The sequence below is a fragment of the Protopterus annectens genome, chromosome 6.part0, assembly GCF_019279795.1.
Source record: "Protopterus annectens isolate FY-2018-M chromosome 6.part0, PAN1.0, whole genome shotgun sequence".
NCBI lineage: Eukaryota > Metazoa > Chordata > Ceratodontiformes > Protopteridae > Protopterus > Protopterus annectens.
This window is the reverse complement of record NC_056737.1, coordinates 1212574613-1212646701: the sequence shown is the minus strand read 5'-3', so window position 1 is coordinate 1212646701 and position 72089 is coordinate 1212574613. Positions and strand designations below refer to the sequence as shown.

The 72089-nt window shown below is 37.7% G+C and overlaps 1 protein-coding gene across 1 annotated transcript; it reads left to right on the top strand.

The window, feature by feature from the left end:
- The first annotated feature begins 45442 nt into the window (after nt 1-45442).
- LOC122803971 (myb-like protein X) lies at nt 45443-49123 on the top strand. The gene is made up of 2 exons (XM_044073650.1): nt 45443-48425; nt 48570-49123. The coding sequence occupies exons 1-2, from the start codon at nt 45443-45445 to the stop codon at nt 49121-49123; spliced, it is 3537 nt and encodes a 1178-aa protein (XP_043929585.1).
- Nucleotides 49124-72089: the final 22966 nt, after the last annotated feature.

Sequence of the window (72089 nt, the reverse complement as noted above, 5' to 3'; positions counted from 1 at the left end):
CCAGCAGAAGGCAGAATAAAGGCAAATGGTATGATTTGCAACAATATGCACTATTGCAAAACCACAGGGTGCAGCTGAGGTTGGGTGAAATCATGCAATGACACGTCACAAAATACAGGAAGACACAACTGTACGGTCTAATATATGTAGCACTTCTCACATGCATGTCATACACGTGTATGCTCACAATATAAACATGTGCAAGTACAAAGAGACAGTCACCGAAATATATAGAATAAGAATGCCAGAAAATAAGAGACTCACCAAGAGTCAGTAGTTCATTTATATATAGGTTCATAGATTAGTACTAAGCTAACTGCCCTTGCCAGCCATTTTAAGCCTAGCCAATTATCCCTTGTGAGATTCAAACCCTGCACCTTGTGTTTGTAAGGCAACCATTAGGCCACCCTCCCAACATGTATATATATATATATCGAATACATTAACATCAAACGTGCATTTGACCAAAAAATAACATCTAAACCTAACATATCTGAAGACAGAAATGTCAAAAATAGTTTGCTCTAAAAACTGCATTCCGTAATATCGACATTCCCCTCTTTCAGATACGACAGTTACCTCATCTCTACTATTTTGCAGGGGGGCTATGCCCCCCTGCACTCCCACACCCCTCTACTTAAATATGCCAACTCCAAGAATGCACTACTGTGAGGAAATTAGCTATTTCCCTGTTCCTCACTGAAGCACAAACTCCCTCCACAGCCTCACTACGCATTTTCTTGACTAACCTTATTCAACCACTCATCATTCGATTTCTTGCTCTGTACTAACCATGACTTCGCAAATCAGCTGTTCGACATCCTGCAGTTCAGGTAAGTGATATCAGCCCTATAAATATATATATATATATATATATATATATATATATATATATATATATATATATATATATATATATAAAAATCTATATATATGTTTTCTTTCTTTTTTTAAGGAGAATGTAATTTTCTTAGCACCTATTTTACTGATGTTTTAACACTACCTATCAAATTGAATTACAATTTAAGTGAAATAATAAATTATGTACTTAAAATGAATTTAAATTAACTTTTCATTCGTTTGACAGATATGCATATGCCTTGTCATTCCTCTTCTTTTCCAATCAAAGCCAACAAATGCTCAAGTTGCAGTTGAACTTGAGTCCCCTGTGTCATAGCTAGTGCTGTATCCCTCTAGCAAGTAGGACTGGGTGACATCTCTCATTTATTTTGATTATTTATTGACTGCTGATATAGTAGATTTAGGGGAAATATAAAATGTGTTTATCATATACTGTTGTGATATAATTTTAGCAATAAATTACTATACTATACCTCATTATCAGCTAGATGTGACATGGCTGTTTGTCTCCTCAGGGCTCCTTATCATATCATGAAGTCTGATTTTCTTTTTAGCTGTCTCATTGCTTATATTTAAACAAGGTGTTTTAGGGTTCTTTAAGTTCTCCAGAAGTACGGCTAGAGTGGGCCTTAAGTGTGGCCTCTGTCTATCTCTACATCCTAAAGTTTATTGCCCAGAACCTCTTCCATTCAGAATTTTAAAAGTAGTTCTTAGGATTTCTTCCACCAGCTGCTCTACACTTCATCTTAGAAGATATAAACTGTTAAGGATATCTTTTAAGATCACAGATGCATTTGTTTGAAATGATGTGCTGTGTTATAATCTGGCATTTGTTCTACAGTAATTGTTATACTGTACTAGCAGAGCACTGTGAAAGAGACATTCCTCTAAAGTTTAATATAAAACAAAACGAAAACCAAGTAAACACATGAATAAATGTGACAGTGCAGCAGTAGTGTTGTCACTTCACAGCAAGACATTCTCCGGTTCAGTTCTCAGCTGAAGTGCCTTTTGACTTCTGTGTGGAGTCTGCATGTCCTCCCTGTATTTGTGTGGGTTTCCTCCATGTACTCTGGTTTCCTCCCAAGTTTCAAAGACATGTGTCTGGAGTGTTTTTGCCTGGGCCTCTGCTGAAAATTACCTTTGTTCCAAGTTGGACATTCCTGGTAAATAAATATTTAAATAAATTAGGGTGTTTGTTAGAAGGCATGCTGTAGTACTGCATTTTGCGAAGTGGATGGTGCACCACCCAAGTAAAGGTGGGTGTAGTACACTGTTAGGCAGTGTGGCTACCTGGAATGTGCTTTTAGAGAAGTGTATAACAGTGCTGGCTGATTCCATACAGCAGCACAGAATATGCTACAGTGGAAAAAGGTCAAAATATGTGAAATGGGACAGCAGGCATTTCTGTGAATGTTCTGCAAAAAAAGAAGGTAGTTAACACACTGGCTTATTCATAAGAATCTCTAGAAAGGGCGTTGTGAACATAAAACTCAAATGACATAAAAGGGTTCATAATGCCCTGACTATGAGATGGATAACATGAGACTGATTATCAGTAAGATTCTCAAAGAATTGGGCATTGCAAGGTGGGACTGAATAGATTGCTCAGGATTCGCCATACTGAGGGGAGGAAGATAGTGGTCCCAATTAGCCAATTGCTTCCATGCAGGGAGAGGCTTGCACATTCACAATGATAATATCATTGGAAGACATGCAATGGTGAGCCCGATTTAGTGATCATGGCTCTGATGGCAAATGTGAGGAGGATGCTCACAGCATGGGGAGAGCATGGATACTGCTGCAGTGACACAAATGCCATGGATAATGCTACAGTGACACAAGTGACTATGTCAGCCAGTGGGTGGAGGTTTAGGGTCATTCAAGAGAATGCTCACCTGGATATCTTTAATCAGATTAATTTTCTGACTCTTACAGCCATTTTGCTTCCCAGTCATTTTATACTTATCATTCCTCCTCACACAGCACTCTTCTTCCTCCTCTCACATAGGTTCATAGGTAGGTACTAGGCTATCGGCCCTGGGGCCTATATAAGCCTAGCCAAAATGGTTCCCTGGCTTTCTCCACCAAACAAAATTATTTTCCTGTGCCCCTGCCAAGCAGTGCCGCAGAAGTGCTCCCCGAGGTGAATTTTCTATTTCCCATCCAGTCGTCAAGATTTTTCTTAAAGAGGTCGAATGAGGAGCTTTGCTTGACATGAATTGGTAGTTTGTTCCAGAGTATGGGAAGTCTCTGGGACAGGAATCTATCACTCCAGTATGTTCTGTTTATTGTGGTGACAAGGTTTAGGTCCCTGAATCGTGTGGTTCAGAGAGATTGGAATTTCTTTAAGTGTAGCATGTCCAACAGCTCTGGGTTTGACATAGCTTTGTATGTTAGGCAGAGATCACCTCTGCATATGCAATATGCGACATAGCAGAGCTGGAGTTTTTTGAGATGGTCTGCGTATGGCATCTGTTTGAGGCTGGTAATCCTCTTAGTGAGGTATTTCTGTGGCCTTTCCAATTGTTGTAGGTGTCTTGTGAGATACATGCCAAACGGGGCATTGTACACTATAATGGGTCTGATGAGGGCTGAGTAGAGAGGAACAATGACCTCCTTTTTTCTAGAGGAGAACCCTTTTGTGATGAGGTGTGCCACATAGAAGGATTTCCTGACTACTGTGGTGATGTGGTTATCAAAGGAGAGACTACTGTCCACCTGTGTCGTGAGGTCTCTTATCACACTTTCAGTGTTTAGTGAGCTACCGCCTATGTGGTAGTTCATGGGTACCAAGTTTTTCCCAAAGGGGATGACAATGTACTTCTTGGTATTGAGCTTGAGGCCATGACTTTAATACCAAGCATCTGTCTCTGTGAGGCCCTTTTGTAGAATGTCTACATCATTAGGTGATTCTATTATGGCTCCCAGTTTGCACTCATCTGTGTTAGCCTGCACTTCAGAAAAGTAGATGCCGAACAGGAGAGGACCCAGGACTGAACCATGTGGTACTTCAGTCATCACTGGTCTGACGTCGGACTTGGAGTCGGCTACTTTTACTGTGTGGGTCTGTCAGTGAGCCAGTTGGCCACCCATCTTGTGACATAGGGATTTATGCCCAGTTTAGTGAGTTTATCTATAATTCCAGAGTGGGGGATGGTATCGAAAACCTTGGCGAGGTCAAGATAGGCTGTGTACACTACCATGCCCTTGTCTACAACTCTAGTGACTGCTTCAGATAAGTCAATCAGGTTTAGTAGACATGATCTACATTTTACAAATCCAAACTTGAGTGGGGTCCAGGGTTTGGAAGTTACCTATGTCTTTGTTTATAAGCTCTAAGATGATACATTCCATGGCCTTGCAGACCAGGCTCGTCAGGCTAATGGGGCAGTAGTTTCCAGGGTCTGTGGTGGCACCCCCTTTGTGGAGTGGGATAACCATCACTGTGTGTCATTCAGTAGGCACATAGCCTGAGGTGAGGCTATGCTTAAACATGGTACTTAGGTGGAGTGCCAGTTTGTTCTATAGTTTGTGCAGTACGCAGCCTGGAATGTTGTCTGGTCCCATGGATTCTGTGTTCCTGAGTTTGGAGAGTGTGGTCTTTACTTGTTAATCCATGATTACAGGGGCTTTGCATTCTTCTGGTATTAAGATGGGCCCTTTGGAGGATGAGAGGGGAGTAAAGTTAGCACTGAACCTATCTGCCAGGATGTTAGCAATATCAGTTGGTTCTGTATATTTAGTGCCATTGTGCTATAGCTCAGAGCAGATCTGAGTGCTGACATTAAGATTCTTGACATAGCTGTAGAACGCTTTGTGGTTGTCTTTGGAATCAGTGGTGATTTTATTTTCATAACTGGCTTTGGAGGATTTTATGAGAGATCTCAGCTTCTTGCTGAGGCTGACCAGGGAGCACCTCTAATCTTGGGATTTTACTCTTTTTTTGCAACAGCTTCTTCCTTCTGTTGTAGAGTTTGTTTATGGCAGGGGATTACCAGATTGGATTCCTTTTTTTGGAGGATAGCATCTTGGTTCTCTTGGGGATGGCACAATCCATGCACTTCTGTGTGTGCTTATATAGTGCTTTTGTGTAAGATTCAGCAGTCGTACCTCTATTTTCCATCTGCAGGGGTGTTGTGAAGTTTGCCACTACTGTCTTAAGAAGCATGAAGTTGGCTTTGGAGTAGTTTTGACAGTGGTTTCCATAATGGGAGGTTGGGGTGGGATATGAATGCCTAGGGTGGTTTGCTTGTGGTCGTATCTGACCACCGAGAAGTTGACCTCTGGTGTTAAACACCGGTTATCGATATTGGTAATGACCAAGTACAGGATATTGCTGCCTCTGGTGGGGGTGTGGACAAGCTGATTCAAGGCATTGGAATTTATGAATTTCAGAAAATGTTGAGTGAATAAGTTGGTACAGGAGTAGTTCTCCCAGTTGATGGTGGTGTAGTTGAAATTGCTCATAACTAAAGTATTGGGTTGTACCTTAATATTTTCCAATATCTTAAGAAATGAAGAGTGGGAATCCTGAGGCATGGTGGGGGATCTGTAACAAGCTACAACCTGGATTGCAGTCCTGCCCACTGTTAGTCGCACTTGGATAATTTCGGATGCATTATGTTGAGCAACTAGCCTGGAGATTTGGATATCCTTAATGAATATGGACACGCCTCCGCTTTTAGTATTTTGGTCCAGGTTAGGTGGCCGAAAGGTGTATAAATTATAGCCTGGTAATGCAGGGGTGCTCTCTGGAGCCTTGAACCTGGTCTCTGTCACTGCATAGATGTCGATGTTCTCCATTTTAAGGAGTGCCTCAAGTGAGTGCATTTTGAGGTTTAGACTTCTAGCATTGAGTAGCATTACCCTCAGAGTTTGCTTGCTTGTACCTGTTACAGTGGTGAATTTAACATTTGAACCTTGCCTAAAAAAGGCACTATAGGAGTGACAAAAGCCTTAGCCAGTATCCGGAATCCAAGGGGCGACAGGTGCAGGCCATCTCTGGCAAAGCATTGTGGTCTGTCGACCATGTCATGCCAGGCAGACAGATACTGGATCTCCTTAGAATGAAACCAGAAGCTTAGCCAATTGGTGAAATCAATCATTTCCCACATGCCACCACTATCTACAGTTCCTCCTCTGTCCATTTGTCATCATGTTCATTTCCATAACTTCTCCTTTCATATCTCTGTTATCCTTTTAAGCTACATTCTGCTTATCTGCCTGTAAATTATTACTAAACTCAAAAACACACCAGTTTGATCTTTTCCCTGTAGACATCATGTTATAAATACATTAATTGTTACTGTATGTTATTTCTCTATTCAATAATTAGCCATTTTATGTTAATTTCTCTCGTTCCTGCATTAAAATGTTATGTTAATGTAATAAATATTTAAAAATATTAAAACATCATGTAAATAAACTTATGTATAGATGTTTTTACCCTGCAATTATAAATTCACATCATGTGTAACTTAAATGTGAGGTTTTCTCCCCAGGCATGTGCTGAAAATGGGTTTTGCCCAGTTGGATTTTCCTGGTCAATAAAGACAAAGACAAATAAATAAATACAGTGACTGCTTGCATAATGACTTATGATATTAGTTTCATCCACATGGTGAAGCAAAACTCAACAGTCAGCAGGTAGCAGGTAGTAAAAAAGTGTCATATAAAAGTGAAGCAAAGGGTATATGTAATAAAACATACTATTATGAGAGTTGTACCAGACACATGAATGTGGTATAACAGCAAAGCCTGTTGTCGAGTGTGCCGACCCTGTTAATAAGTGCTGTTGCTGGATTCAGGGAGCAGAGTCATACCTCTCAACCTTTTAACACAAGAAATCTGGACAAAGTTAAGAATTATAGGTAGAAAAAGAGCAAAAAAATAGGGACACATTTTAAATATTATTCTTAGAAAGTTGCAAGAATAACAGGTTTTGTACTGGTATGCATTTTCTGAATGATATGAAATATGAAATTCAAATATGTGTCTTTATATAGTGACTTCAATCTTCTACTATTTACCATTAAACCACAAATTTCATGAACAAGAGATCAAAGATATGAGGCAAAAAGCCATTATGGCAATTCTGTGCAACTGTGATATCTGAACATTGCACACATAGAGCAACACAATAAAGTGTGCAGTCCAGAAGGGGGAAACAGAATGTGTGTGGATAGCACCCTAGACAATGATGGTAATATAAACAGCAACAAGAAATGATCCAGATGTTGTTGTGAGTCTCGTGGTTTGCCTGATTTGTCATCATATGAAAATACACGCAATCGGATGATTTACAATCGAGAAGAAAACATACTCCGCATGCAAACTATGTAATGACATCAGAACATGTATACTACTCTTAGCAGCCTTTCTGGAAGACCATTATAGCTTTAGTATGCATTATCTGCCCTTCCATGGCGACATTTAGAGGTCTCATTGCTGATTAGAGTAGTCCCCATCTCGAGTGAAATGTTAGAAAGCAGTTACCTGATGACATTTATCTACCTACCATCATTATGAAACAGGTGTTTTCTATATTATAAATATTCATGCTGCATCTACTTTTTCTGTATTGAATTTTAAAATTATTATTGACTTTCTTAAAATTTACAGCATTCCTTAGTTCATCAGTACATACATGTCTATGACTCTGTTTCCATCAATTTCTTGTAACTGTGACTCAAAATTTTGCTTTTTGCCTGAGCCGTGGTTGTCTTTAATTTACACCACCTCTCCAGTTATATTGCACTTTATATCATCCGTCTTACTGAGATAGGTCTTCACTATTGTGTTGACAAAAAAGATAAATAGGAAAATAGAACAGGACAATGACTGGGAAAAAGATTAAAAAATATGACTGGTTAGAGAGTCTGACAAAATGAAGCAAGCTGCAGCAAAACACACAAGGGAAACAGGGAATAGGGAGTAGTGGAAAAGTTTTTGTAGTGTAGTAGCTATTGTTAGGTACTTTTTAAAGATAAAAATGTGGCATGTAAACAAATGGAAAAAATGACATGCTATAGCATGCTACAGCAGTTTTATATTAGAAATGTATGTGACGGTGCATTGGTGCAGTGGTAACATTGTCACCTCCCAGCAAGCAGTTCTCTGGTTTGATTCTTAACTGGGGTGTCTTCTGTGTGGAGTCTGTATGTCCTCCCTGCATTCCTGTGGGTCTGCTCTGGTTTCCTCCCACATTACATGCATCTGGAGACTTTCTCCCCAGGTCTCCGCTGAAAATTTACTTTGTTCCAAGTTGGACTTTCTTGGTTAACAAATGTAAAACAAGAAATACCCATGATCAAGACAGGAAAATGTTAAATGTATAGTTTGCTATAACTCATCTTTTCCTTCACCATTAGGGGCCAACAATTGTCCAGTTCCTTGTAAAGACTGCTGGCATAGCAGAATTCACCAGTCCATATGAAGTGTGATTGTCTGGACCCAGTAGCTATTGTGCTGTACCTTTGCTGGCATTGCAGACAGCAGCTGGTATGCATACATCCTTAACTATGGCATTGTAACTACAAGCAGTCTTCCATTAGAGGGCATCTGCTGCTTCAATGGTCTTCCTCTGGGTGAATCAACTGCATCAAACATCTTCCCTAGGGGTCGCCAGCTGCTTCAGCAGTCTTCCACTAGGGGTCGCCTGCTGCTTCAGCAGTCTTCTGCAGCAGGATAGCACAGACCCTGCAGAACTTGTACATCTAGTCAGTTATAGTCACGTGTAGCATCCCCAACCCATATATGGCACAACAGTGACCACATCCTTGTACCATGAGGCCAGAAGCATTTACGCATAGTCCCAGGCATTTTCTGGCACAGAAGGCACCACTGCATGCTGAAATGTAGGATACCATTACAACATGGTGCGACGAGTAGTGGCAGTTGAAAAGGCCATGAAATGGCTTACAAAAACAAGCATCTAAGGTGTAACACCTGCAGAACTTAGACAATACATTTGGAAGAAAATGAAGTTGTAATCACTTGATATATTTATATATCTATATCTACATCTATATTTATATAACCAACATTCATTAATTCCAACTCCCTGGACCAACTCATTCTTACCTCCACCAGATCTGACCACAAGCTAATCACCATGGATATCCACATCAGAGATACTTCAGGTACAACTAACACTGGGTAAAACTGCAATCCAGCTTGTAGCCTGCTATAGATCTACCACCACATCCCAAAACTCCCACTCCACTTTCCTAAACACACTGGAAAATGTTATGATACAACCCAATACCCTTATACTGGGAGACTTTAACTACCCCTCCATTAACTGGGAAAATTACTCATGAACCAACACACTTGTTCAACGGTTTCTGAAATTCATTAATTCCAATGCCCAGGACCAACCCATTCTTACCCCCACTAGGGGTAGAACATCCTTGACCTGGTCATTACTAACATGGGTGACAGTTGCTCTACACCAGTAATCAACTCCTCCCTGGTCAGATCTGACCACAAGCTAATCACCATGGATATCCACATCCCACCCTCACCCCCTCTAAAGGAAACTACCATAAAAAACTTCTCCAAAGCCAATTTTTGGCTTCTAAAAACAGAGGTGGCTAACGATATCTATGCAAATGGAAAATAGGTGCATGCATACACCAATGCACTGTTTGAGCACATACACAAGTGCATGGAATGGGCCATACCAAACAGAACCAAAATGCTGTCCTCAAAAAAAAAAGGAAGACAATCTGGTGGTCCCCCACCATAAACAAACTCTACAACAGAAGGAAAAAACTGTTTCAGAAAAGGGTGAATTCCGAAGACTGGCAAAACTCCCTTGTTAGACTCAGCAAAAAACTGAGATCCATCATCAAATCCTCTAAAGCTAGCTATGAAAACAAAATTGCTGCAGATTCTAAAGGCAACCACAAGGCATTCTATAGTTATGTCAAGAATCTACATGGCAATACTCAGATCTGCTCTGAGTTACAGCACAATGGCAATACATATACAGAACCAACTGATATTGCCAACATATTGGCCGACAGGTTCATTGCGAACTTTACCCCACTTTCATTCCCTAAAGGGCCTATCACAATACCTGAGGAATGCTAAGTCCCTATTATCACAGCTACACAGGTAAAAACTGCACTGTCCAAAGCCAAGAATACAGCTTCCATGGGACCTGATAATATCCCTGGCTGTATTCTACATGAATTACAAAGTGAACTGGCACCACACCTGAGTACCCTGTTCAGTCACAGCCTCATTTCAAGCTTTGTTCCTACTGAATGGCACACTGCTACAGTCATCCCACTCCACAAAAGGGGAGTGACTACAGACCCTGGGAATTACTGCCCCATTAGTTTGATAAGTCTGATATGTAAGGCTATGGAGTGCATCATCATGGACCTTATAAATAAGGACATAGGAAATCTCCAAACTCTAGACCCCACACAGTTTGGGTTTGTGAAAGGTAGATCATGCCTGCTCAACCTGATAGACTTCTCCGAGTCTGTCACTAGAGGTGTGGATGAGGGCAAAGTAGTTCACACAGCCTACCTAGATCTTGCCAAGGTCTTCAACACCATCCCTCACTCAGGAATCATAAATAGACTCACTAAACTAGGCATAAGCCCCTATGTCATAAAATGGGTTGCCAACTGGCTCACTGATAGAACCCACACTGTGAAAGTAGCAGACTCCAAATCTGACTACTGACCAGTTACAAGTGGTGTCCCACAGGGTTCATTCCTAGGTCCTCTCCTATTTGGCATCTACTTCTCTGAAGTTCAAGCCAACACAAAGGGACTCTGGCTGACCAAGTTCACAGATGATTGCAAACTGGGCGCCATTATTGATTCTCCAACTGATGTAGACATTCTACATAAAGGCTTCACTGACACCAATGACTGGTGCCAGAACCATGGCCTTAAGCTCAATGTCAAAAAGTGTATTGTCATTCCCTTTGGGAAAAATTCTGTGCTCATGAACTACCACATAGGCGGTAGTCCACTAAACACCAAAGGTGTGATAAGAGACCTGGGAACACAGGTTGACAGTACCTCTCCTTTGATAACCACATTGTCACTGTAGTCAGAAAGTCCTTCTATGTGGCACATCTCATTACAAAAGGTTTCTCATCCAGGAAGAAAGAGGTCATAATTCCTCCTTACTCGTCCCTCATTAGACCTATTATAGCATACAACACCCCATTTGGTATGTACCTCATTAGATACATATAACAACTGGAAAAGCCACAGAAATACCTCACTAAGAGGATCTTAGGCCTTAGACACATGCCCTATAAGGACAGACTCAAAAAACTCTAGCTATACTCTGTCTCTTATCGCCTACTTAGAGGCGATCTCTGCTTGACCTACAAAGCCATGTCCGACCCAGAGCTACTAGATGTGCTACACCTAAAGAAATCCCAATCCCTCCATGCCACACATTCCAGGGACCTAAACCTCATTACCACAATAAACAGAACATGCTGGAGGGACGGGTTCCTAACCCAGAGACTTCCCATACTCTGGAACAAATGTCCCATTCACGTCAAGCAGAGCACCTCATTAGCCCTCTTTAAGAGAGATCTTGACAAGTGGATGGGCAATAGGAAGTTCACCCCAGGGATCACTTCAGTGGATTTGCTTGACAGGGCCACTGGGAACTAACTTTGGGTGGCACGATGCCAGGGAATCTTCTTGGGCTAGGCTTATATAGGCTCCAGGGCTGTTAGCCTAGTAGACACCTATGAACCTATATATATATATATACAGATATATAGGAGGCGATACATAGGAGGCTATAGCAACACCCACTCCTCTGGGAACCATCTTTAAATGTAGTATAGTCACAGCCTGCAGGAGCTTCCCTTAGTCTGCTGTCTGTGCTCACTGTAAGTCTTTTTTTTTCTTTTTGTATGCATATGCCTTTTTAGCATTGTCTGTTTGCTGTCATAATTTATAGGGATTTGTATGCTGTTCTATATTAGTGCTACATTTATTATTGCTATTTAGAGTGTATAGTCTGACAAAACTGTGATGCTTTTTTTACTGCTCATTGTTTATGTAGAGCTTGGTGATTATTCAAGTGTGTATATGCATACTTACATATCTAAACTTACCTAGGAAGCTAGAGTGGCTTCATTGATATTTCCTTTACGCATGTCTGCTTCATAGTATTCTGCATTTATTATTAGTAAGCAGAAACATACAGTTGCTGCTTGTTTTGTAAACAAACAGCAGAAACACAGCATTTGTTGCAAATGTAGCCAATATCTTACCTAACTACGGGTCTAATTGATATTAGCAGAAACATGCCTGCTATCGGTAAGGAGAAATATACAAGCTGTTTATTTTGGTATCTGAAAAGCAGAAACAGTGTTTGTTGCAAACTCTAACCTGCATCTCACCTAACTACAGTTCTAACTGGTTTTGTAAGCAGAAACATACTTGGTATTTGTAAGCAGAAACATACAGTTGTTTGTTTATTTTGTATTTGAAAAGCAGAAACACAGCATTTGTTATCCATTCTAACCAGTATCTTACATAACTATGGTGCTACTTTAACATTTTAGACTTAGTACTTTGTTAAATTTGTCTATTATTATCTGCCTAAACACTGTTTCCTATTCTTTGTGATTCGTTACTCTTCCCTGGACATTTATCTGTGTACCTACTTACTGTACCATTTCTTGTACCCACTCTCTCTTCTGATAATCCTTCCATCACTCTCTGACTAATATCCTGTACTCTCACCCAGTTTGCCTCCATTTCTCCTAGAACTGTACTATTCACTTTCTGCTCACACTCTGTCTAGTTTTCCTCTTTGCAGTTTGCTTGGGCCATCCACAAGCCTCTGGATCGCCCCCCCCCCCCCACCTTCAGTTCTGAAGCAAAGTTTCAGCAAAAGCACAAATAAGCCCTGGGAAATATCAACGTTTATATACAACCTTTCCTTTACAATTAATTGTTAGGTGAATGTCATTGAATTGTTTTTAACAATTTTCTTGTACTTTGTGACTATCATTGTGAGGTGAGCACAGCTGCATTGAGCTCCATTCAGCTTCCAACTTGGAGAGCTTTAATCAAGTCGGCCACTAGTTAGCAACATACTCTACTAATTGTATAAGATCCTTATTCCCTCTGTATGCAAACAGGTGATCTCCAGAGTCTAAGATTAAAACTATTCCCAAACAAAACTTTAGTCCAGCCCCAGTTCCCTTAGCTCTACTCATCCTTAAAGAGCTTGTTAGCAACATTTGTTTTCTGTAAGCTTAAAACCTCTAACATAGTGTATTGTTTTACTTACATTTCCCGGCTCCTGATTGTGTTTTTCTTTTCTTTTTGGACTCCCTCCTGTTGGGGCTTGCTTTGCCCACTCCATTCGCCCTTCAAGCTCACTCCGCTCCCCTACCTTGCCCTCATATTCCACCCACCCCCAGTGCTTCTACTCTTGTGCACTAGGCTGACACTCCCTCACTCTATTCATCCAATTAGACGCACTTCCTGTTATCCTGTTTCCTCCTCCTAGACCTATAACATGCTCATGCTTCACCTATCACTTCTTACTACAGATACTCCCTCACTCTATCCATCCAATTACATGCACTTCCTGTTATCCTGATTCTTCCTTCTAGACCTACAACATGCTCGTACTTCACCTCTCACTTCTTACTACAGACACTCCCTCACTCTATCCATCCAATTACATGCACTTTCTGTTATCCAGGTTCCTCCTCCTAGACCTAAAACATGCTTGTACTTCACCTATCACTTTTTACTACACTCATATTACTATCTCACCTCACTATTTAGCACCACAACACATTCCAGACACCCACATTTCATCACACCACTAACCAACCAACCTTACCATACTACTCCATGTACATATCTCACCATCAGTCCTACACTTGTCAATATTATTAGCCTCCAATATTTTCTACTTAAAATAATACCTACTAAACATAGTCCTAATAACCCTCAGTTATTCAACAATGAGCTTATCAAATTATTGAAATTACTTACCAACATTGCCTTTAGGCTACTGCTTAGTGGTGACATCCACCCAAACCCTGGCACAATCTCAGATAACATAAACCCTCCTAGTCACTCTAGTGTCAACACCCCTACACATCCAACCCTAAGCAGAAAAAAATCAGACCTATTGTTTATGATCACTAATATTAGAAGTATAGCCAACAAACTAGGCATCCTCAATGCCACTCTAGCCACATAATCCCCAGACATAGTAATAATCACTGAAATCTGGTTAAAACCAAGTACAAAAGATAATGAAATACTACCCCCAGGTTACACAATACCACGGGTGGATAGACTCAACAGAAGAGGAGGTGGAGTTGCTATCCTCTTTAAAGATCATCTCACTTTAACTTTCCTTGACTGCAAAACCCGACAACTTGACAGTGCATAAATTGTCTATACCACACTAACTATAAATTCAAGAAAAACACTTACTATAATTGGCTGCTATATCCCACATGGAAATAATGCCCCAGTTATAGAATATCTATTGCACTGGGCAAGTAGTACCCTTAGTCAGGAGACATTCATACTGGGTGATTTTAATTTAGACTGATTTGCATGTAATACAGATCACCCCATCCATCACATAAACTTGCATGTTCAAGAACTTACCCGAATAGATAAAGCTAGTAAAAAACAATCCACCTTCGATTGGATATTACTGAACAACTCCTCTCACTCATTCCAGTCACGTCGCCTTCCTGATGGTCTGAGCGACCACCTACACACGTTTCTTATACGACAACACATATTCCCACCAAAACATACTATGTTTAAACAACTCAGAAAAAAACAGAACTTTAATCTTAACAACTTCCTAGCTGATCCACAAAGGTGCAATTGGACTCCACTCAAATACCTTGACCTAGACGACACAGTGAACCACTTTAATAAATCCTTTTTAGATATATTAAATGCACATGCCCCTGTTAGAACTGTCAGAGTAAAATCAAACTATGCCCCCTGGCTAAGCAGAGACACCAGGGCCCTTCTGAAAATTAAAGATCAAGCCTGGGAATTATGACGTAAGACTAACACAGTAGTTTCTAAACAACAGTATCAGGAACTTAGAAATAAGGCAAAAAAATAAATAAAATAGGATAAAATAAATTTATATCATAACATTCAAAACACATATCAGAAAACCCGTCAAAAACTCTGACTGGCTATAAACTCAGTCTTTCACCCAGGAAAATCTCCTATGCCAACCCCAAACATCCACAACAATTCCGATAGCATAGCTACCATTTTTAACAAACATTTCCAAGCATCAATCCCCGACTCCTGATACCAAACCAACCAAGACTACAACCAGCACCGCCTCATTTTCTTTCTCCCCAGTTCCTCCAGCAACTATAAAAAAACTACTACAGAAACTAAAACCTACTACACTTGCCATAGATGACTTACCCAGTGAATACCTCAAAATTACAGCTGAATCTATAGATTTCCCAGTATCAGTCCTTATAAACAGATCCATTCTCAAAAACAAGTTCCACCTACTGTGGAAAATTGTACATGTAATCCCACTTCGTAAAGGGGGATCTTCCACAGAACTGACAAACTATTAGCCAATTGCTATTCTTTCACCTCTTTCTAAGCTACTCGAAAGGTGTATTCATCCCCAGGTCATGATATTCTTACTAACAAGTAACCTTCTCTCAAACACTCAGCATGGGTTTCACCCATCACAGAGTACCACTACAGCTCTCTTATCCTTCACTAATACCGTAAACTATCACAATAATAATAGCAACTTTGTAAATGCCATCTTTCTAGACCTATCAAAAGCTTTTGATATGGTCTCCCATTCCAGACTAATATATGTACTAACCAAACTATCTGCCACAGCATGGTTTTATAGCTATTTATCTGGCCATCAACAATTGGTTCTATGGCAGGGTGACCTATCTCCATGTCTTCCTTTATCCACTGGTGTCCCCCAAGGATCTATCTTGGGCACACTCCTTTTCTCCCTCTTTACTAATAATCTACACACAGCTACTCCACATGGTTCTATAATACAGTCTGCAGATGATTCAAAACTTATCTGTGCTGCCACTTCTCTGTCAGCTCTTCATTCTCAAACACAGGAATCTTTCATTTATGTTGAAACATGGTTAGCCAATACCTATCTAATCCTGAACCCAAACAAATCTAAATTATTACTCTTCCAACATAACAAGATATCTGTCTTATGCCTACCATTTAACATAATAGCCAAAAACAATACTATCATCTCCCTGACAACCCATACAAAGCTTCTTGGAGTGGAAATAGACAATAACCTAAAATTTGACATGCATGTCTCCCTAACTATAAAAAACATCCATAAGAAACTTTGACGTCTATATAGGCACAAAAGGTTCCTGACCACAATGGCCAAAATTACACTAGCACAAACCTATCTGCTCTCCACTCTACTATATGCTTCTCCAGTTTTAACTAAAAGGAAAACTGACTTACCTAAGCTAGAAGCATGTTATAATAAAATTGCTAAGTTTACATCTGACTGCCCATATAGAACACATCATTGTACAGCTTTAAGGATACTAGACTGGCTTGAGCTTCCCAACATTATTATTTATAACCACCTCTCTTTAACTCACAAAATTGTAACACAACCAGAAACCCTGCACTACCAAAGCTCATCTTTCCTTACAGTTCCAGAAGACCACATTGCTTTAACAATAAGAACTTACTCACTGTCTCCAAGGCCAACAACACTGCAGGAGAATCTATATTTTCCAACTATATATCTCGTATATGGAACTCCCTTCCTAAATCCATTCTTTCAATTTCATCCATTAACCACTTTAATCCATCACTTAAAGCTTATCTAAAAAGTAAGTGGCTATGTTTCTGTACTAACCCCTCATGAATGCTCTGACACATCACAGTATACCCTAACCAAATGCAGCTTCTTCCCTGGTGTTTAATCCTTTATTCCTACCAACCTGTCTTAACCTTATATCTTGATATAAGTCATACATTATAAATAGTACTAGCTATGTTCAAAGCCTAAATTTTGTTGTCATGATGTAACAAATTTGTATTTTCTTATGTATACTACATTCTGTTTACTTTATACTTTATTGATTATTGTAATGTGTACATTAAAATTTACTATTACTCTTGCAGCTTTTCTACTTGGGTTACCGCTGAAAAAGGACCTGTGTCCAGTTGGACTTTCCCAGTAAACAAATGTTAAATAAATAAATATATAAATATATATAGATATTTTATATATATATATATATATATATATATATATATATATATATATATATATATATGGATCTAGGACATTTGCTCAAGTGAGCAAATGAAGAAAACCCAAATGGCCGGGCATACTTATGTGAAGGTGCTTTTCACCAAAGAATCACTTTCGCATAAGTTTGCCTGTTGCCAAGGGTGTACTACAGAGCAGGTAAGGGAAATTTCCCTTTTCCCCACTGTAGTGCAGTCTCAGAGGGAGAATATTAAAGTAGGGGGTATGGGGGGCACAACCCCTCACATGGGGGGGTGCAAGGGAGCCACCCTGTTAAATGTAAATGTAGCGTTTTATTTTTTTTTTAAACACTTTAATGAAAGTGCTTTTTCAATAAAAGCACTTTAGTTAAAGTGTGTTTGGTTATTATGGATTCGGGTGTTTGGTCACTTGAGCAAACATCCTAGATCCATATATATATATATATATATATATATATATATATATATATATATATATATATAAGACAGAGAGAACTATATCTATTAATGGGATTCGGACGCATGCTCGACTAGCATATGTCCAAATCAAAAAGCATCGAACACACATACACGAAAGCGCTTAACATTGACAAGCGCTTCCATGTATGTGTGCCTGTTTTGTAGATCGGACTACAGTGTGGGTAAGGGAAAATTCCCTTTTCCCCACTGTAGTGCAATCTCGGAGTGAGAATAATAAAGTAGGGGGTATGTGGGGGGTGCATGGGATGTACCAATAGCTATGCCAACCTAATCCTGGCCCAGTGGGAAGAAGAGTTTGTTTTGAACCCACATATATTTTCTACATATATTAGATATTATAGAATATTTGTAAATTACTTTTTTTGTTATGGTCCTAAAAAGCTAAATTTCTTCTTTTCCTTCTTAAAACACTAGCACAACATAAAACCTCTTTTTACATTGATACAAAGTCTAGGATGTTACTTGCTTACACAAATGACATAGGTCAAATTTGTGGTATTGTTAAGAAAAATTGTCCTGCCTTATTGGCTGATCAGACCACTAAAAAGATTGTGGGGGATTTTCTACCATTTTGTTTTAAAAATTGTTCCTCCTTGAAAAGACAGCTTTGTTATAATTCAAGAACATCTATAGATGGTTGGTGTCTACTAGGATGGGCACATATGCCTGTTGTTCTTGTATAGCTTGTTTATTTATTTATTTGTTTGTTTGTTTATTTATTTATTTATTGTCATTTGTTAACCAGGTTGGTCCAACTGAGCCAAGGGCTCATTTTCAATGGAGACCCAAGGAGAAAAGCTCCAAATACAATTACAGTCATTCAAGACAGAACTTACATAACAAGTAGATATATAACAAGAAATTCTACATCAACATTAAAGTTAACTAACGTAACAGTTTTGGACTAGTTTCTATGTCTATATAGACAGTAAAAGCAAGATCATTGGGATGCAAACATATTTACAATATTGGTATGTAAACAGTATCACAAGGGAGAGGAGAAAGAAAAGAGGAGGAAAGTAATGAGAGTAAGAAAGTCGATTTAGGAAGAAGACGATACGAATCAGGTGCAGCTGGACAAGGACGGGACGAGGTCTTTTGTAGGTAGGGGTTGAGTTCAAGTTTGGATTGGGACTAATGGGGATACGTCTTATATTAAGAGGAAGGGAGTTCCAGGAGTGAGCTACTGAGTATGCATATAGTGACTTTCCAGTATTTTTTCAAGGTTTGTAGATTTCCAGAAGATATTTCCCAGATGTACGAAGCTGACATTGCGGGTTGTATTGTGATATAATATTAGAGATTGAGGGGCAGGAAATGGGTTTATAAAGAAATGAGTGTGTTATATGCAGTTGTGGATGGAGAAGTTGTTTGGGGAATTCAGGCCAGTGCAATAACTTAAGAGCAAGGCAGTGGTGGGATTTATAGGTGAGATTGGAGGCAAAATTTGCTATTTTATTGTAGGTTTGCTCTAATTTGGAAAGAAGGGATAAATGAAGGGTAGTAAGGACTGGGGCTGCATAAAGTAGACAGCATAAGAGAAGAGACATGGCTGGGAAGGGTTTGGTGGAGGGAGAAAAATGTATGATTATGGTACAGGAGGCCAAGTTTTTGGTGGGTTTTTTATGCATTGATTGATGTGTGTCGAATTTTAGTTCATTGTTGATGGTGATACCAAGTAGTTTAGTATGGGCTTCGGGTCAGATGAAGGTATTTTTAAGGGAGGTGATGTAGGAAGAGGATTTATGTTGTGCTAGTGTTTTAGGAAGGAAAAGAAGAAATTTAGTTTTTTAGGATTTAATATTAGTTGATTATCAGTGAACCAGGTTTCGATGGAAGTGAAAGCATCTTGGGTAAGAGAAAGGAATTCTGGGATGCTGTGGTAATAAGGGTGGAGTCATCAGCATATTGCAAGGGATTTGAGAAGTTAGTAGCAGAGTGTAAGATGTTAGTAAATATATTAAACAAGAGGGGACCCAAAATAGAGCCTTGGGGAACACCAGTGTTGACAGGTAGAAAAGGGGAGGAGATGGTTTGCTGGAGTATAGATTGTTGTCAATTAGATAAGTAACTAGAGAACCAGATTAAAGAGGGGGTAGAGATGTGAAGGTCAGACAGTTTAGTTAAGAGTGTGGAGTGGGAGACAGTGCTGAAAGCCTTAGAGAGATCGAGAAATAAACAGGAGGTTGTTATTATGGGCTTCTGCTGCTGTTTGGGTGAATAAGGATAGTGTGATAGATGTGCTGTGGTGGGGTCTAAAGCCATGCACGGTGTCAATTAGGAGATTTTTCAAGTAAGTGTAAGTAGCTGAGAGTGAATGCATTTTTCTAGCATTTTGGAAATGGGGGAAAATATAGTAATGGGACGATAATTTGAGAGGTCAGTGGAGTTACCTCTGTTGTGGAGAGGGATTGTTTAAAAGGATTTCCATAGTCTGGGGACTACAGCATCAGTAATAGAGCGATTGATAAGGATGGAGATTGTGTAGGCAATAGAATTAGCAGCAATTTTACGGAAGTGGGAAGGTAAATTGTCAACAAAGGGAGAGCAGGGTTTGAGTGTATTCAGTTAGGACTTGATGAAGGCAGTGGGAACTGGTTGTAAGGAGAAGGTATTGAAAGAAGGACTGGGCGGTAGAGGCAGAAAGGAGACAGTGGGACTATGTTGAGTTAGTCTTTGAGCTGTTTCAATGAAGTGATTGTTTAATAGAGCAAAAGTCTCTGTGGCAGTATTGAGAGGGAAGGGGTCGGGGGTCGGACGGCTACCTGGGTAGAGGATTTTATTAACTGTAGACCAAAATTCCTTAGGGTTAGTATGTGGGCTACAATGGTTGGAAGCAAAGCATGTTTTTTTTTGTCTTTTATGACTAGTTTTTTACACATCTTTCTAAGTTTTTTTGTAATGTTGGAGTAGGGGACTTTTATTTTTGACCCTAGTTTTCCAGGCAGCACCCCTCTGATGCATGACAAAGCATGTTTGCTTAGTAAGCCAGGGGTCACAGTTTGATTTTACTGTGATTTTTCTGGATGGAGCCTTGGTGTTCACTATATCAAGAAATATCTTATTGAATGTGGTTACAGCATCATTAAGGAGGAAGTTATAAAGGAAGGTCCAGTTGACATTGGAAAGTGTAGAGTTAAACTTGTCTGGATCAAAATGAGAGTCAGATTGCAACATTCTCTGTAAAGGCATTCTTTGGGTGCCTGTTGAGAGTATCTGTGGACGTAGGTAGGGGAATGGTCACTCAGAGAGCTAGGAAGTGGGCCTGGGTTGGGATAGACACTTGGATCAGAAGTAAGGATCCAATCTATAATAGATCCAGAAGTAGAATTTGTGTTGGTCCTGGTAGGGGAAGATATGAGTTGGCAGAAACTGTACAGATTGAGGCCATGTAGAGGGGAAGAAGAGGAAAGTGAAGCCTGATCTTCGTTAACATCACCAAGTGTAACAATTTCATAGGGGACATATTGGGTGAGCCACAAGAGAAAACTTTCAAGAATAGGGATGTTGTCACCTGGGGGGTATAGATGGATACAATGGCACATTTTTATGGGGGTTAAGATGGCAGTTTACAATGAGGATTTCTGCAGAGGCAAAGCTGAGTAAGGAAGTTGAGAGTGAAGAGATAGTAAGCTGGCCAGAGTAGAGGAAGTTGAGAGTGAAGAGATAGTAAGCTGGCCAGAGTAGAGGATGGCAACACCCTCACCTCTCTTAATTGCACTGTCGACATGATAGATGTTGTATCCTGGGGATAGCATTTCTGAGTTAGAGATGTGAGGCGTTAACCAGGTTTCAGAGAGTGTTAAAATATGAGGGGGAGTTAATATGGATCCAAGAGTGCAATTCTTTGGTTTTGTTTACAATGCTTTGGATATTCAGAGAGAAAATAGTTAGGGATTTAGGTGGGGTAGTATGGTAGTGGGGTAAAGACTGAGGGGGTGAGGTAGAATGTGAATGTTTGTGAGAGGTAGATGTGGTTGGTCCTGGATTGGGGTGGATGTCATCATCCAAGAGAAGAGTATCAAAGAAGGAAAGCAAAAAGGAGAATATGTCCAGAGTACAGGGAGTTCTATGTTTTATACAAGGGGAAAAAGATAAATTTGGATATATTTTGATCATAAAGAGGTTAGAGGGGAAGATTGGAAATAGGTAAGGAGAGATTAGAAGTGTGTGAGGGCTGATGTGTTAGTAGTGACTGTAAGAGAGTGTAGGTGCTGGTGTTAGGTAAGGAAGTGATGTTTGGTATGATGTTGACAGAGACAGTAGGAGGAGAAGGGGGATGATGAGTTAGTGAGGTGACATAATGATTAATTATAAGGTGACTGTTAGTGAGTAATATTAAAGGTGTTATATTTGAGTGGAGAGTAAAGATGGGAAGTAGGGGTTTATCAAAGAGGAGACAAGGCAGATTGGTAGAGGGAAGAGTATGAGAGGTGGTGTAGAATTAAAAGGGGGAGAGGACTATAGTAGAAGGGGAAATGGCAGATTGGAGGGGAGGGGAAATCGGATGGGTAAGGGGATTGGAGAGAATGCAGTGTGGGAGGAGCATAGAGAGTTTAAATCTAATGAAAGTGGGCATGGGTGGGAATGGGGGTAGGGTAGGGGAGTGTAGTGAGCCCAAGCATAGTGAGAGTAAATGGAGCGGGTTGACCTGGCTGGGAGCAGGGCAAGATGAATGAAAAACCATCAGTTGGGACATCAGGATACCATGCTGGCTGAAAGGGAAAATAGCACTAAGGCAGGGTAGGAGAATAAGCAGGTATAAGGTGTGAAGTTCGTGTAGAAACAACACTCTTAGTGGTGGCATGCACTGCTTTATCTTAGAAGGAAAGAGCAGCTCTTTAGCTAGGTGTGGCTATATTTGAACTGCAAAAGAAATGGGTACTAGGATGCTAGATTTGGTTTAAAAGTGTAAGCTCCAACAGGATCAGCTCCAGGAAATCCAAGAGCTGGAGAACTTTCTAATTCTAGTCAAAAAACACCACCTAGTGGCAGAAAGGGGGCATGTTAAAGAAGGAAAGGTAAAAAGAGAAGTAAAATATAAGATGGGATAAGCAGCAGGGAAATAGAAAAGACAGAAATCTGGGAGGCTCGGCATGTGTGCAGACTACTGTAATTCAAAAACGCTGTTAAAATAAAAGTATAGGTATTACAGTAGGCAAACATCTACATTACAATCACAGTAAATATGTGCTTTCAGTTCCACTCCTTTCTGATAGTATTCCATGGGGCTCGTAGTCAGCAGAAAGTGGTGTATAGCTAGTTGAGGGAAGGCAGACTTGTAGATATATATCTAATAGTAAAATTTTTGCACACCCAGTAACTAACAGGAAATTTACTCCTAGATTTTATGCAGACTGTCCTTTTAGAAACTTAGTTTATTTGGCTAGTTATGAAAACTGTACCTGTTTTTACATTGGGAAAAGCAATCGCTCCTTAAAGGAACAAATTTTATAGAAATACAAAGTAAATATATGAATAGCGCTTTAGCAAAACATGTTAATGCTTATTCTATATATAGTTTTTCTATTTTAGTTTAATAGTTTTTTTGGGGGGAGGGGTAGTGCTGTTGACAAAGTAGAAAAGGCAGAACTGAAATGGATTGTTACATTATGTGCACATAGCGCTCCTGGGCTAAATGCTAATGTACCTATGAAAACCTATACTTAAGACACATACATTAGCTCATTACATTTAATTGTTATTTGCTATTTATTTGAACTGAGTGTTTAGTGTGTATTATGTTGTGGTCTGACAAAGTGCTTTTAATGCTTGCAAGCACTTACCAAATTTTACTTGTACAAATAAAACATTTTTATTGACTGTGGATGGTTGCTTCTTTTTGTTTTTACTTCAGTTTAATACATACATTTGATTTAAATAATCCAGAATGGATGTTAATTTCTGACATAACAGAAACTATAAATAGTAAAATTCTATCAACTGCTAGTGATGAAGTAAAGTAAAAACCGGAAATGGTAAATTATTTCTCAGCTTCTATAAAAATTGATTTCAACTTTAAAAGGATTTTAACAAATTATATAAGTTAATTCTGAGCAAGAACAAAATTATTTGGAAGAGCTATTGACAATTTTTGAATGGAAGTAGTCTGGGGATATGATTGAGGAAAGAAGCAAATATTTAATTTGGAGTCAGTAAGTCTAACCACTAATAGTCTATGTTGGAAAAGCTTTACTCAGAAGTATGCCCATAGAGTATGTATTACTCCTTAAAAAATCAAAAATATATAAAATGAGTATTTCTCTTTATTAGAAATATAAAAAAGAGGTAAGAAAAGTTTGGCCAGCCCAATGTTTTGTTTGTGAGAATCTGCAAGCATTTTAATCTGAAGTAAATGATTTTTTAAAAAGCTCTTTACTCATATAACTGCATTTTGATTGGGTCAATGATACTGATGGTGGTAACAGTACCAAATATTGTTAAAAAGATCATTTAAAATGTATTGGGGTTTAGTATATGTGGCTAGAAAAGTTGCAGTCATAAAATTGTGCTGTGTCTTCCTTCTTCCAGGATTTTATAGAAGTTGCCACTAATCTATGTATAAAAGAGAAAAGTCATAAATATAACAGCTAATAATACTAAATTTTGGCTATTGGTTAAATGCAGAATCCTTACAAATGAAAGATTAAAGTTAATTTTAAATCCTTATAGTGTTTGTAACAAGAAATATTTAAATGTACCTTGTGCTAATGATGTATATTTTGAATACAGTTATTGTTTTGTGGAAAATTAGTACAAATGTTTTAGAAGAATTAACTTGTCTACTACAAAAGGCTTTAGCACAAAATGTCATGCATGTGACTTAACAAAATTGCTACTGTTACACATAATGTCAAACAAATTTATAATAAAGATTAGTAAGTGTGTCTATATTTAATATGTGCTTACCTAAAGGTGACACAAAGTATGACACACATGCAGTGATAATAGCACAATACATCCTAGCAGTGTTGTGGTATCACCCTATGTGCCCTTTTGAAATGTTCTCGCACTTTAATTGATATTGCTGGCATCATACATTTCTCAGCATTACGTGGCAAACATGTAAATCACAGTTAATTTTGATTTAGTGGAAACCACTGGATATTCAATTTTTTGACAATTAAGTAAAAAAAATGTTCTGTGACCTTCAGGTTGGTGACAAGCTGAATTTGCAAGAATATAGAATTAATAGTATATAATAAATGGGATGCCAAAATGAAGCACTCTCAATATCATTTTATTATATATAATTTGTGTTATTTTTTGTCACTAAATAGCCTGCCAGTGGCACAGTTTTATATCAACACACAAAAGTTATCATAAACATATATCTAATAATGTGCAGAACTACAACATAACACTGCTGTAAACTAGATGTCATGTTTTAAAAATTAAATATTGCCAGCTTGATTTGGTAACATTAGATATATTCTACATGCATTAGAAAGGGTGGCACAGTGGTGCAGCAGTTAATGTTGCTATACAACAAGAGGTTCTCTGGTTTGATTCTTGGCTGGGGTACCTTCTGTGCAGAGTCTGCATGTCCTCTCTGCATTTGCATGAGTTTCCTCTGGGAGCTCCGGTTTCCTTCCACATTCCAAAGACATGTGTCTGGAGCTTTTCTCCCTGGACCTCTGCTGAAAATAGGCTCTGTCCTCGTCGGGCTTTCCCGGTCAACAAATGTTAAATAAATAAGTGCAGTTTAGGAATCGACTGTTCACAAACTGGTATTAGACTTATGAGGATTAAAGATATACACTGTGTTATACAGCTGACAAAACTCAATGATGTGACATTAGGGATAAGGACTGCGTTATCCCATCCATTTGAACTAAACTGCAAATAGTCTTATTCATGATTATAGAGAGTGTTCTCACACTTGGGGCATTTGCATGTTATCTGTATCACAGTACTTTATTCTATAATACACAAACTACTAATAAACTGTGAAATAAATGAACTAGCTAGAAAACATGAGGTGTTTATATTTGAAATAATTAGTGCTTTGCATAACAAACATGTGCCAGACTTTTCCATTAAATCATAAGCATGTTATATTAGTTAATTAAAATATTTTGAGCTACATTGAAAAGAAAAAAACTGTCATCAACCACTTATCAACAAGACATCCAAATATTATTTTTCTATACTTGATACAAATAAATGTCAGCCTGCTTTTCTAGTTTGACCCATCAGAAAATGAAACGTGTCTATTAATTAACTTTGGTGTTTTAATATCTATAAACTATTACAAAAGAAAAGTTAATAGCATCTTAATGCCAAAATATATTGAATTAGTCTAAGTAGGTTTCTAGAGTGTATCACTTAATTTTGTACATCTGATACTGTGTTTTCTATCTCCAGTAAGATAGCAAGTATTCATTTCCACCTTACATTACCTGGATTTATTAATCAAGAAGAGCTCAGCTTAGACATGCAAAATATAGACAACGGAGAAAGAGAGACTGTGTGTGTGTGCGTGTGTGTGTGTGTGTGTGTGTGTTCATTGGGGTGGATGTTTAAGTAAGAACAGCATTTAAGATTTCATAGTTACAGTCTCTTATAGCATCAATATAGTCTTTATGTAACTAAATATTACTTCCCATCATTGTCTAAATGTGTCAAAGTGTGGATCAGCTTCTCTGGCCTGATCAGTCCATATGCCTGTGTCCCCAGACATATAATTTAGTACAGTGTACTGCCATTCATAACCTGCTTCTTCATTTTTGCTGCATTTGTGTATATAAAGTGTCAATGTGCCGTACTGTCTGCCTAATATGATGTAAAGGAAACCACTTCAAAATGTACTACATATGGTGTCAGGGCAATGACTGTAGTGACACTGATAATCTAGTCTTCATTTCTAAACTTTATGTTTACATAGTGTGTCAGCATATCATACTATTTGGCACAGTAGAACTAATTAGGGAACTGATGATATCACTTACTTTTGTAAAATCCTGTGTGATTTCCCTGCTGAACACACTTCTCCACCTTGTTAATTACTTTTACATTGTATATGTTATGCTTTTCAGGCAGGTTCCTGCTGTATTTTGATCCATGTCACAAGTAAGACACATAAAACATCATTGTCCAAAAAGATATTTGTTTTCATGTTTTTCCTTAGTCGTTCACACCAGGCTAGTCTAATGGATTTTTTTTAACAATGTGACTAGTGCCCTCTTGTGCTTCGTTCTAAAATAGTTTTGAAATATCTTTACCCCAGTTTAAAAAAAAAATATCAACCTAATTATATGAAATGGTAAATATTTATATTGAAGAAAGACAATTAGAATAGTTTCAGGTAATCTGACATATATTTTGAATGAAGACAGTTTACATTAATTTACCATCATTAACCCATAAAAAACAGCCAAAAAGTATGAATGAAATACCAGAATTATTTTAAAGGGATACATTAGCTGTGTGACATATCAAGAAATTAGATAACATGCATTTATCAGTGAAAATATATATGTCTTCTGAAGGCATGTGCAAGACTTTACTTAGAAAATCTGTCTGCATGTGTCAGATTTGTCATCTAGTCGAGCAAATGGATGCTAATTATTCAGAATTAAACTCTAATATTTTTTGCAGACATTGAGATGTAATAGTTTAAAAGAATTGACAAGTAGCTATTCTAGTATGTCTCCTAAAAAACAAAACTCAGATTTTTTTGTCATAAAAAGATGAACAAAACATCTGAACACATGTCAGATTTTGACACTAACATATTTGTGCTTTATTGTACTTAATTTACTTAAGATTAAAACACAGGCAGATTATCTGTAGCCAAAAGATACCTCTTTATATTACAGAAATAAAATCATAATAAATGTATAATTGCTTTTCCTTTTTTCCTAACCTTTCATCACTGTATTATCCTATCCTTCTTCAGCACATCCTGTCTTGATTTATTGTTTTGAAATGCCACTTCCAGCAATCTCATGTCACAAAGAGATAGAAGTCTCTAGTCTTAACAGCCTTACCTGTTTGTCAGTAATTATGCAAATTAAATGATATCATTACAAAGTGGTTAAGCCACTGAGGTGTACATCTGTATACCTGGGTTTGAGTACCATCTGCCCCCAGATTCATATTAGCTGAACCTGAGCAGTCTCTTATCTTCTCTGGGATTTACGTCCACCCCTGAGAAGTAGACCTTTGGTCTGAGTAGCATGAGATTATAAAATTAGACAGATTCATATAGATACATTGATAGTTTGAGTGATTCAAATACTAGAAGGGTACACTGAAGATTTTAATGAGGTCCTCTGGTTCAGAACTGCAAATTATAATCCCTAGCAACAATACCTTTTAATTTTCCTATTGAAAGAACAGCTATATTAAAGGATACAAAGTCTGACATATGTAATAGTGTTATCTTACTTCATTGCTCAAAGCAGTATAATTTTTCTATATTTCTTATGCTAATTGACTCTAATTTTGTGCCAGGATAATAAGTCATTCACACTTAGCAATTTCAATGGAACATAGTGTTCTTCCATACAAGCAGCAAATTAGCCTATTAAGTATATACAGCTAGGAACTAGCACATGTTTTCTGTTTAATTTCAATACACCAACTGAACTTTAATCAAGATTAGACATTTCAATGCAGATTTTTGTGTAATAACTCTTTAATGAACCACTATTTCAGATTCCATCTAAACATGCAAATACGTTATTATGCATATTGCACTGTTTTCAGAAGAACTGACCCATGACCATTTGAATCATTGCCAATTAATTATACCCTCATTTCTGAAACCAGAACTGAATATTCCCTACCCCTTTACCAGACTAAAGTCTACAGACACCCATGAGTGAGCCTGTCAGGTACACTTTCACAACAACAGTGCATAGGATCTTAGCTTCCTTAACTCCAGTACAAAGGTGGATTGTTGGTGTTTCTTGCTATTTCCACAGTACCAGCATATATGTACACTTAACCTGCTAACATAACAAGTAATAGAAGGAGGAGCTTGTGCAAAAATTCTGTGCCATAATAATGATACTAAGCTATCAGGATGAAAGATTTCTTCGGAAAATATCAGGCAGAACAAGGTCATTTTATATGTCGTCAAAGGTATATAGCTAAAGAAAGAAGTGCCAAATATCCTCTTCTGAAAAAAAAGATACTTGTTAATTCTTTTATTCCAAATAGCACAGTTGTGACAGATCATCTCTCAGTAAGCTGGGTTTAGATTTATCCTTAGTTGAAAGGTGTGCCTCATAAACAAGGAACCAAATAAGAAGATACATAGCAGAAAACAATTTACACAATGATACATTTATACTTTTGCAGTATTTTTATATATATTAGACAAATACACTGCTGTTTCTTATACTCTGTGGAATACAGATTATTGCATCCAGGTTAAGACAAACATCTAAAAAATTTCTTGAACAGAATTTTGCATGCTGAACCTAATTTTGATACTAATAATGAAACTTGAAATAATAACAGTGTCTGCCAACATATCACTTAAAAATAAAATTTATTTTTTCAATCTTTTTTAAAGTTTTAGTCAGCTGAAATAATCTAGCATTATCATATTTACTCATTGCACGTATTGCAGAACTAATACTTTCTGAAATAAATGAGTTCCTTCTTCTTACACACAAACACACACACACACACACACACACACACACACACACACACACACACACACACACACACTTACTTTATTTTCTGCATCAATTCTTGTTAATGCTTATAAGATGTCATTTTCAAATCTAAGCAAAATTGCTATCCTTTCCTTGTATTTATTTTATACTTCTCTTTCACTGATTGCCAATAAATGTGCATAGTCCAATCCATTTTTAACTATTTGCGGTCTAAGTGAAGCCAACATTATACATAAAATGACTGCAATTTGTAAAATACATCCATGCAGTCAAAATGTTAACCTCTTTAGTAGAACTGTACATAGGTACACAACATTAGATGACAAAACGTTAGTTCTACCACAGATGCTTTGAATTTCAGCTTCACACATTTGTGAACATTCTTCCTTTACTATACTTGCTAAAAGTGTAGTGTATTGTTGAAATATTAAACAGTGAAGCAATTTAATGTTTATGTGCCCCCCTTACTAAAACTAAAATTGCACAAAACAGAGGTATTTGCATTTAGAATCCTAAGCAGTCAGTGTACTTTCTAAAAATTACCTTCAATGTCAGAGTATTTAAGGTACATATTTAAAAAATGTAAGCCATTTTATCAATCCTTTTGTGAATCAATTCTCTTATTAACAATTTGAAAAATGTGCAAAATGGTTATTCAGAGAACCTCACATTTAGCAGTCAGTAAGATTTAAAAAGTCTTTGGATTAATAGTATGATTTTGAAAACATTTTAAACATTTTATATTTGCATACTTGCCTAAGGCATATTTTAAGAAAGTGGAGACTCTTTGACTATGTACTGATGCAGAATAAAATGCATACAGTTTCATGAGTGCACTTATCAACAACTTTGGATCTTTATCCACTGCAGATAAATGTTATCAGGTCTGTAGCAATATCATATTTTGTGTTTCGTTTATGAGATGATTCATGATTCAGACATTTGCTTCACTGAATTGCTCATTCACATAATGAGACTTTTCATTATTTTTACACCCCAAAAAGCAACATGAACCAGTAAATATTAACAGCTGTTATACAGAAAAGATCTGTCAGATCTCTCCTTTTCTTTGAGCGCAGGTTCAGTCTTGAGTGATTTAGAAAAATAAATGGAGAGACCAAGAGAAAATTGTTGCTCCCAGTGGCAGATCATTATTCCTTGTTACAGACTGTACAGAGCAAAAAAAGACTTTAATCAATGCATTTTCAAAAGTTGAAATGTGAGTTCAGTGCTTTTCTGCCAGCATCCCAAGTTTACAGAGGATGATAGTCACTTTTATTGCGTACCTGCAGTTGAGAAAATCCACTAGATGGCTATGCATATGAGTCATCTACACTAGCTTACTTAGTTCATTGGTCAGTCATTGTCCTGGAAACAGAAAGTGTCAAATCAGTCTTTGCAACTTATGCATTTAATAAGTTGTACAAATAATGCCGCCTGTAAAAATTAGTCTTACCTACTTTTTCATCAAAATCTTCGGTTTCCACTGGACATTTTCTGTCTTATGCACACACACGTGTATTTACTTTCTTTTTTGTATCAGTCTTTATTAATGTTCATAAGATGTAGTTTTTCTTCTGTTTTTTTTTCTGAGTCTTACATGCAGTTTTAATGTTCTTTCATTGTCCTTGGCAATACTATATCCATTATATAAGAGAAGAGACGAAGAACTGTTTCCAGAACTTTACAACTCTCTGTGTGTGCTACATCCTTTTTTCTTTAAATACATTGCATTTTGAAATATGTCATTGTTGTATCCATTTTAAGGCGTTTATGTAACATCAGTTTCTCAGAGTGTGTATGTAGAAAAAGACATGCCAAGTTCATTCTGGTTCTTTTTGCATTTTAACTGGAACAACCTAAGTATTGTGTTTAGCGCTTGCTTGGACTTTACTCACTCTCTGTTGATACTGAGGGGTGCACTGCTAAACTGCAAATTATATTTTAGATAATGACTTAATAATGGCATTTACAGACTTATTAATGCCATCATTTTTTTGTTTGTTATATATTTTTATTAACAGCTTACATTTTAATTCTACTGTACTACAGTCGTTCTTTTATTATAACCTGGATACTTTTTAATGTTCAAGTACAGATATTTCTAGTTAAGTGCTCCATTCCTGTACTGTACGGAGCCTGTATCACCATTAAATGTCTTTTATTTGTGTTCTGCAAGAACTGTGAAGAATTTTACGCCCCAATGCAACTAATTTTCTTTGACATATGTTTACCTATTGCTACAGCTTGCTTACATTGCATTTCTTCATTTCCTTCTCAAGTGTTGTCAGTGGTATTGTATTTTCTATTAGGGTCTATATTATATTTTCGAAAGTTTCAAACATCGAACACCATATGGGTGACACCATATGAGCGATGTTTGAAATTTTGAAAATATAATAAAAAAATAAAAATAAAAAACTATACTTACCTAAATGCTGTAGGCAGGGGGGCAAGCCCCCTGCACCCCTCATACCCCGCTACTTAAATATTCCTACTCCGAGATCGCACTGCATTGAAGTAAAGGGAAAATATTCCCTACGGTGATTTCCATGTTACGCGCACGACATTTCAACATTTCGACCAATCGGGTTTGCTCAATATGCGTTCGCCGTATACAATTTTCGATCACGCGATAGGAACCCTTTCTATTATTATGAGCAAAAACCCATCTTTCTTTTTACTTCATGTACAGTGCAAACATTTTAAAGCTTAGTAGTTACAGTGTTAATATCATAATGTATTCCACTAGCTTCATCCAATGTGACACTAAATGTCATTAGCTTCATCCAGTTTGACATTAAGTTTGACAAGGCATTTATTTTGAGCTTTATCTGAACTTTTCCGTCTGTATTTAACTGTTTTACTGCATTAATTTGTTCCTTTTTTTACTTTTTTCTCTTTCTGTACCTGCCTCATTGTCTGCACTTGTTTTCCATTGTGATATTGCTTAGATCACATAGACTAGATCCAGACTTGCTGAATCTAGCCTGCTTTTGATACACTTGATTTCAAATCCAGCCATCTTAAATTAAGAAGGGTCCCCTGCACCCTTGTGGCAGAACAGTGTGGATATAACCCTGTCTGAGCTGGGGATTGCTGGAGGAAGGATCATTGTGTGATTTCCTACTGGCAGACTAGTTTAAAACTGTTTAAGTTCACCTGTACATAAGCCTCACATTTGCACGTAGCTGCTCACTGTGCAACTGGGCTTAGCAATGCCCTGAATAGATGCAAATGCCTAGATGCTGTTTTTTCCCTAAACATCCGTCAGGTGAATCCTCAAAGCTTCCTTAGTGTACTGCAGGCAACCCAGCTGAGGACTGAGCAGTGTCACCACACTCATTCATCCCTAATCCTCAGCACAATAAGTCCCCTTGTCACTTAGTTGAGTTAGTCACAGAATCATGACAGCATAGCATCACAGCAGATTACTAGGCTATCGACCTGGAGGCCATTTTAATCCAATGTAATACCATAGAAATACTAGTCAATACCCAAAATTGCATTTAGTGATGACTGCCCATGTCCTAGAGGGTTGTGGGTGGTATTCCCAGTAAGAATTTATGGAGCCCAATCCACTCATCCAGGTATCTCTTGAACAGTGTCATAGAGATGCTCTGTTTCACATGAATTGGTAGCCTGTTCCAAAGATGTGGCAGTCGCTGTGAGATAAATCTGTCCCTCCAGCATGTCCTACTTCAGTTGTAGGCCATATTTAAGTTCCTGGAATGAGTAGTTCTAGACCCATTTGCTATATAGATATGCAGTAAGTTCATTAGGTTCGGGTCTGTAGGCCAGGCATCAATCTCCCCTAAGAAGTATGTATGATATGGAGTACAGTGACAGGGATTTTAGTCAGTCCAAGTAAGCCATATGGTGGAGGCCCTTCATCTTCTTTGCTAGAAACCTCTGAGGTCTCTCTAATTCCTGTAGGTGCTTAGTATGGTACATACCAAATGGGGTTTTATACTCAATTATGAGTTGGATAAGTGCCGAGTATAGGGAGATTATAACTTCTTTTGTTCTTGAGGTGATGCCTTTACTAATCAAGTGAGCTACGTGGAAAGCTTTCCTTACAACCGTAAACATGTGGTGGTCAAAGTTAGAGTCGCAGTCAACCTGTGATTCCCAGGTCCCTTACCACTCCATGGGTACTTAAGATATTGTTATTGATTTAATAGTGTGAAAGGACATTGTTCATATTGAAGGGAATGATGATGCATTTCTTTGCATTTAGTTTGAGACCATGACTAATACACAAGTTGTTGGTATGTGTGTGAAACTATCCTGGAGTACATTGACATCATTTGGGGATTCAATGATTGCACCTAGTTAGCAGTCATTTACAGACTTGGTCAGCTACAGCCCTTTAGTTTTGACCTGAACCTCTGAGAAGTATATACCAAACAGTAGGGGGCCCAGCACTGACCCCTGTAGCACCCTGCTGGTAACAGTTTTGCTGGTAATGTGAAGTTACCCACTTTGATAGTGTGTCTTCGGTTTGTGAGCCAGTTGGCAACTAATCTTACAACAAAGGGGTTTACATTCAGTTTGCTAAGTTTATTAGTAATGCCTGAATGTGGGACTGTGTTGAAAGCCTTTGCCAAGTCTACGAATGCTGTGAGCATAGATTTGCCTTCATCAATGGCCTTCATCACAATTTCCAAAAAAAATCCACCAGATTTAACAGGCAATATCTGCCCTTTACAAAGCCAAATTGTGTAGGATCCAGGGTTTAGAGGTCACCTATGTCTTTATTTATGAGGTCCATAAAAACACGTTCCATTACCTTACAGATGAGGCTGGTCAGGCTTATGGGTCTGTAATTCCCCAGGCCTGTTGCTAGGCCACCTTTGTGGATGGGAATAATTGTAGTTGTTCTCCATTCCACAGGAACAAAGCCTGTGGTTAGGCTATGATTGAAAAGGGTACTTAGTGGTGATGCTAGTTCATGTTTTAGCCTGTTTAGAAGACAGCCTGGAATGTCATCTGGTCCCATAGAGGCCATGTTCTTTACCTAGCGCAAAAACTGATTCAAATTGCCCACTCCCCAACTAGTACCTACAGTTCAACCTGCTACAATGGACAGTCAGTTTTCCAGCATTTCACCAGCCAGCCTGATTGACAAGGGCATCCTGGGGCAATGTAGCAATTGTCTCATGTATATTGACAACTGCTTGCTCCTAAAGCAAACAAATACAGCATGTGAGAGATGTAGCTATACCATGAAACTGGAATCAGTCCTCTCATGTAACAATAAACAAGACACCAAGCAGGTTGTCAGCACACATACCTCTCTTCTCAGACAAGAAAAGGTCAAGCCACATAGACATACATATGCAGAGGTACTCACTAAGAATCTACCAAAGGAGCTGAGACCACCCAAGCACAAACAAATCACACATACTGGAGCACAAACAGACCCCACTACACATAGCAACATGTCTCAACAAATAAGCCCCTAAGGTAAAACCCCACAACACCTAATATCCTGGTCATGGGTTATTCCTTAGTGAGATACACAGATGTCCCTCTCACCATGCTGGATAAGAAGAAAGTCATGGTTAGTTACTTGTCAGGTGCCAGGATCCATCCAATCATGCACACACTCAAGTCATTCAACAGCAATTACCATTATAGTCCATATTGGAGTGAATCACTTGAGATGTACCTCTCTGGACTATATGAAGAGAAATATGACTGAACACTCCAGTTATATGTCCCAGGCAGGTATGTCCCTAACAGTAAGTAGCATTTTACCTTTACCCAGGATGATGTCACAATACAGACAAAAAAGGATTGACTTCAACAATTGACTCAGCTTCTGGTGCCACTCCAGGGGGATCCAGTAATAGTAAGCCAGGAAAGACATGGTCAACAGACCTCTCTATTTTGCTAAAGATGGTCTTCACCTGTCTCCTCAAGGCTTTCAAATACTGGAAAAGACATTTCACTCCTCCTTCATGCCTTTTTTATGGAATATCAAAATTCCCAACATAAAGAAATCGACTCAAGACAAATCAAGGTTATGCTGCTTAATGCTAGGAGCTAAACAGAAAACTGCACTTCCTGGAAGAACTCCTCACCTTGGAAGATGCTGACATCCATTCAGTCACTGAGACTTGATTCATGGCCACAGACAGCATCCCAGCTGTACAAGGGTACAATGCCTTCCACACATTCCGACCCCAAAATGTGCATGAAAGAACCAAAGCTGTAGGAGTATTCAGCTTCATTAAATCCAAATTCATCTCAAGAGTTATAATTCAAGAGTTACAATATATCTGTACTCCAAGTACAAATAAATATAAGTAAAATGCCCTACCACATCATTGCTAGCTGCAGGTCCTCCATCATGAACCAAGAGAAACAGACCGACTACCTGGACTTGCTAGAATCACTCTCTACACAGCCATACACTTTGGTTATGGGGGATTACAACTATCATTCCATAGACTGGACAACATACATGAGCACAAATGTGATCACCCTGAAATTCCTGGACTTTGTTAATTTAAATGCTCTGGAGCAGTTAGTCTGCACCCCTTGAAGGGGCTTGAATGTCCTGGACCTTGCATTCACCAACATGGGGGAGGTCACTGCACTACCCCCTGTGTGTTGCCCTCCCTGGTAAGGTCCAACCATAAATTTGTCTTGTTTGAAATAAAGATCAGACCTGACACGCCCAGAGGAGCAAAAATCAGAAAAAATGTCTCCAAAGCAAACTTTAGCCTATTAAGTGAGGGTATAAAAAGTTGCAAACTCCCTGCTAACACAGCCAACAATAACTCCAATGCAGAGGAGTACACAAATGCCCTGTATCAACATTTAAACAACTGTATAGAGTTGGCTGTACTTGTCAGGATCAAAACCAGGTCCTTCTGAAGAAACAGGCCACCCTGGTGGACCGCAAGTATAAATAGGTTGTGTTAGCCAAGAACAAGAGGGAACTTACTCAGCAGAGGAAGCATATCCTCCACAGCTTGAACATGCAAATCAGATATCTTGTAAAGTCCTCTAAAGCTAATTATGAGGCTAAATTAGCATCTCTAGCTAAATATAATCATGAGGCTTTCTTTAGCTATGTCTGAAATCTTAAAGGGAATGCCCAGCTATGTGCCAAACTGATTGTTGATGGTACCACTCACACTCAACCTGAAGAAATTGTCAATGTGATACCAAAAATCTTAGATCTCATCTCTACCACAAATAATGGTGCATTTAATAACAATTCGTACATATCTATAATTTACAAAATATTAGAATTGATTTTGGCAAGATGGATATTTCTTTCTGGAATTATTCTACTAAAGTAAATAGACAAGAAATTTCAATAAAAGATAAAAAACTTTGTTTAGAGTTGGTGAAAGGGTCCACATCTTCCCTGTATTGGTGAATATATACATGGAAATTCTTTTGCAGATGCTTCCTAACACCTGACAAAATAGCTATAACATATAAGAATGATGAAGTAGAATGTGGACAATGTGATGCTGACTGGATGCACATGGTTGTTAGTTGTAAAGTAATCTCGCCATTTTGGGAAGATTTTAAGTATCTCTGTAAAGCTCTATGGAATGACAACTGTATAATTTCTGATTCTCTTACACTTTTCAATGTTCCTGTTCCAGAAGTCATTCCTAAAAGCCAAATATTCCTGCCATGGTCAATTCTTTCCATAGCAAGGAAAACTGTCACAAAAATTGGAAAATACAGTCTACTGCTGTATTTAAAACTGAATTTGTTCACCTAGCTAAGCCTACTTGTAACAACGAGATTGCTAGTATAAAAATGAGAACAAATAACACAACCCACCATTTAATTGCTTGGAAGAAATTGTTTAACCTTTTAGAAAAATACAAAGTGTGTTTCCTATACATGTTATTTTTTTTTGTTATGGATACTGTGCATAGTTTCTTTGTCTGTATCTTTTATTATATTATTAAATTATTGAACCCAGCCACTGGGGATGCACAAGCCAGTGCATTTCTTTGTGCTGGTCCCAAGCCCGGATAAATGGGGAGGGTTGTGTCAGGAAGGGCATCCGGTGTAAAACCTCTGCCAAATTACTTATGCAGAGAACATTTCATATTTCCATACTGGATCGGTCGAGGCCCGGGTTAACAACAACCGCCAACAGGGTGCAGAAATAGGGCTACTGTTGGCCGAAGGAGAAGAGGAGGGGGGAGGCATGCCCGAAGGCAGGAAGAGAGGAGGAAGGTTAGGAGTGTAGTAGTGAGGGTAGGAACTTTGAATGTTAGCAGTATGACTGGTATAGGGAGAGAGCTAGCTGATATGATGGAGGAAAGGAAGGTTGATATATTGTGCGTGCAAGAGACCAGATGGAAGGGAAGTAAGGCCAGGTGTATAGGAGGCGGGTTCAAATTGTTTTATCATGGTGTGGATGGCAGGAGAAATGGGGTAGGGGTTATCCTAAAGGAACAGTATGCCAAGAGTGTTTTGGAGGTGAAGAGAGTGTCTGATAGAGTGATGTTTATGAAGCTTGAAATTGATGGTGTAATGATGAATGTTGTTAGTGCATATGCTCCACAAGTTGGGTGTGATATGGATGAGAAAGAAAAATTTTGGAGTGAGTTGGATGAAGTGGTGGTGAGTGTACCCAAGGGTGAGAGACTAGTGATTGGAGTGGACCTTAATGGGCATGTTGGTGAAGTGAACAGAGGGGACGAGGAAGTGATGGGTAGGTATGGCGTTAAGGAGAGGAATGCAGAAGGTCAGATGATTGTGGATTTTGTGAAAAGGATGGACATGGCTGTGGTGAATACGTATTTTAAGAAGAGGGAGGAGCATAGGGTGACATACAAGAGTGGAGGAAGATGCACTCAGGTGGATTATATCCTATGTAGGAGGGTCAGTCTGAAGGAGATTGGAGACTAAAATGGTGACAGGGGAAAGTGTAGTTAAGCAGCATAGACTGGTGGTCTGTAGGATGACATTGGTCATCAAAAAGAGGAGGAGAAGTGTGAAAGCAGTGCCAAGGATTAAATGGTGGAAGTTAGAAAAGGGTGATTGTGAGGTGGAGTTTAGGGAAGAGTTAAGACAGGCACTGGGAGGCAGTGAAGAGTTACCGAATAGCTGGGAAACTACAGCAGAGCTAGTAAGGGATACTGCTAGAAAGGTGATTGGTGTGACATCTGGACAGAGGAAGGAGGACAAGGAGACCTGGTGGTGGAATGAGGAAGTACAGGAGAGTATACAGAGGAAGAGGCTGGTGAAGAAGAAGTGGGATTGTCAAAGAGATGAAGAAAGTGGACATGAGTATAAGGAGATGAGATGCATGGCAAAGAGAGAGGTGGCGAAGGCTAAGGATAAGGCATATGGAGAGTTGTATGAGAGATTGGACACTAAAGAGGGAGAAAAGTACCTGTACTGATTGGCTAGACAGAGGGACAGAGCTGGGAAAGATGTGCAGCAGGTAAGGGTGATAAAGGATAGTGAGGGAAACGTACTCACAAGTGAGGAGAGTGTGTTGAGTAGATGGAAAGAGTACTTTGAAGGTCTGATGAATGAAGAGAATGAGAGAGAAAGAAGGTTGGATAGTGAATCAGGAAGTGAAACAGATTAACAAGGAGGAAGCAAGGTCAGCTATGAAGAGGATGAAGAATGGAAAGGCTGTTGGCCCAGATGATATACCAGTGGAAGCATGGAGGTGCTTAGGTGAAATGGCAGTGGAATTTTTAACCAGATTGTTTATTGAAATTCTGGAAAGTCAAAGGATGCCTGAGGAGTGGAGAAAAAGTGTTTTGGTACCTATCTTTAAGAATAAGGGTGATGTGCAGAGCTGCAGTAACTACAGAGGGATAAAATTGATCAGTCACAGCTTGAAGTTATGGGAAAGAGTAGTGGAAGCTAGGTTAAGAAGGGAGGTGATGATTAGTGATCAGCAGTATGATTTCATGCCAGGAAAGAGCACTACAGATGCAATATTTGCTCTGAGAGTGTTGGTGGAGAAATACAGAGAAGGTCAGAAGGAGTTGCATTGTGTCTTGGTGGACTTAGAGAAAGCATATGACAGGGTGTCTAGAGAGGAGTTGTGGTATTGTATGAGGAAGTCGGGAGTGGCAGAGAAGTATGTAAGAGTGGTACAGGATATGTACGAGGGTAGTATGACATTGGTGAGGGTGGGAGTGACATATACGTTTAAGGTGGATGTGGGATTACATCAAGGATCAGCTCTGAGCCCTTTCTTATTTGTAGTAGTGATGGACAGGTTGACAGATGAGATCAGACAGGAGGCCCCGTGGACTATGATGTTTGCCAATGACATTGTGATATGTTGTGAGAGTAGACCAGGTTGAGGAGACCCTGGAGAGGTGGAGATATGCTTTAGAGAGGAGAGGAATGAAGGTCAGCAGGGCTAAAACAGAATATATGTGTGTAAATGTGAGGGAGGGTAGAGGAATGGTGATGATGCAGGGAGTAGAGTTGGTAAAGGTGGATGAGTTTAAGTACTTGGGATCAACAGTTCAGAGTAATGGTGAGTGTGGAAGAGAGGTGAGGAAGAGAGTACAGACAGGGTGGAATGGGTGGAGAAGAGTGTCAGGAGTGATTTGTGACAGACAGGTACCAGTAAGAGTGAAAGGGAAGGTCTACAAGAGGGTAATGAGACCAGCTATGTTATATGGGTTGGATACGGTGGCATTGATGAAAAGGCAGGAGTCAGAGCTGGATGTGGCAGAGTTAAAGATGTTAAGATTTGCGCTGGGTGTGACTAGGATGGACAGGATTAGGAATCAGTCTGATATTAAAGGGTCTGCTCAGGTTGGACAGTCTGGAGACAAAGCAAGAGAGGCAAGATTGCGTTGGTTTGGACATGTGCTGAGGAGGGATGCTGGGTATATTGGGAAAAGGATGCTAAGGATGGAGCTGCCAGGTAAGAGGAAAAGAGGAAGGCCTAAGTTAAGGTTTATGGATGTGGTGAGAGAGGATATGCAGGCGGTTGGTGTGAAAGAGCATGATGCAGAGGACAGGAAGAAATGGAAACAGAAGATCTGCTGTGGTGACTTCTAATGGGAACAGCCAAAAGAAGATGATGATGATGACTGTGCATAGTTTCTTTTTTCTGTATCTGTTATTATATTGTTAAATTATTGTTTCATAAAATGATTAAAACATTTTAAGCAAAAAAAAAAAAAAAAGAAGAAAGAAAGAAAGAAATTGCCAACCTGCTGGTGGACAGACTTTGAGCAAATTTCACAAACTTGTCCCCATAAGACATACCCCAAAGTACACCTATCACTAGTCCATTACCTAGCATCTCCAAAAAGCAGGTCATATCTTCCCTCTTCAAGGCTAAAATCATGGCCTCCATGGGACCAGATAACATTACAGGTTGCTTACTAAACAACCTAAACCAAGGCCTAGTGGAACTGCTTGGCACTCTCTTCAACCTCAGCCTGAGCTCTGGCTTTGTTCCAGCAGAGTGGAGAACAGCAACAGTAATCTCCTTACACAAAGGGGGTCCATCAGCCAAGCCTTGGAACTATAGACTCATAAGCCTAACCAACCTTATCTGCAAGGCCATGGAAAGAATCATCATGCACCTTATCAACAAGGACAAAGGTGACCTCTAAACCCTTGACCTGACCCAGTTTGGCTTTGTTAATGGAAGTTCTTGCTTACTAAACCTGGTGGACTTCTTTGAAGATGTCTCCAAAGCCCTGGATGAAGGCAAATCAGTACATACCACCTAGCCTGAGTTAGCCAAGGCTTTTGACACAATTCCCCATTCAGGTATCATTGAGAAACTCTCCCATCTGGGAATTAACCCATATATCACTTGATGAGTAGCAAACTGGCTCACTGACCATATGCATTCTGTCAAAGCTGGGATTCCACCTGCACTAGCAGACCAGTTACCAGTGGTGTACTACAGGGATCTGTGCTGGGCCCTATACTATTTGGAATTTACTTCTCAGACATCCAGGTGAAAGTAGATGGCCCATGGCTTACCAGGTTCGCAGATGACTGCAAACTAGGTACAAGAATTAAGTCCTCCAATGATGTTAACTTATTACAAAAGGGACTAAAGCAGACTAATGGTTGGTGCCAGTGCCATGGACCAAAACTAAATACTAAAAAGTGTGTCATTATCCCCTTTGGCAAAGAAGTAGCCCCTGGAAATTACATTATAGACAGCACCCCCCTAAACTCTAATACAGTGGTGAGAGACTTGGGAATACAGGTCGATAGCAATCTAAACTTTGATCACTATGTGTCCACAGTAGGAAGGAAAGCCTTCTACAGTGTTCATCTCATAAGTAAGGCCATGACATCCAACACTAATGATGTTATAACTCCTCTATAGTCGACCCTCATCAGACCACTAATTGAATACGATGCTTCCTTTTGCATGTACCTTGCCATACACCTGCAGCAACTGGAGAGACCAGAGAGATTTCTAACCCAAAAAATTCTGAACCTCTGAAACATGTCATACATGGAAAGACTGAAGGTCCTGAATCTGTACTCTGTATCCTACAGGCTGCTAAGAAGCGACCTGTGCCTGGCCTACAAAATGATCTCTGACCCTGCCTTAATGGAAATGCTGCACATCCACAAGTTAAATGGGACAAGAGTCACTCACTCCAGGGATCTCAATCTAGTCTGTGACATAAACAGAACATGATGGAGAGTTAAATATGTTTCCCAGAGATTGCTGCCCCTTTGGAATAAACTCCCACTTCACATGAAGCAGAGCCCCTCAATGACCCTATTTAAGCTCAGTCTTGAAAATTGGATGGGAGACCATAAATTCACCCAGGTCTACTTCAGAAACCCAAACACTCACTTACCCAACTTCCAAAGTGCTGAGATGAAAAGGCAGAAGACCTCACAACACTGATGTCCCAGAACACCGACTTTCCACTCCAGGTAAGTAAGCACTTGGCCTTCCTGACAAAAATGTAAAACTGAAGAAAAGCAAACCCACCCATGTAGGGGGCTGTGGCCGCCACCCCCCCTAACTAATATGCCAACTCCAAGATTGCACTACCGTGGGGATAAGGGGCAAAGCTCAACAGGATGCCTGGAGTGGAAAGTCGGTGTTCTGGGACATCAGTGCTGTGCGGTTGTCACCCTTTTCATCTCAGACACACACACACACACACACACACACACACACACACACACACACACACACACACACACACACACACACACACACACATGCATACAGATATGTAATTGTTTATTGTTTAGAAAAATCTTTTGTATGTGAGCATTGCTTTTACGTTATTTAATATTTCACCACTTCTTGTTATATTTTAACATGAATATTGTTATATTTTACTTGGCAATACAAAAAGTGTTGTACATGTGTGTGTGTGTGTGTGTGTGTGTGTGTGTGTGTGTGTGTGTGTGTGTGTGTGTGGATGTATTTTTTTATGAATTAATTGAAGCATCAGTTAGTAATGTCTGTCTATCTGTTGCTGGTAGTAGATCATTTGATATGTTTGCAGACATACTTAAACATGTTGTAAAGCATCATTCTGATTTTGGTTTTGATAAAGTCCTATGATACTTGTTTGGATGAAAGTGCTTAACCAACTTTTATTACATGTTGCGTATTACTATATTTGTCTGTGGTTTGGGGGTTTGAGCAGTATGACATTTGTTTTGCTTATCAGTTCCTTTTATTAGGTTATCTTACTCCTTCATGTGGTCCTTAGTGGTTTTTGGAGTGCTTGCCAGTTAATATAATGCTTTCACATGAGATTTTAACTTCCAGCCCTAGGCAGGATGAAAGATTGATGGACAACTCTACACAGCTGACTAATGTGCTGGGCCTCCTTACTTGTTTAGTTCAGCAGTTAGCTCAGTTGGTTTCTTCTTCACATCAGCTAATTTCCTTGCATGGTCCATTACATAATGGTTGTTCACAGAGCTATAGCTGGCTCATCTAGCTCCCCGATTTGGCACCCCTTCAACACTAACTTGGGGAGCAAAATAAAAGGCCCTCTTTCCTGACTGGTACTCCTGGAAGGAGGTGTACAGAATTATTTGTATCTAGCCCTCATGTTGATATATCAATGTAAGGAAAAAAAGAACAAACCTAAAAAAGTCCATTCTTAGCACTCAGAACTCTACTCCCTAGGCACCTTGCACCTGGGGCAGCTGCCCCTTCACCCCACCCTAGCTACTCTTCTGAGAATTTAAACCAAGCAAGAAGATTGGATAATGAGTTGCATTCTAAGGAATAGGAGATACTTGTCCTATGCCTGCTGGTCGAGCAGTTTCTAACTCTGATGAGCATAATAAGACTTTTTGTAAATAATAGGTTTACTAGTCATGCACTGTCACCAAATATAAATGTCACCAAACATAAGTATCACCAAATATAAATGTCACCAGATATAAATATCACCAAATATAAATATCACCAAATATAAGTATCATCAAATATAAATGTCACCAAATATAAATGTCACCAAATATAAATATCACCATATATAAATGTCACCAAATATAAATATCACCAAATATAAATGTCATCAAATATAAGTATCACCAAATAAAATGTCACCAAATATAAATATCCTCAAATATAAATATCACCAGATATAAATGTCACCAAATATAAATTTCAACTCCATAAATATTCTTGAGGAGCAGCCTGACCTGTCCCCACAAAGACAACTGTCTTATTGCAAGTTACCTACTTTAAATATGTGGTTTCACTCACCTTTGTTTTTAAAAACCACTGGAACTTCAGCTGGTGAAAAGTTTTATTTGACATATGATGCAGAGTGAAAAGTGTGTCTAAATACATGAACTTACGACTGGATAATCCTTTGTTTTCTGCTGTGCATTAAAAATAGAGGATATGAAAGAGTTTACATGGTAGAAGTCAATGAAAAATTAAGTATAAATTAAAAAATGGTTTAAGTATAAATAAACAGAAAAGTAAAGGATTTGGTTTTGAGGGTATGATAGGAGGTATTGAGTTCAATGAAAACTATATAGATATATTAGGAATAATATTTGGAAGGAATGAATACAGACAACAACAATGGGATAATGTAGTCAAAGAAGTAAAGGATGTGAGTATTTTTTGAAAATAATAAAGATTTTCATATAGAAAAAAGCACACTTGTTGAACACCACGGTAATAGGAAAAATACGTATGTTGCTAATATCTATATGATTCCTATTAAAAATGAAAAGGAACTAATGATGATTATATTTTCTTTTATATGGGGCTCTAGACTGAATCCAGTCAAGAGAGGGATTCTATATGTGAAAGAAGAGCAAGGAGGTTTGGGTTTAATAAGCCCAATAGTACATGCAGCCTCTTTAATTTTATATAAGGTATTAAAATGAATTACGAAAATAAAAAACAGATAGAAATGATGCCATATTATAAATACAAAGAATTTTGGGAAGGAACATTAGTTAAAAAAGAAGTAAAAGCACTGAGAAAGAAGAAATGGAAGAGTAACAAAACAAAATTGTGTTATGGAAAATAAAAAAAGAATATATGTGAAAAATAAAATTGAATGGTAATTAAATATCATGAAAGCATTTTATTTCATTGATCCTTGTAAATACTTAGAAATAGAGAAATAGATAAGAAAAAAATGTAATGATGAGATATAATAACTATAAAAAGATTAAAAAATGTAATGATTTTTTTTATAGAGCATGTCTATTAGAAAATTGCTGGTTAAGGCAAATTTGCCACACAAGAAAAAATAAGATACAATATGTAATAAATGGGGAAAGTTTGACACTACTGAGCATTTGTTCTTAAAATGTGAAAGAATTAATGTGTGAAAAGAAATATGCAAAAATAATAGGGTGAACGTTTGTTAAAATTTGGGCAAATAAATATGGACATAGAATTTGGTTATTATGGTGCACAAAAACAGGAAGAAGTAAAGAAAATGGACAGAGTAATATTTTATTTTTCATGAATATGAATATGAAAATATATGAAACAAGCGAATAAATAAAATCAGATATAATGGAAAATGGACTTTGACAAAGATTCTGGAAAAATAATGTTTTGGTTGTAAATAAAAGAGTGGGGGAATGCTTAAATTGAAGTTTGTAATACATGGAGATTTGTAAATAGATGTAAATAATGTAAATATGTAAATAACATGTAATGAATATATCAATAAAAAAACTACTGTTCATACGAGTGATCATATGGGGACACAATTCAGTGTGCCACTTCCTGTATTCCGTTCTGAACATGAAGGTGGTTTGGAGAAGGAGAGCATGGTGGTAACTATGGAGAATGAAAGTGCTGTTAGCTTAACAACTGTGCAAGCAAGCATAGCAGAAAAGGAGTCAGAAGAGGCGAGTAAAAAGGAGAATGGTAGCAGTGATGCAAATGAAGCAGAAAAGGAGTCAGAAGAGGTGAGTAAAGAGGAAAATGGTAGCAGTGATGCGAATGAAGCAGAAAAGGAGTCAGAAGAGGTGAGTAAAGAGGAGAATGGTAGCAGTGATGTGAATGAAGCAGAAAAGGAGTCAGAAGAGGCGAGTAAAGAGGAGAATGGTAGCAGTGATGTGAATGAAGCAGAAAAGGAGTCAGAAGAGGCGAGTAAAGAGGAGAATGGTAGCAGTGATGAGAATGAAGCAGAAAAGGAGTCAGAAGAGGCGAGTAAAGAGGAGAATGGTAGCAGTGATGCGAATGAAGCAGAAAAGGAGTCAGAAGAGGTGAGTAAAGAGGAGAATGGTAGCAGTGATGCGAATGAAGCAGAAAAGGAGTCAGAAGAGGCGAGTAAAGAGGAGAATGGTAGCAGTGATGCTAATGAAGCAGAAAAGGAGTCAGAAGAGGCGAGTAAAGAGGAGAATGGTAGCAGTGATGCAAATGAAGCAGAAAAGGAGTCAGAAGAGGCGAGTAAAGAGGAGAATGGTAGCAGTGATGCGAATGAAGCAGAAAAGGAGTCAGAAGAGGCGAGTAAAGAGGAGAATGGTAGCAGTGATGCTAATGAAGCAGAAAAGGAGTCAGAAGAGGTGAGTAAAGAGGAGAATGGTAGCAGTGATGCGAATGAAGCAGAAAAGGAGTCAGAAGAGGTAAGTAAAGAGGAAAATGGTAGCAGTGATGTGAATGAAGCAGAAAAGGAGTCAGAAGAGGCGAGTAAAGAGGAGAATGGTAGCAGTGATGTGAATGAAGCAGAAAAGGAGTCAGAAGAGGCAAGTAAAGAGGAGAATGGTAGCAGTGATGCGAATGAAGCAGAAAAGGAGTCAGAAGAGGTGAGTAAAGAGGAGAATGGTAGCAGTGATGCGAATGAAGCAGAAAAGGAGTCAGAAGAGGCGAGTAAAGAGGAGAATGGTAGCAGTGATGCAAATGAAGCAGAAAAGGAGTCAGAAGAGGCGAGTAAAGAGGAGAATGGTAGCAGTGATGTGAATGAAGCAGAAAAGGAGTCAGAAGAGGCGAGTAAAGAGGAGAATGGTAGCAGTGATGAGAATGAAGCAGAAAAGGAGTCAGAAGAGGCGAGTAAAGAGGAGAATGGTATCAGTGATGTGAATGAAGCAGAAAAGGAGTCAGAAGAGGTGAGTAAAGAGAATGGTAGCAGTGATGCGAATGAAGCAGAAAAGGAGTCAGAAGAGGTGAGTAAAGAGGAGAATGGTAGCAGTGATGCGAATGAAGCAGAAAAGGAGTCAGAAGAGGCGAGTAAAGAGGAGAATGGTAGCAGTGATGCAAATGAAGCAGAAAAGGAGTCAGAAGAGGCGAGTAAAGAGGAGAATGGTAGCAGTGATGCAAATGAAGCAGAAAAGGAGTCAGAAGAGGCGAGTAAAGAGGAGAATGGTAGCAGTGATGCAAATGAAGCAGAAAAGGAGTCAGACGAGGCGAGTAAAGAGGAGAATGGTAGCAGTGATGTGAATGAAGCAGAAAAGGAGTCAGAAGAGGCAAGTAAAGAGGAGAATGGTAGCAGTGATGCTAATGAAGCAGAAAAGGAGTCAGAAGAGGTGAGTAAAGAGGAGAATGGTAGCAGTGATGTGAATGAAGCAGAAAAGGAGTCAGAAGAGGTGAGTAAAGAGGAGAATGGTAGCAGTGATGCGAATGAAGCAGAAAAGGAGTCAGAAGAGGCGAGTAAAGAGGAGAATGGTAGCAGTGATGCTAATGAAGCAGAAAAGGAGTCAGAAGAGGCGAGAAAAGAGGAGAATGGTAGCAGTGATGCGAATGAAGCAGAAAAGGAGTCAGAAGAGGCAAGTAAAGAGGAGAATGGTAGCAGTGATGCGAATGAAGCAGAAAAGGAGTCAGAAGAGGCGAGTAAAGAGGAGAATGGTAGCAGTGATGCAAATGAAGCAGAAAAGGAGTCAGGAGAGGTGAGTAAAGAGAATGGTAGCAGTGATGCGAATGAAGCAGAAAAGGAGTCAGAAGAGGTGAGTAAAGAGGAGAATGGTAGCAGTGATGCTAATGAAGCAGAAAAGGAGTCAGAAGAGGCAAGTAAAGAGGAGAATGGTATCAGTGATGTGAATGAAGCAGAAAAGGAGTCAGAAGAGGCGAGTAAAGAGGAGAATGGTAGCAGTGATGTGAATGAAGCAGAAAAGGAGTCAGAAGAGGCGAGTAAAGAGGAGAATGGTAGCAGTGATGCTAATGATGCAGAAAAGGAGTCAGAAGAGGTGAGTAAAGAGGAGAATGGTAGCAGTGATGCGAATGAAGCAGAAAAGGAGTCAGAAGAGGCAAGTAAAGAGGAGAATGGTAGCAGTGATGCGAATGAAGCAGAAAAGGAGTCAGAAGAGGCGAGTAAAGAGGAGAATGGTAGCAGTGATGCAAATGAAGCAGAAAAGGAGTCAGGAGAGGTGAGTAAAGAGAATGGTAGCAGTGATGCGAATGAAGCAGAAAAGGAGTCAGAAGAGGTGAGTAAAGAGGAGAATGGTAGCAGTGATGCTAATGAAGCAGAAAAGGAGTCAGAAGAGGCAAGTAAAGAGGAGAATGGTAGCAGTGATGTGAATGAAGCAGAAAAGGAGTCAGAAGAGGCGAGTAAAGAGGAGAATGGTAGCAGTGATGTGAATGAAGCAGAAAAGGAGTCAGAAGAGGTGAGTAAAGAGGAGAATGGTAGCAGTGATGCTAATGATGCAGAAAAGGAGTCAGAAGAGGTGAGTAAAGAGGAGAATGGTAGCAGTGATGCGAATGAAGCAGAAAAGGAGTCAGAAGAGGCAAGTAAAGAGGAGAATGGTAGCAGTGATGTGAATGAAGCCGAAAATTAGTCAGAAGAGGCGAGTAAAGAGGAGAATGGTAGCAGTGATGCGAATGAAGCAGAAAAGGAGTCAGAAGAGGCGAGTTAAGAGGAGAATGGTAGCAGTGATACAAATGAAGCAGAAAAGGAGTCAGAAGAGGCGAGTAAAGAGGAGAGTGGTAGCAGTGATGTGAATGAAGCAGAAAAGGAGTCAGAAGAGGCGAGTAAAGAGGAGAATGGTAGCAGTGATGCGAATGAAGCAGAAAAGGAGTCAGAAGAGGCGAGTAAAGAGGAGAATGGTAGCAGTGATGTGAATGAAGCAGAAAAGGAGTCAGAAGAGGCGAGTAACAAGAATGGTAGCAGTGATGCTAATGAAGCAGAAAAGGAGTCAAAAGAGGCGAGTAAAGAGGAGAATGGTAGCAGTGATGTGAATGAAGCAGAAAAGGAGTCAGAAGAGGTGAGTAAAGAGGAAAATGGTAGCAGTGATGCTAATGAAGCAGAAAAGGAGTCAGAAGAGGCGAGTAAAGAGGAGAATGGTAGCAGTGATGTGAATGAAGCAGAAACGGAGTCAGAAGAGGCGAGTAAAGAGAATGGTAGCAGTGATGCTAATGAAGCAGTAGGAGAAGAAAACGGCACAATGCTGGATTCAGAGGATACCTTCCAATGGAATCTGTTTTGGTGGATATTTCAGCAATAAAATGTGTTGTTACAACCCCCCCGATCAGGAGAGTTGTGGGCTGTCTACATAAAATAATTGATAATTCAAAGTGAACCAGATAGTGAAAAGGCAACATCATGGGGATAGATAATGGACAGGATTCAGGCGAGTGAAAATTCACAAGAGAAAAAGGAAGAAAAGAGATTGTATGCACAAACAGTGAGAGAAGGGGAATGAAGAGAATAAAAGAGGCAGAAACTAAAAGAAAATGTTATGTAAGGATAAGCAACAAGGCGGAAAAGAACTAGACAAGTATGAGGTATGGGACAGCATCATAACACCACTGGGGACAAAACCCAGGGAGGTAAGACCCTTTATTTGTATTAATAAGGAAACATTTTGTGACATTTTTTGAAGAGGTTCAGCATACTGGAAAATTTTTAGAGCAATATAATAAAAGAAAATACATTATCCTTGCAACTTATATGTAATATAGGCTTTTGCTAGGGAAGCAAAAAGAAAAACTATATGTAGAGATGTTTTACATGTAACAAAAATATACAATAATACAGGCTTATGGACTTAGGGGCTGGGAATGTGGTATAATACTGAAAATGGAAAATGAAAGAAATTGTACATTTACCAAATATAATTAATATTGATGGAAACAAAGGCATGGTGAGATAATGGGGACAACCCAAGGCACACTTTTATGTGGCAAAGATGATCATTTAATTAGGAATTGTGATAAAAGAAAATGTTTTATATGTGGAAAAATGGGTCACAAAGCAATGTAAACAAATGTGGTATAAATGTGAAATGATAGGTCATTCTTGGATGGATTGTACAGAATTAGAGAAACATGCAGAAGAAACAATATTAGTACAGGAACAAGAGAATGAGAAAATTACATCAGACATTATAGAGGAAGTGCAAAATGGACAAATAAATGAAATTGAAGTAACAGTGGATGTGAGAGAAAGTATGAATGAAGTAAAATATAAGGAAACAAATGAGGAAGAATAAGTAATACAAGTGATGAAGGAGAAAGTAAGTCGGTAAAAGTAAGAAGCAAAATATGTTCTATAGGTAAAAGAACCATATAGGTAACTATAAGAGAAAGCAAAAAAGTGAAAGGATGAAGATAAAATTAATTTTTATAGTAAGAACCTTAGCAATTAATGTCAACAGAATGAAGAATAGTCATTGTAGGTTAGGAGTATTATGATGGTGTATGACATTAGATATGGACATTGTAGCACTGATAGGTATAAGAATAACAATAGATGAAGACAGAGAACAAATAAATAGTTTATGGGAAGACAAAGTAATTTGGAATTTAGATAGTGAAAAAATGCTCTGGCATAGCCATTCTGTGTAAAGAATGGATAGATATTTTAGATTATATAAGTACTCATTGGAAGAAAAGTAATACTAAATATAAGGTATAAAAATCAAGTTTATAGAGTAATTACATTGTATGCATATACCTTACAAAAACAGAGAAATCGTGTTTAGAAAAAATGGATTATGTATATTTAAACATGCAAATAATCATAATGCGGGACTTTAATTGTGATTTAAGACACAGACATAAAGAAAGAGCAGATGCTAAAGTAATTCTAAATATGATTAAATATAACAAAATGTATTTATGGGAAAATAAGAGTTGGACATACAAAAGAAGTAATTTAAGAACTGAAATTGACCATTTTATCACTTCAGACAGTTTGATTATACTACATCAAGTGTGTAAAAATCACAGGATTCTCAGACCATTTAGTTATATGGATAGAAATCCAAGAAAAAAAATGTGTAAAAATAGGCAAAGAAATAAAAAGAATTAATGAGTCAGAATTGAATGAACAGGCAAAGGATAGAATACTACAATGATGGCAAGATAACATAAGTGCAGAGAATTTTATTAAGACTGGACAAGCTGTGGCCCAATTTGAAAGAAAAATATAGAAAAGCTCTATTAAAATGGCAAAATCTGAAAAGACTACAGGATTTTGATGCATCTAAGGAAATTAGTAACTAAATATTTTAAAACATAGCAAGTAATAGTGAAGAGTTTATAGAAAAATAGTGGAAGCTTTAAGAAATGAAATCAAAAGAAGATTGTTTACACAAAGATACTTTATCCAAGGAAAGAAAAAAAGAAGAAGTAGCATTATATTTAAGTAAAGTGGTTAAAGAAAATACAGGAATAATGAGAGAATTAAAAGATGAAAAGGTGACATAGTAAATACACAAGAAGAAATTGTGAAAATCATCAAAGAATACATAGTAGAGACATTCTCAATAAGTGAAATTATATTAAAAGACAGATGGGAATTAAACAAGGTAACTGAAGAAGGCAATAAAAGGATGGAGGAAAAGATTACAATAACAGAATTAGAAAATGTACTTAAGGCAGCAAACGTCGAATCAGCTACAGGGATAGATGCAATTGAATACTTAATGTACAAAAACGTGCAAAAATGGCAAAAAGTATACTTCTTAGAAGTAATGAATGAATGGTTTTAAAACAGTGCAAATGATGAAAAGATGTGCTTAACAGCAATGAAATTCACATGGAAAAAGGAAGAAAAAACAGATAAAAGAAATTGGAGACCATTAGTACTAAATGATATAGATTATAGGATTTTCATGAAAATAATAGAAAAAAGAATAGAAAACAAAGTTAATAAATTATCTGAAACAATCTTTGAATATAGAAGTAAAGGATGTCAAGAACTATTAATATTAATAAGAGAATTGGTAGATGACATAAACAGAAAAACAGAATTAAAAATATTAATAGGAGATGTAAACAAAGTGTTTGACAAAATTCAACACAAAGAATTGTAAGTATTTTTAGAGGACGTTAACATATGTAATAAATTAATAAATGTTCTGAATCATTTACAATGAAACCAAAGTAAGATCAGTAGTCTGTGGATGGATAAGTGAATCCATAAGACTATGAAGTGGTATTAAACAAGGATGTCCAACCAGCAGAAACTTATTTGCATTAATTATGAATGCAGTGGTCACTTAGATTCACTCCATATTAGAAAAAGTTAAATACCAGACACCAGAAGGAATTATGATTACAATTATGCTTACATATACAGATGATTAAGAATACAGAATTGATGAACACAGCCATAGAGATGCTCAATAAAGAATTGAAAATGTTGGGACTGTCTCTTAATAAAGAAAAAAGTTAAGGACTATTTTTTTGAGAAATATAGGGCATTAAATAAATGAAGAAGAGATAGAAATCTTAGGAATAAAGTTTGGGAATGAACAATTAAGAGAGTAACCACGGATATATATGATAGCTAGAGTACAAGGTCTTTGTATAGTTTGGAATACATTTAGGCTGTCATACAGGTAGTCAGCAAGCAAAGGAGAGTAGTATTGCTAAAACTGAATTCATCCTCAAGTCATTGTGAGTGCCTTCTAAGGTGGACCCTGTTTTTTTTTTACAAAATCTCATCAAGATGGCACTGATATATAGACTGCATTTATAGAGCATATATCATGGACAGAAGTAGCTCAAAAATTAAAAAAGACAGCTGGGTGCACAAGACCCAGGATAAAAAAGTGTCCAATCCTGGTAGGCATACTGGAGCCAGGACTAGAAAAAATGACAGTGTAGAATCCTCAAAATATGGAAACATTTCTACAATGGGGCCAGATGAGGCCCAAGGGGAGGAGCCCCCCCCCCCGTTGTAGAAGGAAGTAGCAGTCTACAAAAATCACAAAAACTGACAGGCCAAAGAAGAGCCATAAAGATGATAAAGTGGGCTACTGAGGATAAGAAAGAAATTATGTATTGCTACTATTGTGCAAAAACCCAGGATTTCCAGACATAAGATATATACAATGATTAAGAGAGAAATTAGAGGAAAGAAAAATGCTTCCACAAGAAAAACTGTCAGAAGCTTATAGTGAAAATTTGTGTTCATTAATACACAGATTTGTAAAAAAAAAACAGTATGTAGAAAGAAAGAAACTTTTATCTGTTTGGAAAATGAAGCATCTGAGGATGTGCAAAAATATAAACAACAAAACCTAGATATTTTTGAAATGTTTAAAAAAAGAAATATGGACATGGGAAAGAAAGAGAGATTTGATATAGTGCAATATTTATGCAAAGGAGAAAGCTAAATTAATCAACATAAAGAAGGCAGCCCCAAAGATGTTCCAAGACAAATACAGGCAAAGGCATCCAGACATGGAACATTTCACAATACAAAATAATAAAACAAAGAAGGAATTTCGAAAAGGAGACTAGTAAAGCAGAAGTTAAGAAAAAATAGAAGTGTAGGTTATGGAGTGCCTGCAAAGTGAAAGATTTGGTATAGACGTTCTAACACAGGTTACATCACAGCATGATGGAATGAGTCCCTAAATTAAAGAGAAACAGGAAGATCAGGAAGCATCTGAAGAATAAATATGGACATGAGAAAGGAAAAGAGATTTAATATGATGTAGTATCTATGCAAAGGAGAAAGCAAAACTAATTAGTACAAAAAGAGCAGCACCAACAATATTTAAAGAGAAATGCAGGCAAAGGAATCTGAACATGGAAAACTTTACAATACAAAAATAAGACGACAAACAAGAAAAGCAGAAAAGGAGATTAATAATGGAGACGTTAAAATACATAGAAACTGAGGTTATGGAGTACCTCTGAAGTGAAGGATTCAGTGTCGAAAACCTAATTCAGAAAACACCACAACAGGATAGAGCAATGGATCTCCAATTTAAGGGGGAAACCAGTGGAATGGGAAGCAATTGGTCAGGTGCCATATGAAGATATTTTGCAGCCTTCCACAGGAAACCAGTATAAACTTTCACTTAAAGCTGGATAGCAAGGAAAGGAACAGGAAACTTTGGAAACTGACGCAGTCAATGTCGAGGAGTGATAGGCCAGTGAGTTCCCATATGACTGAGCAACAGATGACATAGGATGAAATTGAAGAGAAGGTGCCACAGGAAGATGCTATAGAACTTTATATGGAATGCCCACAGGAAATGGAAAATAAAATGTGCCCTCAGTTTAGAAGAAAATGAGCTAAGAGAAGAGTTGTTTGATTTAATAGAGATAGATAGACATATTAAGATCAATGAAAGAAATAGATTGCAGAAAGTCAATAAAACCCAAAAAGTGAGAAGTTAGACAAAACAAGTGAACACAGTAATTAGGACTGTCCATAGAGACCCATGCAATATAACAGAAGTTAACTCACTATATTAATGTGCAGTTAAATTAATAACTGATAGGGAAAGGAAGGGGAGAAATCGAATATTATCATGGAAGTATCAAACAGAGAAAAGTATAAAGTAATTAAGACAAGAAGTGTCAGTGTTAGAGGATAAAATTGTGAACAGATCAACAAAAACTTAGAAAGATAGACATGATAAAAACAATGTGCAATATTAGAACAGTTCAGGATCTATCATGCATTATCGGATACAACAAACTAAAAATCTCAGCACAGGTAGAACAACTTAAAAGATACATAGATAAATATAAGGAAAAAGTACAAAATAAGCAATTTATTTATGACCCAAAAACCAAAAAAGTATTATAGAGAATTTGGAAACAGGGTAAAAGGAATTGAAAGACCACCAAAAAAAGAAGAAATAGATACATTTTGGAGAAATATCTATGAAGATCCTGTGGAACAGAACAAAGATGCTAAATGGACAGAAGAAGTAAAAGAGAGAATAAGAAGTTTAAAGGTACAGGGTATGAAATGGGATGAAGTAACCAGAGAGATTGAAACAAAGTTAAGAAAAACTCCTAACTGATAAACCTAAAGCTCAGATGCAGTACCTAACTTCTGGCTAAAAGTATTAACATACTTGCACAAAGATTTAGCCATGAGTAAGAACTATTTATATGTGCACCCTGAACAGACACTAACCTGGCTAACAACAGCAAAAACAATGTTCCGACTTAAGAGTGAACCTGCAAGCTACCCTAAAAATTATAGACAAATAACTTACCTTCCGACGATGTATAAACTATACATGGGAATTGATGCTGACAGAGTTTATATTCATTTAGAAGAAAACGCAATTATGGCAGTAGAACAAAGGAGAAATAAAAGAAAGTCATATGGAACAAAGGATCATTTGTTGTTAAATAAAGTCATAGTGGAGAACTGTAAAAAGGGGAAGAATCTAAGTATGGCATGGATTGACTGCAAAAAAGAATGTGATAGTATTCCACATTCATGGATAAAAGAGTGCTTAAAAATGTATAAGATACACCATACACTGATTGGTCACTACAGTGACCATGAAGCATGGCAGACCACTTTGCAGTTAAGCCATGATAAAGGACAAATTATTATTCCAGGGATAAATATTCAAAGGAGGGTATTCCATGGTCACTCTGTCACCACTGCTATTCTGCCTTGCCCTTAACCATTAAGCTCTTTAATTAATAGCTTAGGCCATGGTTATAATTTGGTTCCTAGAAAAAAACAAAAAAAAAAAACAAAGTGTAAAGACTTCTCATCTTTTCTTTGTTGATGATTTAAAACTGTGTAGCTCATCAGATAAGGAAGTGAAAGCATAACTGCAAGTTGTCAAAATTTTTCAGATGATATAAGTCTTGATAAACGTGCAAACGTGACCTATAAAGCAGGAAAACTGCAGCACCAAGAAAACATGATTTTGGGACAAGAATGTGATATAAAAGAACTTAAGCAAGAGGGAGTGTATAAATATTTGGGAATTGATGAAGGATCTAAAATAAAACATGAACAAATGTGAATAAAACTTAGTAAGAAATACTTTAGAAAACTTAAATTAATCCTGAAAACAGTATTGCCATCTAGGAACAAAATCCAAGCTATAAACCAATTTGCTCTTCCTGTCCTAACTTACAGTTTTGGAATGATTGACTGGCCCCAAAAATGTGTTGGATAGATTAGACAGGAAAACAAGAAGAATGCTTCATACTCACCAAATGATTAATAAAAATCAGTGCATACCAAGATTATATAGATTCCCTGCTCTGAAGGAGGGATAGGCCTCCTTGAAATTAATTACATGTATAGATCTGCAGTCATGGGACTCCACTATCTGCTGACTTCACAAGACCAAAATGTAGAGAAGGTTTTGAAACATGAGAAAAAAATATAAGATGACTTACCTGCTTAGTCTAGCAGAAGCATATTGGTGTCAAGCAGGAATGGAAATCAAACTACAAGTAGATAAAAATCAGACAGCAAATGAATGTGCCAAAAAATAAAATAAAAAAAAAACTACAAAGTGAAGGACAAGATGAGAATGTAAGAAATGTGAAAAATGCATAAATACAGTTGCAAGTACAGAAAACTTTTGGAAGAATCTCATTTTGATCAGGAATGAACGTAGGAATAGTTAAGGAGAGTTGAATTCAAACCAAAAAATGAAAGGTTAATATTAGCAGCACAAGACAGTGGGCTACATACATTTTGGTTTACAAAGTCCAGTAAACATGTGGGAGAAACAGACAAATGTAGGTTTTGTAAAACTGAACTGGAAACAGTTTCACATCTTGTTGCTGGTTGCGACATACTAATGGCAGAAGGACTAGGTTGTGACATACTAATGGCAGAAGGACTAGGTTGTGACATACTAATGGCAGAAGGACTGTATACTGAAAGGCATGTGGTGTGACTGTTGCCCTGGGGATTGTCCAAACATTATGGTACTGGAGTAGCTAAAAAATACTGGAAACCCGAACCACAACGCATCACAGAAAATGATGATGTCTACATCACATGGGATCATCCATTACCAACAGTCCAAAAGATAGATGCTAGGAAACTGGATATAGTGGTTCATGAAAAGAAGACAAAAGTAGCATTGATCATTGAAATCTCCACACCCAGTGACTATAGTGTCTTGTGTACAGAGAGACACAAAGTCATAAAATATCAGGATTTGAAGACAGAAATGAGAGCAGTGTGGAAGAAAGATACCCAGACATTTCCAATAGTAGTAGGAGCAATGGGTCTCATAAAAAAGAATCTACACTCGTATTTAAATATGTTGCCAATACATGCAACCCTGTACAAACTGCAGAAGGCATCATTATTGGGCACATTCCGCATGCTGGAAAGAGCATTTCTGGCTGACATCAAAGACTGAAACAATACTAATTTCTTGAACTTTAATTGTACTTTGACTTAGTAATGGAGTCTATTCCTGTCATGGTATTAGAAACCCAAAAGATTTGGAGAAATTAAAAAAAAAAAAGAAAAAGGCATATTTAAGTAACTTCATAATCTTCTTCTTCTTTCATCTTTTCCCAGTTAGGGGTCACCACAGCAGATCATCTGTCCGCTCATGATTGACAGTGGAGTTTTACGATGTCGAGTTGCCAGCCTGGCACCCAACCTTCCACAGAAGGCACCCACACACTCATGCCTAGGGTCAATTTAGAGTGTCCAGTCCACCTACTGCATGTCTTTGGGATGTGGGAGGAAAATGGAGCACCCGGAGGAAACCCATGCGACCACAGGGAGGACATGCAGACTCTGCACAGAAGGCATCCTAGCCGAGAATCTAACTAGAGAACCTCTTAGTGTGAGGCAACAACGCTAACTGTGGCACCACAGTGGCCACCCTTAAGTAACTTCATAATATTAGGTAAAATTACACATTTAGCTAATGTATGTACAATTCATTTAACATTAGAAAAAGATTTAATGAATGTAATTTTTATGTTCATTTGGGGGTCAAGACTAAAGAAAGTGAAAGAGGCATTCTTTATGTAAATAACAAAGAAGGAGGGTTGAGCTTGTTACACCCAATTGTACATGTTTTTTTCATTAAATTTGTATAAAATCTTAGTAAATATGAAAGATAAAGAAAAGTTACTTTCAAAAAACATAGAAGAGAAACATAAAGCAATTTAGGAAAGTTGCAATATTTAAAAAGAAGCAAAAATTTGATTGTATGGACATGGAATTATTTCAATAAAAAATACTGCTATGAAAAATTGATAAAGGAAAGAAAATAAAAAATGAGAAGGATGTGGTAAGAAAATGTAATGAAAAAATATTATTATGTTTATCTATGGAAACATGTAAGTGAAAAGAAGATCAAAGCAATAGAAAAATGATAATTAATAAGTAGGAAAAGCGTGTAGAAAGTACAGATGTTTTGTGGAGATTATCAATAGGTAAGTTACTGATCAAGGCAAACATGCCGTACAAGACAATAAAAGATTAGACTGTGGTGAATTAGAGACAACTGAACATGTTTTTATAAACTATAAAAGGACATTTAAACTGTCGAAGGAAATATATGAAAAAGGATACTTAGAATTGTAGAACATTGACTGTATTAATATGGACATAATTGATTATGGATATTATAAACATGTAAAATAGTAGGACATTAATAAACTGGTTGCAAAGTTATTTTGCATAATATGGAATGAAATAATTAATGAAGTAAAATAGAGTGTAAAGTGGTTATTATCACAGATTTCAAAGAAAATAAGACTTTGGTTGTGGAGAAAAGAGTGGGGGGGTTTAAAGTTTTGAAAATTTAACATAAATGTAAGAATCATGTTATAAACATTGTAAATATTGTAAATAATGTAAATATGTGCTGAAAAGTTGTACATAAGATGAATATATTTGTAAATACAATAAATAATCCCTACTCTATTTCATAGGTGTTGTAGGATCTTTTAGATCCCCCTGACCTGCCAACCACTCAAGCAAATAGGACGGTGATTTAAGATCATATCTAAAGGACGACACACTCACAGTTGGGAGGGTGGCCTAATGATTAAGGTGTATGCCTTATAAACACAAGGTGCAGGGTTTGAGTCTCACAAGGGATAATTGGCTTGGCTTAAAATGGCTCGTATGTGTAGTTAGCCTAGTACTAATCTATGAACCTATGAACCTAAGTGCAGCACAGCACCACCCATTAATAGATCAAGGTGGTGTGGGAATAGAACACTCAGCCTTCTGCACAAAGGCATGTAAGCTAAGATTTCCATGCTGTGAATCCAAAGAAGTCATACTGGGCTATCTTTATACATTTATGCCCTGCTGAAGAGAGCCTGTTTTCCAGTGGATTATTTTGTGTATCATGCACCTGTTATCTAATAAACTCAGTCATCTTATATCATCTCTTTCTTTCCTGCATGGGCTTCCAATTATCCCCTGTACTTGCACTGAACTGTTAAAGTCCCTTGCCCAAATAATTGTCATACCTTGTCACAATCCATGTCTCTTTCCACAAACCACATAAAAATAATGAAGATCCTCAAAATGCTCAGTAATAATAATAATAAGAATAACAATAATTATAATAACAAGCAAAATAATAGGAATAAGAAGATGAATCATCATCTCAAGTCTCTCCATAGAAACAGTATTGCTCACACACAACCCCAGTTATAATTATTTAATGCCTTTTGTATTTACTTTTTTGCTAAACTGAAAAAGAGGACTAATGCATTCAATCCTGTAACATGCATATCCCAGGCCACAAGGACAATAGTAAAGATTTCAGCAGGGATACTTTAGAGCAGTCAATTAGATTAATGCTTTGGCTGGTGGGAGGAAATCAGAATGCCTTAAGCAAGCCCACAGGGATTTCATAGAGTATACAAAACACATAAAGTTTCATTAGTTTTCTTTTATATGTTTCCACTCAAAACTCCTCCCCAGTGTGGTCCAAATATTAGCTACCTTTAAATGTTTACTTGTTCCTCTTCCTTATTATGGATCTGTCTCTGAAATGGTGGTACCCTGCAGTGCATTTATAAGTCAGACCATTTTGGGTACTGTTTTTCCATTTTCAGCCAAGGGAATAATTTTTGTATCTAACTTTGTCTTCCCCCATTAAGCAAACACATAATGTTGAATACTCTGGGATACATTGCTCCACTCTGCGACTGCAAGAAACATTTGTATACTACACTGTTAAACTGGTGACATTCTGTAAGCCTCAGTGATCAGAAGTTACCTCACTTCATAGTACTCATTCATGTTAATATTTATTTTGAATGCTTTTTGTTTTCATATTGGCTGTTGAAACAGACTATTCCACAGTTATTTTGTAGTACTGTATGCTAACCGTTTAAAATCACAGGACTCACATTGATGAGCTCAACATTTGGACGATGGATAGCCAAAACATTTTTACCTATATGCACTAAGTCTGAGATCTGATATTGCCATTTCTTAGAACACTCCTTTTTCTGCAAGATATGGTATTCTTTGAAGTGGTATAGATAAACTTGGAGGAGTAGGAAACTAGCTCCCTAAATCAGGAAATCAGGTTGTACTTAGGGGGATTACCCCCTGCAAACAACAAGTCACTATTCCCTCTTCTCCCGTTTTTAGTTTTTTTTTTCTGTCTTTCAAGACTCAGCAATTTGAATATTGAGATTTCAATAGGGAATTAACTACATTCATTATCAACCAATCGTATACCTTACATCAACAAGAGAAACAAAGAAAAACACAGTACCTGTCACTCAGCCTTCAAATTCAACCTTGTCTTATTACCTTCAGCAACATTTATTGGAGTGATACACAAAACCAAATGGCTAATCTGACCTCAGTTGTGGGTTGAAAAATACACTTGAGCAGTCAGCAAAAATCACTGGCTGCTACGAGAGTGTGCACAGCTAACACTGTAAGGCACACAAGAGGCATGAATTTGCAGTTATTAACAATAATGGAGTAAGACTACAAGTTGCAAAACACCTCATACTTTGCAGTAATGTCTCTCAAACATTTTGGACCACATAATCCATGATGACAAAAAAGTAGTTGGTGCAGGCCCCCCTGAGAGAACAAGGCCCTATTGGACAAAACCAGTTTAACAGGCCTAAGCCTGCACATATCTCAATGTGTTCTTATCTGCCATAAAAGAATCCTGTTCATGTAATTGAAAGCAGGCACTAGCTGAACAAACATTGGAAATAACTTTTGTTTTTATAGAATGACATATTTCTGATAAGGTGCTTATAGTATAAAAAGCATTAATTGTTAGTTTATATAACTATCTGTGTGCCTAGCTATCTGTCTATGTAATCAATTAATTGCATGGATGGTTCAGGATGTCAAATCAATATCCTTCTGGGATGTATAGCTGAATCTCAGAATTTTTACAAATGTTGGTAGATTATTGCCTGAGATTGCGATATAGCATGGAGTGGATTTTAGCCCTTTCCCACAGTAGTGCATTCTCAAGAGTTGCTAAATGTGTAATTAGCTGAGGGTATGGGTGAGTGCATGTCAACATGACCCCCCTCTGCCTAAACATTGTTTTTATTTATTTATTTATTTTTTATATTTTTGAGTTATGACCTTTTGAGGTCAATTATTGGTGTTGATCATTTGTGTGATCGATGCAATTTTAGCAATATATATATATATATATACATATATATATATATATATTATGTGTTTCAAGGCATTTCTATCATTAGACCACCTAACATTGTATACATGTTTATGTACCCATTCTTTTAAATAATGATTTGTCTTGCCTATATAGACGGAGTTGCAGGTTCCACATTTAGCTAAATAAACTAATTTCTGGGTGTTACAATCAGCAAAAACATGTATTCCTTACATGTAGTGGGGTGAATAAAGAGATTGCTGCTGTCAATATATACACAAACAGTACATTTACCACAACTGTACATACTTTTCTTTCACAAATTCAAATCACTGGGAATCCTACAGTTAGTACCCTTATAACATAACATACATTTCAGGGATTTGTTATTCCTAAACTGATATCTTGGTTGAGACACTACAGCATTTCTAAAATCTTCATCTGTAGTGAGGATAGACAATTTTTTGTGAAAAACATCAAATATCAGACCTACATCAGAAGAGTAAGGTATCGTCACACCCACATGTTTTAAAAATATTTCTTTACTGGTGTTTACATGTCTAACTAACCTATCAGAAAGATGGGGTTTACCTCTACCCGATCTATCCACCCTATCAGGTTGTAGACATTTCTCAACTTCCTTAGAATACCCATGAGCTAATTGCTCTGTGCTAAACTCTTCTAAAGACTTTGCAAAGTCCATATCATTACAGTTAGGTTTGGAGAGCAGTATTGCCCTTTAATAATATTACAATGAATACTCTTCCTATGTAGAAAATTATTTCTCTTACAAGATTTCTTAAATAACGTATAGGAGAAATGCCCAGCCTCTTTCCTCTCGATAGTAGCATCAAATAAAACTATACAGTTGCTAGAGCAGTTCATAGTGAAATGTAAGTAGTTAGTACTAGTATTGAGGTGATTAACAATCAGAAAGGCAGAATGTTGCCCACCCCACACAACAAATGCATCATCAACAAACCTTTTATAGGAAATGATGGACTTAACAAAATAATTCCCTTCTAATATAAAATTAGCTTCCCATGATGCTAAAATCATATTGGCATAGCTATTGGCACAAGGAGTGCCCATCTGCCAGTAATAGCAGTCATTAAACAGAAACATATTATTATTATCTAACATTCGTTCTAATGACATACAAATCAAAAATATCCAATCCTGAGAAAAATCACTATACACACATAAACAATTCTTAACACATTCTACTCCCAAGGATTCCCAATGATTTGAATTCATGAAAGAAAGGTAAATACAGTTGTGATAAATGTACTGTTTGCAGATATATATATATATATATATATATATATATATATATATATATATATATATATATATATATATATGTGTGTGTGTGTGTGTGTGTGTGTGTGTGTGGGGGTCTACTTCATAACATTGAAATTTCATAACACTGAATTTCATAACACTGAGACCAAAACATCTAAATCCCAAAATACTGAAAACCCAAAACATTGAAAACGCAGAACATTGAAACTGAGCTTCATAACTTTGAAAAATACAATGCATATGTAAATAACACCTCCACCTTTAACAATACTTAACTAACACACTTTCTACTACCCCTTCACCCCCCACACCCCCTGTAAATTAAATATACCAACTCCAAGATTGCATTACAGTGGAAAAAAGTTAATTTCATAGGTTAGGAAATGGGGGCTTGGCCCCCTGGAGAAAAGTAGTAAAAAGTGTGTTTGTTAGGTGTTGTTGTAGATGGAGGGGATCTTATTTACTTGTGCAATGTAGTTTTCAATGTTATGAAGCACGCTTTCAATGTTCTGAGTTTTCCATGTTTTGGGTTTTCAGTGTTTTGAATTTTTGATGTTGTGGTCTCAATGTTATGAAATTTCAGTGTTATGAAGTAGGCCCATATATATATATATATATATATATATATATATATGGATCTACTACCATAGAACGAAAGTACACAAGAACGAAAGTGAAAATCAGCTGCCCACTAGTTCGAAACCACACCTAAACGAAACTACGTTTGATGGCATCACATTACACCGAAAATATTCAAGGCGAGTGAAATAACCCAAATCCTGAGTGAAAAAATGTAAAACAGGTCAGCTCTGACCAGCAGCAGCCTATAACATCTCCAAAGTGATTTTATGTGCTGTACATTTATAATAGTGAAACGAGAAGTGATTTGTTGTGCTGCACAGTACTCAACGTGAAGTGAAATTCAGTCAGTACAACTGATCAAACTTATATACATGAAGGGAATTACATCTGCAATAAATGTGAGAGAGCCTTTACGAATTCTATATTAGCGTACTCATCTCTGTGTTCCGGAATAGTCTTGAACCGACATTCCCGTCCTTTCAAGGCTCTTTTTTTCGAAGAAGGAGGGCACCCAGAAACCATGTGTATACGCAGTTCATCCACTCTGTTCTGTTCCCTTGCAATTGTAGACATCACGCTTCCTATATCAGACACGTGCTTGCCTAGTAAGCACTTAAAACGGTGATGCCAAGCCTCAACACTATGTTGTGTTATTGGCAAACAAAGCTCATTCAGAATTGCAATGTTCCAAAAGGGTATAGGGAACAGAGGAGGAAACCTGAACTGTGCGACATGATGAGTGCTGAACTTACATGGTTTACCCAAGACATACCACTCCGTGAAATATCGGACTAGATGTTCACCCTCAACTGGGAAATTCTTTTTTAAGTCATGGAATGTTGTTACTACGTCATCTTCTTGAATGAAAGCAAGAGCAGCCAATCTCTTAACTGCTAGTCGAAAGAGAATACATGTATTATACAAACTGCCCAACCCCAGACTTTGAATCTTCCTCCACGGGTTACGGCAGAAGTGAAAGAAGCATCCTTTAGATGTTACATTTTGTATGTTACATTTAATGCTTTTTAGTGCGGCAATCTCAAAGTCACATAATATATAGGATACCCGGTACTCAAGTTGTTCTGCAGATAGTACACCGAGTAATCCAGTCCAAAGCTAATGGTAGGATTTTAGTGATTTTTTTGCCATAAGGCAATACACTAATGGAACAGATTTACTGTACTGTCCACACTTTATAAATGCATGTATGGTATATAGCTGCCTGCAATGCTTATGTTTCACAAAATACATTCCATCCATTAACCAAATAGTAGCTCTGGATATATCTACGAGATTTTGCTTTGCAGTAAATAGCACCACGATATTTTCTGTGGCAGAGTCGCTTAACATTTTTCTGCAGAAATAGGCCGCTTTTTAAAGGGAACTCTTCAGCAGTAACATGTAACAAAGTTACAGCTCTGCATGCTTGTCTGCCTCTGCTTTTTAGGCGAGCTCATCTCATAACATCTAACAAAGTTACAGCTCTGCATGCTTGTCTGCCTCTGCTTTTTAGGCAAACTCGTCTCATAACATCTAACAAAGTTACAGCTCTGCATGCTTGTCTACCTCTGCTGTTTAGGCGAGCTCGTCTCATAACATCTAACAAAGTTACAGCTCTGCATGCTTGTCTACCTCTGCTGTTTAGGCGAGCTCGTCTCACAACATCTAACAAAGTTACAGCTCTGCATGCTTGTCTAGCTCTGCTGTTTAGGCGAGCTTGTCTCACTTGATGCAACATCGACTTCCTACTTGGTATTGCAAGTGCAAAGTCAAGGGAAGTGGATGCTAACGCATCATCTACTATAAGGCAAGCAGAATCTCTAGACACAGCAGCTCGTTCTTTAACATTTTGGCAAACAACATACCTTTCAGTATCGCTAGGGTCTCTGGGGTGGTTATGTTCCACAGTCTTAGCCAATTCTTATCCAATAGCAGTGGCATTTGTTATAGCTCTTCCCTTGCATTTCCCTGTAATTTTGCACTTACAGCACCAGTACTTTCTGCTCTTGCTACACTTTTCAAGGTAGTACAGAAACCCTTCCACAACTAGTAGCTGCTTTCCTTTTCTTGACGTGACAGTGTTATACACTTTCGCTAAGATTCCTGCTACGGAGCTTACCATATTCGCCATATTGGTGATATTTTCCGTTATGCATCTTACTAGTAGCATTTACATCTGTAAATGTTACTGCATGTCATTATTTGCACACCTGTGCTTCATAGAAGTGGATGTTTGTTAAGGTGTGGTTTCGAACTAGTGGGCAGCTGATTTTCACTTTCTGTGTACTTTTTTTCTATGGTATTCACTCCACTACATGTAAGGAATACAGGTTTAATGTTTTTACTGATTGCAACACCTGACAAATAATTTATTTAGCTAAATGTGGAACCTGCAAGTCCTTCTATGTAGGTAAGACAGATTGTTCTTTAAAAGAATGGGTACGTGAACATGTGTATACAATATTAGGCGGTCTGATGATAGAAATGCTATGGCCGAACACATTAGTAAATGTGGATCTGCACATGTATTTAAGTTTATGGTTATACAAATTGTGGAGGATGATCCCCAGTTGGGAGATATTATCAGTAGGGTTGAGCAGGCAGAACTTAGGTGGATTATTAGATTTCAGGCTGATAAAGGGGATGGACTTAATGAAGCGGTTCCCTTGAAACTGCATTTGATATAACATGGTTTTATCAAATGAGAATACTTGTTTGTTTGTATTAGATGCTGACTAATTGTGTTTGATTTTGTGCTACATATGATCTGAAGAATCTTCTTTATTGGACGCAAAAGAGCTTATCTTTTTATTAAAAAGGTTTAATTTTGTTTTCAGCTGTGCAGTGCATGTTTTTTGTATTATTGTTGTCTAGGTGATAAGGCTGAGTTTTTGACTGATGACACCACAGACTTGAATAGGTATAGGTTCATATGTTCATAGGTAGGTACTAGGCTATCTGCCTGAAGGCATTTATAAGCCTAGTCGGAATGTGTTGTCTTTCGCCGCCCCCTTAGATTAGTTCCCTGTGCCTCTGTCCAGCAGAGCCATTGAAGTTATCCCTGGGGTAAACTTTCTGTTTCCCATCCACTCGTCAAGGTTTCTCTTGAAGAGGGTTAGTGAGGAGCTCTGTCTAATGTAGATTGGAATCTTGTTCCAGAGCATGGGAAGTCTCTGGGAGAGGAATCTATCCCACCAGCATGTCCTATTTATTGTTGTGGTGAGGTTTAGATCCCTGGAGCATGTGGCTCAAGGGGATATGGTTTTCTTTATGTGGAGCATGTCCATCAATTCTGGGTTGGACATGGCCTTGTATGTCAGGCAGAGATCACCTCTGAGTAGGCGGTATGCAAGCGAGTACAGCTGGAGTTTCTTCAGTCGAGCTGCATAGGGCATCTGCTTGAGGCCAGTGATCCTCTTGGTGAGGTACTTCTGTGGTCTTTCCAGTTGTTGCAGGTGTCTTGTAAGGTACATCCCAAATGGGGCATTGTACTTTATGATGGGTCTGATGAGTGATGCGTAGAGGGGCCCAATGACCTCTTTTAATCTGGATGCAAACCCTTTAGTGATTAGCTGGGGCACATAGAAGGATTTTCTAACCACTTTGGCAATGTGATTATCAAAGGAGAGGTTACTATTAACTTGGGTCCCCAGATCACTTATTACGTCTTCCGTATTTAGGGGGCTACCACCTATGTGATAGTTTGTGGGTACTTTGTTTTTTCCAAAGGGGATGACTATGCACTTTTTGGCATTTTGCTTGAGGCCATGGTTTCAACACCAGGTATCTGTCTCAGTGAGTCCCTTTTGGAGGATATCTGTGTCAGCCTGAGAGTCAATTATAGCCCCTAGTTTGCAGTCGTCTGCGAACTTGGTCAGCCATAGTCCTCCTGTGCTTGCCTGTACCTCTGAGAAGTATATGCCGAACAGGAGGGGTCCTAAGACTAAGCCCTGGGGAATGCCACTTGTAACTGGTTTAGAGTCAGCCCTAGCTCCCGCAACTCTTACCATGTGGGTTCTGTCCGTGAGCTAGTTGGCAACCCATCTCGTGACTGAATAGTGAAGACTCGGGATATTGATCCTCAGAATATCAAAATCAGGGTGTGAGGATCGGGGGATGACAGTAGCAGTACCAAGACAGAAAGTTAATGTGAAGTGCTCCAAATAAAGGGAAACATGCATTATGAGTCTAAACTCTCCTCTGTAAACAGTTTACAGTAAAAGCAACATCCATTTTAAAGTGATACCAGTAAAACACAGCAAATGTTGTGATGTTACTCATCAGGCTGAGTGAAAAGAAACATCACTTTGGGAAAATAATGCACCAATGACCATTACACAATGTAGCACTCCAACCCATTGACTAGCAATTGATCGAAACACATGCATTTATGTATAAGGTACATCAGGACAAATGACAATTGTCATATTTTTTTTTCTCAAAAATGTTTTTATTATTTTTTTTAACAAAAACAATGAACAAACAATTATTTAGATTTATAACTGTAATAAACTATGTACACAGTCCATAACAATCTTTATATACATATAAAGACAACAAGGAAATCATTCAGACAATATTTCTCTAGTAAAGATTGCAACTTCTACCAAGCAATTAAATTATGTGTTAAATGTTTTGTTTTCAGTTTTAGGGTAGAGATTTATTTTTCACACATATGTTTTGTTAAATAAACAAATTCATTATTAAAAGAGAGAAAAGTAGAGCTGGATTTGCAGTTCTTTGTTACAACTTTCCTTGCTACTGCTAGAATTGACCACAACATATGCACTTGAGTTTTGGGTACACTTTCTGGAACTGATACATTAAACAAGATACGAGAGTCAGAAATGTTACGTTTATCATTCCATAAGGCTTTACAGAACTTTCTGAATTCATTCCAAAAAGATGATAGTCTTTCACAAATAATAATCATATGAAACCAATCATCATTTGTTGATTTACATATCCAGCATTTTACATTGTTCTTTTTATACATTTTTGCAATTTGTTGTGGGGTAAAGAGACACCTATGTAGGAAGTTCCATGTATAGATTCTCGATTGGAGAGGGGCTGCTTCCTGCTGACTTAAAATACAGCTTTTTGTTGGTAGTAGAAAATTCTTCTCAGTTTATTTTAGTGGAGTAATTCCAAAAAAAGATGCATCAGTAAAGCTAAAGTCAGCTATAATAGTTTTATATATCTTGGAGATATAGGATGTACCTGTTAGGGAGCCACTGATAACATTGTACATTATGTCTAATAATTTAGGTGTGTTTCCGCAATTGTCGTATTTTGAACAGCGATGTAATAACATTGAGGAATTGTTGTGTATCATACTTTGATTTATGTTGTGTGACATTATTAGACTCTCCGCATCACTTCTGCAGATTCCTCTTCTTTGGTGACTGGGCATACCTATCAAACTCTTATTGCAAGAAATCTGCACAAAGTCAAAAACAATGAAGAAACAATGGCTAAAAATGCGATAGATTTTAAATATTGCTCTTATAAACTCAGAAAGCTGATAACATAACAGGTGTTGTGCTAGGATGCATTTTCTAAAGGATATGAAGTCTGAAACTCAACTGGCTGTCATTATTTTGTGACTTCAGTCCTCAATGGGTAGCCAGAAAGCCCCATGTTTTATGAGGAAGAGACCAAACATATGACATTTGAGAGGTGGGGCAAATCGCAACCATTCTCACCTGTTGTTCATTTGCTCTGTTCTCTTTACTAGTGAACACAGACATAACAGAGGGCAACTCAGAAACTGTTCTACTTAAAAGACATTAAATGTATCTGTGGCACACCTCCACTAAATTCCGTGTATGTGGAAGAAGCAATTCATTTAAGAGTAAAATATTCCAAAAAGAAATAAGGAACTGTAGAGGGAATCTAGCTATTGTATTTCTGTTTTTGAACTTGTGAGGTTTTCCTAGTATATTCCATGTAGTAAAGTATCATGTTAGCATTTTACCTTCATCCGTGAGTTACTAAGAGAATTAAAAGCTACCATGACTTCATCTTCATTTAAAAAGGACAGTGTAACCAGCTTTTTAACTGCTACTTGAAATGTGGCATACTTGCCATATAACACAGATAATCCTACATTTTGAACCTTCTGCTACATATTCTGTGAGTTGGAATAAACACCCCTTGGACACAGCCCTACTTATACTACCTTTGACACTGTTGATAGCAGCAATTTCAGAACCACACAGCATAAACTTAATGTTAGCAGTGAAATCCAGGCTAGCTAACAAATCAATAAGACTTGCCACATGAAATTACAAGATTTTAAACACTTCTTTCACATAAGACAGTAGACCAGTGGCATACATTTTATAGTACCACAATACTTAACAAAGTTATGAATGCTATAGAGCTGCCTAAACACCTGATTTTTGTTAGAAAGATATTTTTCATAAAGCATGGGGTAGCTTTAGTAAGATCCTGAAGATTTTCTGCAATGGAGAATACAAAAATATGTCTGATAGTTTTCTCTCAATAAAGTAATCACTTTTTAAAGGAAAGTCAGCAATATTACTGCTTTGTAAAAATAAATCCTGAGCAACTCTTGTGATAAGATCATTGAGTCTAATTCTATTAACTTGTAACGGGACTATATTAGATGACCAAATTCTTAAAAAAGCGAACAGTGATTAATCGACCCTATGTAAGCGAAAGCTTACAGTGTCAAAGTGTCAGAACAGCGATTTTTTTTCCCAAGGGAAAAAATTGCTGTTCCAACAAAAAATAAAAATAAAAAACAAAACACTTTAAACATTACATTAAGTGGGAGGCTTCACCCCCCACACCCCCCTACTTAAATATACCAACTCCGAGACTGCACTACAGTGCCGAAAATGGCAAAGTAATGAAGCGGCCAAGCAAATACTTTCCCAGGGAAAGAATTTGCTTAAAAGCCGCTTCGATATTTTGCCATTTCAGTCTTTTAAGTTCGACTAAGATGCATTCGAAAGAATGCGTCTTTGGTAATCTAATAGGAATCCTGTTGAAACATATTTTTACAACAAGCAGACAAAGCAGTTTCTAAAGCTGTAGATGCTACCACATCATCTTGGGATGGGGTGTCTCAATACAGAGTTGCCCTTTGTTTTAACATAGAACAAACAATATACCTTTGTACTTCTGATAAATCATTAACATCATGAAGTGCTACAGATTTTAATAACTCTTCCTCAGTTGACAAACATGGAGCTATAGTATCTTTCTCTCAACATAAGTTTATGAGCACATTTTTTTGCTTTATTTTTCTTTTCTAAGTTGTAAAGATATCCATCAATGACCAGAATCTCCTTTCGTTTTTGCAACTTTATTGTTGTGTATACTAATCCTATGGAGCCAGGCCTTTACTGCATCAATTATGCCATATCAAGAGATCTTGATGCATGTGAAGTGTCTGTGAACCACTGTTTATATACTATAGTATTATTCGCAAGTTCGATGTCCTGAGCCTTCGCTGTTATGCCAGTGTGAGTACACACATGGCCTTGATATTTTAAAACTTGGTCTTATGATATATACCCATCTATCTATCTATCTATCTATCTATCTATCTATCTATCTATCTATCTATCTATCTATCTATTTATCTATCTATCTATCTATCTATCTATCTATCTATCTATCTATCTATCTATCTAATCTATGTGTATGTGCGTGGGCAAGGACAGGGTTTCATTCATTAATAAATAGCAGGTGATTTGTTCTGTTGAAAATTAGTTTGAAGTCTATAAATTTATGACTGAGGATATTAACAAAGTTATATATGCAGCCAAGAACAATGTTCCACTCATTAATAAATGGCAAGCAATTCAACAAATTCTGTCTCATTTAATAGTTACAGATTCACTTGAACTTGTATGAAGGTATGATCAAGGATATTAATGTAGAGGATTATGATTGGATGACCCATCGTAACTCATTTAGTATGTTTTTGAGTAGATGATTATGATTGGTTTGCCCATTGTAACTTGTTTAATATTGTTTTGAGTAGAGGAGTATGATTGAGTTGCCCATTGTAAATTGTTTGTTATGTTTTTGCTCACTGATGCCAAGAAATTAAGGTTAATCTTGACTTTCACGTTGAGAATACATCGTTTTAAGTTATGATATTAGATCCAGTCATATTTCTTTGTAATGCATTAACATTTTTCTGTTTCATGTACTAGTAGCTTAAGAAACATTGAATTAAAGATAAAAAAGAAAGTATTCTGCCAGTTTTGAAAGCCTATAATGAAGTTAGGAACCGCTGTACATATTTACATACTCCATGTATAATGAACGCAGCTGACTCACAAATATGTTTTTGAGTGTAATGTAGACAGCTGACAGAAATAGAGTTGAAATTTCATGTTCTGCTGCTCTTATTTACACTCATATATCAGCTGAATAACACTCTTGTTTGGCACTATTATAGCACCGGATGTGATGTTAACAGCATTGTTAAGCACCCTTCTAAGCATTATTATGGAGTTGACACCTTATATAGTAGTGCTGAAACAGAATGACCTTTAACTGATATTTGAATGTAATAACAGTGCTCCATGCATTACACAGGGGATTATGATCAGGTATCCAATCATAATTAGCTTGTCATTATGTTTATGACATAACATCAAACAATTTTAGAAGATGAATCTTGAACTCCTCTAGACAATACATAATACCTGAGTTATGATTGGAAACACCTGATTCTAATTCTTTGCAATGCAAG

Bases quoted from the DNA above. Each gene is read 5' to 3' on its own strand.
- LOC122803971 (XM_044073650.1), top strand. From the start codon at position 45,443: ATGGGGACACAATTCAGTGTGCCACTTCCTGTATTCCGTTCTGAACAT. The intron at 48,426-48,569 runs GTAGCAGTGATG...CAAATGAAGCAG, and splicing joins GGCAAGTAAAGAGGAGAATG to AAAAGGAGTCAGAAGAGGCG.